The sequence below is a fragment of the Oncorhynchus kisutch genome, linkage group LG5 (assembly GCF_002021735.2).
Source record: "Oncorhynchus kisutch isolate 150728-3 linkage group LG5, Okis_V2, whole genome shotgun sequence".
Taxonomy (NCBI): Eukaryota; Metazoa; Chordata; class Actinopteri; order Salmoniformes; family Salmonidae; genus Oncorhynchus; species Oncorhynchus kisutch.
Window position 1 is genome coordinate 28,134,574 of NC_034178.2, and position 62,566 is coordinate 28,197,139.

A 62,566-nucleotide genomic window follows, 5' to 3' on the forward strand; every position below is an offset into this window, starting at 1 on the left:
AACAAAAACCCTTGAATGAGTAGGTGTGTCTAAACCTTTGACAGGTACTGTATGTGACAGGGACTCCAAACAATAATGGGTTATTGTTACGGATACAGATATTCTGTGTGTGTATCCTGTGTGTGTGTGTGTGTGTGTGTGTGTATTTCTTTTCTCTCCTTCTCCCCTAACAGGTGGCAATCATCATTCCCCAATCAGTCAACATAGAGTCATCAATCAGAAGACACACCTCCTAATTTTCCCTTACCCTATCACATTTCCTTTCCCTTGGTTTAAAAACCCAATCAGTCGTTTTCTCAGAAGCTCGATCTCTTTGTAGTTCCATCTCTCTGTCAATCTCTCGGTAGTTCTCTGGTTTTGTTTTCGCAACTACATGTCACTTTGTCCCCACCTGTGAGTATTGTTTTTGTTATGGTGTTTGACGGTGGGAAAAGGGGAACCAAGACAAGTTGCCCATGGGCATACACTACCCGTAGGACTACTTTGTCTAAGAACACTAGTTAGAACTGGGAGGACCACCCACTGTATTTTTGGTTAGTTAGTTAGCTGTATGGAAGTAGGCTAGTCTAGCTTAGGGGTATTTTTGGATATTTGTTTCTTTCCTTGGGTCCAGCTCAGCCCCTTTTTCCTGCCCCCCCCTTTACCGTGTGTTTGCAAATAAACCCTGAGTGTTTGACGGTAGGCATTAGTTGTCTGTGGTTATTTCGTTCTCACCGTTACTTTGTCACTATTCCACTTTGCATGATGTATGTTACGGGTCTCGATACCATCCCCCCCTAGACTGCCGGGCCAAAGGGATTTGTAACAGTTATAAAGGGAAAACCACCCTCTTTGCCTGCTTAGAGGAAAACAGTGTTGCCGAAGCAGGCTACCTCTGCTCATGAGGACAGTAATTTAGTTCAGTTACCATCACCCCATAGCACTCACTTCTGTCATCATGAAGGGCTTTGAGAGGCAAGTTAAGGATCATATCACCTCCACCTTACCCGACACCCTAGACCAACTGCAATTTGCATACCTCCCCAATAGATCCACGACGACGCAATCGCCATCACACTGCCCTATCCCATCTGGACATCAGGAATACTTATGTAAGAATGCTGTTCATTGACTACAACTCAGCCTTCAACATCATAGTACCCTCCAAGCTCATGGCCCTGGGTCTGAACACCGCCCTGAACAACAGGGTCCTGGAATTCCTGACAGGACGCCCCCAGGTGGTGAAGGTAGGCAACAACACCTGTTACGCTGATCCTCAACAGAGGTCCCACAAGGGTGTGTGCTCAGCCCCTTCCTGTACACCCTGTTCAACAATGACTGCGTGGCCATGCACATCTCCAACTCAATCATCAAGTTTGCAGAAGACACGACAGTGGTAGGCCTGATTACCAACAATGACTAGACAGCGTACAGGGAGGTGAGAGCACTGGAGTAGTGGTGCCAGGTAAATAACCTCTCCCTGAACGTCAACAAAACAAATGGAGCTGATCATGGACTTCAGGAGACAGAGGGAGCACACCCCCATCCACATCGACGGAGCCTCGGTGGAGAAGGTGAAAACAGTGGGGGGGGGGAAAAGTATCCCATTGTCATACTTGAGTTAAGGTGGCAGCGTAGCCTAGTGGTTAGAGCGTTGGACTAGTAACCGGAAGGTTGCGAGTTCAAACCCCCGAGCTGACAAGGTACAAATCTGTCGTTCTGCCCCTGAACAGGCAGTTAACCCACTGTTCCCAGGCCATCATTGAAAATAAGAATGTGTTCTTAACTGACTTGCCTGGTTAAATAAAGGTAAAATAAAAAAATAAAATAAAAAGGTAAAGATGCAGTGATGGGGAAAAAAGTATTTGATCCCCTGCTGATTCTGTTTGCCCACTGACGAAAAAAGTATCATTTTAATGGTAGGTTTATTTGAACAGTGAGAGAGAGTAACAACAAAATCCTGAAAAACACATGTCAAATGTTATAAATTGATTTGCATTTTAATAAAGGAAAAGTATTTGACCCCACTGCAAAACATGACTTAGTACTTGGTGGCAAAACCCTTGTTGGCAATCAGAGGTCAGACGTTTCTTGTAGTTGGCCAGGTTTGCACACATCTCAGGAGGTATTTTGTCCCAATCCTCTTTGCAGATCTTCTCCAAGTCGTTCAGGTTTTGAGGCTGACGTTTGACAACTCAAACCTTCAGCTCCCTCCACAGATTTTCTATGGGATTAAGGTCTGGAGACTGGCTAGGCCACTACAGGACCTTAATGTGCTTCTTCTTGAGACACTCCTTTGTTGACTTGGCCATGTGTTTTGGGTCATTGTCATGCTGGAATACCCATCCATGACCCATTTTCAATGCCCTGGCTGAGGGAAAGAGGTTCTCACCCAAGATTTGATGGTACATGGCCCCGTCCATCATCCCTTTGATGCAGTGAAGTTGTCCTGTCCCCTTAGCAGAAAAACACCTCCAAAGCATAATGTTTCCACCTCCATGTTTGACAGTGGGGATGGTGTTCTTGGGGTCATATGCAGCATTCCTCCTCCTCCAAACACGGCGAGTTGATGCCAAAGAGCTCCATTTTGGTCTCATCTGACCACAACACTTTCACCCAGTTGTCCTCTGAATCATTCAGATGTTCATTGGCAAACTTCAGACGGGCATGTATATGTGCTTTCTTGAGCAGGGGGACCTTGCAGGCGCTGCAGGATTTCAGTCCTTCACGGCGTAGTGTGTCACCAATTGTTTTCTTGGTGACTATGGTCCCAGCTGCCTTGAGATCATTGACAAGATCCTTCCGTGTAGTTCTGGGCTGATTCCTCACCGTTCTCATGATCTTTGCAACTCCACGAGGTGAGTTCTTGCATGGAGCCCCAGGCAGAGGGAGATTGACAGTTTTTTGTTTCTTCCATTTGCGAATAATCGCACCAACTGTTGTCACCTTCTCACCAAGCTGATTGGCGATGGTCTTGTAGCCCATTCCAGCCTTGTGTAGGTATACAATCTTGCCCCTGACATCCTTGGAGAGCTCTTTGGTCTTGGCCATGGTGGAGAGTTTGGAATCTGATTGATTGATAGGACAGGTGTCTTTTATACAGATGAGATTAGGAGCACTCCATTTAAGAGCGTGCTCCTAATCTCAGCTCGTTACCTGTATAAAAGACACCTGGGAGCCAGAAATCTTTCTGATTGAGAGGGGGTCAAATACGTATTTCCCTCATTAAAATGCAAATCAGTTTTACATTTTTGACATGCTTTTTCTGGATTTTTTGTTATTCTGTCTCTCACTGTTCAAATAAACCTACCATTAAAATTATAGATGGATCATTTCTTTGTCAGTGGGCAAACGTACAAAATCAGCAGGGGATCAAATACTTTTTCCCTCACTGTAGCTTAATGGAAAAAGACAAGTCAAATTGAAGGTCACCCAGTAAAATACTACTTGAGTAAAAGTCTAAAAGTATTTTGTTTTAAATATTCTTAAGTATTGAAAGTAAACATAATTGCTAAAATATGCTTACGTATCAAAAGTAAAAATATTAATAATTTCAAATTCCTTACATTGCTAGTTTTTTTACATTTATGGATAGCCATTGGCACTCCAACACTCAGACATAATTCACAAAGGAAGCATGTGTTTAGTGAATCCACCAGATCAGAGGCAATAGGACCTACAAAAGTCATGGTGTTTTGGGTATAACGAAAATTCCACAGGACTATTTCCATAATAAACAAATTGATTCTAGATTAAAGACCATTGGACACTGCTCATTTATTTATTTATAATTTAGGAACGAATATAAAGGCCTACTTACACTCTTAGAAAAAAAGTTGCTAAGTAGAACCATGTAGGGTTCTTAGGTTTGTGCTCAAATGAGATCCCTTTTTTGGTGCTAGGTAGAAACCTTTGCAGAGTTCTACCTAGAACCGTCTATGTAGGGTTCTTCATAGATGGTTCCAGGACATCTACAGGGTTCTACAGAGAACCACTTATCTGAAGGTTCTTCCTAGAACCCTCTATGAAGGGATATACCGAGAACCCTTTTATCTTTGGAGGGTTCTTCCTAGAACCCTCAAGGTTCCACCAGCCTTATTATCCTTTAAAATTCAATTATTTATGACAAACCATTACATATATCATAAGGCCTTTCTTTGAAGGCCGAGTTATACCCTAACTGAGTGGGAATGGGGAAACTCCTGGTTTACAGGCCACATCAGGCCTGTAAGTCACATTGTGCTGGCTTGCAATGTGATGTTTAATTCCTATTGGAATCCAGACAGAGTTAGGTAGTGAGGTTACATTTGATACTGGAGCTCCAAAGCATACATCGAAATTGCTAAGCAGCTAACTTCGAAACAGCGTGCCAATGAGTGTATCAATTTATCAGAAGTCCGTCATCAATGACGTCGGAAGGTTAGTTTGATCACATGCTTTTTGAAACCGTGTGTTGCAAAATGCGAGATCCCTCTGATCTCGCCATGGTTCCGGTGCTTTCTTCAATTAAGCTGCTTTCAAACACCAACCTCTACTGGATATCGTACCTATAAATATAGTTAGGATTTTGTACATATCATTTCACCTGACTGGTAGCTTAGCAGGTAGAGTAGGGAACTTTGGACAATTCAGGGATGTGAGGGTATTAAGTCGAATCATGTTGAAGGCACACTATTTTGAAAATAGTTGTGGAACCATACTTTCTGCACTGCTATAGATTCCATTTTTCCATCCAATGAAAAATAGTCCATGTGAAGGCAAAACAGGGAAGCATGATGGAAGATGGAATCCAACTGATTGCAGGCTAATAAAGCAAACAACTTTACAGCCGAGCCATAAAGTTTTGATAAATCAGTGGAGAAAAAAAGAAACTGATACTCACTTTGTTTTTAATTGCTGATCAGTAGACGTCATTAATGTGCATTGTGAACTGATAATGAAGCTCTGAGTAATGAACCGTTTTTCTACACAATTGCCTGGAAAGCTTCAATGCTTTAGGAAATGTAGTTTCCCATCAATAGAGTTATGATGTCCAAACAAGCGTGATTTTTTTTTATTACCCACAACCTGAATTCCGAATGACTTCCAGGATTGAAAAAACTAAGTTATTGAGACTGTCTCAATCATATAAACTGGAACAACCATCTCAGTAAGGGGTGCAATAAATCCACCTACTAACAGATTGGATTAGTTTAGAAACATTTATGCTATGTATCTTTGTCTAGCATAATATGAATCAACCAATCAATATACATGCAAAAAACACATCAAAACAAACAATTCTGAAAATCACCCTGCCATAGCGCATGCTGGGAAATATGATAATTTTCAATGTAGAACCCTTCTTGCCTTTCAAAGAATCATAAAAAAAAAAAAAAACTCTAGAACCTTTTGCCTTACACATAATGTCACTCCCTGATCTGTTTCACCTGTCTTGTGGTTGTTTCAACCCCCCACCAGGTGTCTCCTATTTTCTACATTATCCCCTGTGCATTTATACCTACGTTTTCTGTTTATCTGCCTGCCGTTCTGCCCCTTGTTGACTCTGCCGTGGATTACGAACCTCTGCTTGCCCTCGACCTGACCTTTTGCCTGACCCTTTGTGATAATAAATATTCTGAGAACCAAAGCACCTTTCTCCTGTATCTGCATCTGGTTCATATCCTGAGTCGCGATACAGAATCCATGTCTTCCAAAAAGGGTTCTTCAGATCAAAACGGCTCTTGGTATAACCCTATCCCCCCATAAAGAACCCTTTTGGAACCCTTTTCTAAGAGTGTATCATTACAGCCATGGCAATTCATTTTATTGGTGTAAATGTCTTAGGCTTTCTTTTGGCATAATGCACTTCAACGGGTTGGGTAGAAAGTGATTGAATGTAAACATTTGCACCCAAACAAGTTTCAGTTTTTGGAAATAAGATCTTAAACTATAATCTGTAGATAGAATGCCATCTGATTGAGCATGAAATCAACCAACACATTTCTATTTAGCGTAGACATGTTTTTCTACATGCTATAATGTATTTAGGGAAACATTACTGTATTTAAATAATATAGATTTATAATAAACCGTTAAATTAATATTGCACGAGTTTAAAACACACTTATAAATGCAGTCCTTCGATAGTGTTTCAGCCTAGGATAATAGGCTTGTTACAAGAAACAAATACAATAAAATTAAGTGGACGTTTAAAATCCCAAAATATTGATATTGGTTTATTTAATGAGGGCACAGTAGTTTTGCCATCGGATTAATTTGTACCACTCATAAACCAATGACGGAAATGGGCGGTCCAACAACACGCGTAAAGCTTCTCCAATGTTGTCATTTTGAGATTGCAGCGCGGTTGTAGACTATTGTTGATGTCAAAGACGCATGTAGAACAAAGTATCGCTGTCTTTTCATTATTTTATTGGTCGTATTAGAGACGGATTTACAGAATCTCTGGAATCATGAGTAAAGTGCAAGGTGGGATGAAATGCGTGAAATATCTTCTTTTTGTTTTCAACTTCATATTCTGGGTAAGTGTTGATCCTACCACCGATACATTTATTCGATCATAAACATGGTTGCATGTGTGCAGAATTTGTGATTTATAGTGATTCTTCATAAATTGCAGATGCTTTTTGCAGCAAATCCAGCTCTCACGCTGCTGTAGCTGATTCATTTATATTCTTCTGCCGGTCTGGAGGGAAAGTACATTTCCTCTGTTGTTGTCCGATTTTTATCAACGTAACTCATTTTCATGGACGCATGCTGTTACCAAATATAATCATATTATCTTATTTGATGGTTGAGATAGAAAGCGCGAGTGTGCGCGCTCTCGCACGTTATATTAAATGTTTACAGCAGTATTTCTTCAAAGACAAGTTCTCATGGTAACTCCTTTAACCACGACTCACCTCCCTCCAGATATAGTTGATGGATTTTAGTTTGATCACTCTTTTGTTGTTGAGAATTTGCGCATGAGCTTCATGATTTACATACATTTACTGAAAACACGCACTAACACTTGGTTATATTAACAGTATTGCACTTCTCATGTAGCCTACTTTTGTCCATTTTATTGACCAAGCAACTGCACTAATGGACTAAATGTTCAAATCCTGTTGCAACTGCTCGGCATCCGACTGTAAATGCGCTACAAACGGTAGGTAGTGCGTACGTCCCAGTACATCAATGGAGCCAAGTGTCCTGCCAACCAGGAATGATATACTAGGCGGTGTCACACATCGACTAACCTCTGCCCTCTTTATATAGTGTTATTTCATTGTGTTACAATAAAAATAATTTTTTACTTTAAGTAAATATTTACCAAATAAACTAAATACAATTTCTTGAACTGCATTGATGGTTATGGGCTTGTAAGTAAGCATCCTGTGGCGGACAGCAATAGCATCGAATAGTCCCCGCAATATGCAATTGTTCAGGGAAGTCAGGAACCAATACACACAGTCAGTCAGGAAAGCAAAGACTGGCATTTTCAACCAGAAATTCGCATCCTGTAGCTCTAACTCCAAAAAGTTTTGGGACACTGTAAAGTCTATGGAGAACAAGAGCACCTCCTCCCAGCTGCCCACTGCACTGAGGCTAGGTAACACCGTCACCACCGATAAATCCATGATAATCAAACATTTCAATAAGCATTACTCTACGGCTGGCCATGCTTTCCTCCTGGCTACCCCAACCCCGGCCAACAGCTCCGCACACCCCTCAGCTACTTGCCCGACCCTCCCCAGCTTCTCCTTCACCCAAATCCAGATTGCAGATGTTATGAAAGAGCTGCAAAACCTGGACCTGTACAAATCAGCTGGGCAAGACAATCTGGACCCTCTCTTTCTAAAATTATCCGCTGCCATTGTTGCAACCCCTATTACCAGCCTGTTCAACCTCTCTTTTGTACCGTCCGAGATCCCAAAGATTGGAAAGCTGCCGCGGTCATACCCCTCTTCAAAGGGGGTGACACTCTAGACCCGAACTGTTTTAGACCTATATCCATCCTACCCTGCCTTTCTAAAGTCTTTGAAAGCCAAGTTAATTAACAGATCACTGACCATTTCGAATCCCACCGTACCTTCTCCACTGTGCAATCCGGTTTCCGAGCTGGTCATGGGTGCACCTCAGCCATGCTCAAGGTTCTAAACGATATCATAACCGCCATTGATAAAAGACAGTACTGTGCAGCCGTCTTCATCGACCTGGCCAAGGCTTTCGACTCTGTCAGTCACCGTATTCTTATCGGCAGACTCAATAGCCTTGGTTTTTCAAATGACTGCCTCGCCTGGTTCACCAACTACTTCTCAGACAGAGTTCAGTGTGTCAAATCGGAGGGCCTGTTGTCCAGACCTCTGGCAGTCTATGGGGGTACCACAGGGTTCAATTCTCGGGTCGACTCTTTTCTCTGTATATATCAACGATGTCACTCTTGCTGCAGGTGATTCCCTGATCCACCTCTATGCAGACGACACCATTCTGTATACAATCTGGCCCTTCTTTGCACACTGTGTTAACTAACCTCCAGACCAGCTTCAATGCCATACAACCTTCCATGGCCTCCAACTGCTCTTAAACGCTAGTAAAACCAAATGCATGCTTTTCAACCGTTCGCTGCCCTCACTCGCCCGCCCGACTAGCATCACTACTCTGGACGGTTCTGACCTAGAATACGTGGACAACTACAAATACCTAGGTGTCTGGCTAGACTGTAAACTCTCCTTCCAGACTCACATTAAGCATCTCCAATCCAAAATCAAATCTAGAATTGGCTTTCTATTTCGCAACAAAGCCTCCTTCAATCACGCCGCCAAACTTACCCTAGTAAAACTTACCATCCTACCAATCCTCAACTTGGGCGATGTCATCTACAAAATATCTTCCAATACTCTACTCAGAAAATTGGATGAATCTCACAGTGCCATTCGTTTTGTTACCAAAGCGCCTTATACCACCCACCACTGCGACCTGTATGCTCTAGTCGGCTGGCCCTCGCTAGATATTCGTCGCCAGACCCACTGGCTCCAGGTCATCTATAAGTCTATGCTAGGTTAAGCTCCACCTTTTCTCAGCTCACTGGTCACGATAACACAAACCCGTAGCACACGCTCCAGCAGGTATATCTCACTGGTCATCCCCAAAGCCTCCTTTGTCCGCCTTTCCTTTCAGTTCTCTGCTACCAGCGACTGGAACGAATTGCAAAAATTGCTGAAGCTGGAGACTTACATTTCCCTCACTAACGTTAAACATCAGCTATCTGAGCAGCTAACCGATCGCTGCAGCTGTACATAGTCCATCTGTAAATAGCCCACCCAATCTACCTACCTCATCCCCATATTGGTTTTTACTTTGCTGCTCTTTTGCACACCAGTATCACTACTTACACACCATCATCTGCTCATCTATCACTCGTGTTAATCTGCTAAATTGTAATTACTTTGCTACTATGGCCTATTTATTGCCTTACCTCCTCATGCCATTTGCACACACTGTATATAGACTCTTTTTTTCTATTGTGTTATTGACTGTACGGTTGTTTATTCCATGTGTAACTGTTGTTTCTGTCGCTCTGCTTTGCTTTATCTTGGCCAGGTCGCAGTTGTAAATGGGGACTTGTTCTCAACTAGCTTACCTGGTTAAATAAAGGTGAAAAGAAAAGAAAAAATGTCACCTGTTGTATTCGGCGCATGTGACTAATACATTTGGATTTGATTATTACATCTGTACCTGAGATTACAGTTCTACAGGACTGACTGAACTTCATGTTTAGTGTCAACTCAAAGTGTGAATGAACCTCCACATAAAATGTTATTTAAATATGAATGAAATGGTTTATGTAATTGCACTATTACGACATCTATTACAGCAGTATGCATAGTTTGCTCTAGACTGTTGTGATTTACACTTAAGACGTTTCTCTAATTTCAACAGTAAACACTGTAGAATGCACAGCAAAATACTGCAAATGTATTTTACAGCACACTAATACTTTTCTGTAATTTCAACACTAAGACACTGTAGAATGCACATTTTACAAAACATTTTACTGTTGAAATTGTCTAAAAACTGTGGCACAGCGGTAAGTTGTTAGCTTTAATAGCCTACAATCAATTGTATTGCATCTTACATCATACTTTCCTTTTTTTGCCTTGAAGTTGTATATTTTTCAAAAACTGAATATATGGCATTATTTAGGATGCTTAACACAGAAGCTTATACTATACTAAATAAAATGAATTATTTGAACAGGGCAGAATGTTTGGTTTCACATAAAATGGATTTTCAAACTAATGCACTTTAAACAGGATTCAACCTCATACCCTGATGTCCCTGAATGTTCCCTACTCAACATTCTAATCTACCATTCAGGTAAAATGACATGTACAAAATCCTAACTATATATTTTTAAGTATGTTATCTAGTAAAGGTTGGTTTTTGAAAGCCGCTTAATCGAAGAAAGCACTGGAACCACAGTAAAATCAGTGGGATCTTGCGTTTTTGCAACACAGGGTTTGAAAATGCACGTGATCAAACGAAGCCGATGACGTACTTCTGATAAAGTGATACACACATCCGCACACTGCTTTGAAGTTACGCCTCGATCACACCAACAGTGTCCTTTGGTACACCGGAAGTACATTCATTTCCAATTCAATGCTTTGTGTGCCTTGCAGCATTGCAGAGGCAGTTGCAGTGCGTTCTGTGTGGTGCACACGTTGGGTTTATCGAACATGCATCAAATTATATGTGTAGACAGCTTGACAGAAATGGTTGCAGAAGGTGAATATTGAACCTTTGTAGCACACATATCCAGATGATGCTGTGTACCATTTAACGCAAAAAAAAACACTGTAGGTGTGTTTGACGCGTTAGCTATTTCGACGCATATTTCAGAGCTCCAGTACTACACATAACGTCACTCACTAATAGTGAGTGCATGGTATTGATGTTTGACTCGTTAACATATTTTGAGGTGTGTCTTGTAAGAGGCTATATTCGTTGCACCCGTTAGTAAGAACGCTGTATGAATTTAACTGATATGTTGTAGTGGTTCCCTAACAGTTACATGTATGTATATAGGGGAGAGATCAGAGTAGCAACAGGTCTTAAACTTTTAATGGTTGAATATTTAACCACGTTCATTTGATCTGTTTTGCCATGTAATCACAGCCAGTTTGGAAGCCTTTGTTTAGGCCTCTAAAATGGTAAGTGATTTGAAACACATAGTATTCATTAATGTGCTGAACTTTACAAATGCCTAGCTGCCAACCTGCTTGCTCCAATCCCTTGTGAAATACTGTGGAAAAAAATTACGTTCTTAGTTTATTAGTCACTTTTACAGTATTGTAGTATGTTTCATTACTTTGACATTATAGTAACTTACAGGAAGCTGGCATCAAGTTCATCAATATCTCCAGTAATGTATTGGCACTATCCAGAGATCATAAGATATCTTGTTGTAATTATTTTGAAGACCAGTGCATCCTCAACTACAGCAACATTTTCAGTAACTGTTACAGAAACGTTTAACTTGCTATGACTATGATTTGTTTTTATTTTTATTTTTTTAACAACCTTGGCTGAATGCACCAAATGCAAGTTGCTAAGGGACAAGAGCGCCCGATAAATGACCAATGTACAAATTAAAACTTATACTGGGTAATATGTCACTTGGTAATACCAGTAAGATGTCATTCTAATTTATACTGTAAATGAGATTAATGTAACTGACTTGGTACTGTAAGTTATATTACAGTACACATTTAGGCCAATCGCTGCCAGGAAGTTACTGTAAATTTGACAGGTAATATTGTACAGTGTGTACATATAGCATAAGCCTACTGAACTTCTTGCAGAACTGCAGTTTGTTGGTACATTTCCAACATACTGTAGCTACGATGGCCAACCATATTTCCTATCCCTCTCTCATACAAGTTGGCACTGATGTGACTTTCTTTTTGTTGGGAAGAGTGATGTCACTTTGTCAGACATCAGCCCTTTGTTACCAGTTAAGAGACAAAAAACAGTGGCGTTGTGAGACGAGCCAAAGAGGGCGGGTCATAGTGGACAGGAGAAAGCGTACAGCGTCAGTTTGGGGTACAGTGCCAACGGGCAGCCAATGCCAGTGTGTTACATCACCCATCTGTAGGCCTGTGAGGCTGGCACAGCCTGTGGCTGAGACACTATGGGCTGTCCTGCTCTGAGTTTTAGCTGTAGGCACAGGTCTAGGATCAGCTTACTCTCTGCCTATACTTGCCATTATCATTAGGGGGTTCAAATGCAACACTGACCTTAAGGCAGTGTCTAATCTGGCTGCCCTGCTACATAGTACTCTGAAGGCCAAAGTCCCCAGAGGTTAAAGACAGACAAGATGTCTTTTTTTTAATTACAACATAACACTATTTATTAGTTGTCCACTTGTAATCCTTAAGGGGGGGGGGGGGGGGTTGTAGTAAGCTAACATATGGAATTGCCTGAAGATGGTTATATCAAGGATCATTTAGCCATTTTATTTTGAATTTTAAGACTCCTTTAAAATTATTTTAAAAAAGTATATACATTTTTTATTGATGAAACATTGAATATGGCCTTACTTCTATTAGTCCATAGAACACACATTGAATACCAGGTTCATACAGTTAGAGTTGGAGGTTTACATACCAAATACATTTAAACTCAATTTTTTACAATTCCTGACATTTAATCCTAGTAAACATTCCCTGTATTAGGTCAGTTAGGATCACCACTTTATTTTAAGAATGTGAAATGTCAGAATAGTATTTTTCAGCTTTTATTTAATTACATTCCCAGTGGGTCAGAAGTTTACATGCTACCAAATACAAATTGAGTGTATTGCCTTTAAATTGTTTAACATGAGGCAAATGTAGCCTTCCACAAGCTTCCCACAATAAGTTGGGTGAATTTTGTCCCACTCCTCCTGACAGCTGGTGTAACTGAGTCAGGTTTGCTCGCACACACTTTCAGTCCTGCCCACAAATGTTCTATATGATTGAGGTAAGGGCTTTGTGATGGCCACTCCAATACCTTTACTTTGTTGTCCCTAAGCCATTTTGCCACAACTTTGGAAGTATGCTTGGGGTCATTGTCCATTTGGAAGACCCATTTTCGACCAAGCTTTAACTTCCTGACTGATGTCTTGAGATGTTGCTTCAATATATCCACGTAAATGTCCTCCCTCATGATGCCATCTATTTTGTGAAGTGCACCAGTTCCTCCTGCAGCAAAGCACCCCCACAACATGATGCTGCCACACCCATGCTTCACGCTTGGGATGGTGTTCTTTGGCTTGCAAGCATCCCCCTTTTTCCTCCAAACATAACGATGGTCATTATGGCCAAACAGTTCTATTTTTGTTTCATCAGACCAGAGGACATTTCTCCAAAAAGTACGATCTTTGTCCCCATGTGCAGTTGCAAACCGTAGTCTGGCTTTTTTAAAATTGTGGTTTTGGAGCAGTGGCTTCTTCCTTGCTGAACGGCCTTTCAGGTTATGTCGATATAGGACTCGTTTTACTGTGGATATACAGTGGGACAAAAAAGTATTTAGTCAGCCACCAATTGTGCAAGTTCTCCCACTTAAAAAGATGAAGCCTGTAATTTTCATCATAGGTACACAAAATGAGAAAAAAAAATATCCAGAAAATCACATTGTAGGATATTTAATGAATTTATTTGCAAATTATGGTGGAAAATAAGTATTTGGTCACCTACACAGACCTGTAACTTCTTTAAGAGGCTCCTCTGTCCTCCACTTGTTACCTGTATTAATGGCACCTGTTTGAACTTATCAGTATAAAAGACACCTGTCCACAACCTCAAACAGTCACACTCCAAACTCCACTATTGCCAAGACCAAAGAGCTGTCAAAGGACACCAGAAACAAAATTGTAGACCTGCACCAGGCTGGGAAGACTGAATCTGCAATCAACTGTAGAAGCAATTATTAGGAACTGGAAGTTACACAAGACCACTGATAATCTCCCTTGATCTGGGGCTCCATGCTAGAACTCACCCCGTGGGGTCAAAATGATCACAAGAACAGTGAGCAAAAATCCCAGAATGACACGGGGTGACCTAGTGAATGACCTGCAGAGCACTGGGACCAAAGTAACAAAGCCTACCATCAGTAACACACTACGCCGCCAGGGACTCAAATCCTGCAGTGCCAGACGTGTCCCCCTGCTTAAGCCAGTACATGTCCAGGCCCGTCTGAAGTTTGCTAGAGAGCATTTAGATGATCCAGAAGAAGATTGGGAGAATGTCATATGGTCAGATGAAACCAAAATATAACTTTTTGGTAAAAACTCAACTCGTCGTGTTTGGATGCAACTCAGCAGTCTTTGTTCTCCAAAGAACACCATACCTACTCTGAAGCATGGGGGTGGAAACATGCTTTGGGGCTCTTTTTCTGCAAAGGGACCAGGACGACTGATCCGTGTAAAGGAAAGAATGGGGCCATGTATCGTGAGATTTTAAGTGAAAACCTCCTTCCATCAGCAAGGGCATTGAAGATGAAACGTGGCTGGGTCTTTCAGCATGACAATGATCCCATACACACCACCCGGGCAACGAAGGAGTGGCTTCGTAAGAAGCATTTCAAGGTCCTGGAGTGGCCTAGCCAGTCTCCAGATCTCAAGGCCATAGAACATCTTTGGAGGGAGTTGAAAGTCCGTGTTGCCCAGCAACAGCCCCAAAACATCACTGCTCTAGAGGAGATCTGCATGGAGGAATGGGCCAAAATACCAGCAACCGTGTGTGAAAACCTTGTGAAGACTTACAGAAAACATTTGACCGCTGTCATTGCCAACAAAGGGTATATAACAAAGTATTGAGATAACTTTTGTTATTGACCAAATACTTATTTTTCCACCATAATTTGGAAATAAATTCATAAAAAATCCTACAATGTGATTTTCTGGATTTTTTTTCTTCTAATTTTGTCTGTCATAGTTGAAGTGTACCTGTGATGAAAATTACAGGCCTCTCATCTTTTTAAGTGGGAGAACTTGCACAATTGGTGGCTGACTAAATACTTTTTTGCCCCACTGTAGATACTTTTGTACCTGTTTCCTCCAGCATCATCACAAGGTCCTTTGCTGTTGTTCTGGAATTGATTTGCACTTTTCGCACGGAAGTACGTTCATCTCTAGGAGACAGAACGAGTCTCCTTCCTGAGCGGTATGATGGCTGCGCTGTCCCATGGTGTTTATACTTGCATACTATTGTTTGTACAGATGAACGTGGTACCTTCAGGCATTTGGAAATTGCTCCCAAGGATGAACCAGACTTGTGGAGGTCTAAATAAAAAGTTTGAAGGTAGGCCTTGAAATACATCCACAGGTACACCTCCAATTGACTCAAATGATTATCGGATGCTGCTAAAGCCATGGCATCAATTTCTTAAATTTTCCAAGGTGTTTAAAAGGCACAGTCAATGTTACGAATCCCTTTTGGCCCGGCAGTCTAGGGGGGATGGTAAATGAGACAAGTAACATAACTCAGGCAAATTATAATAGTGATAAAGTAAAAGTGAACGAAATAACCACGACTACTGAAATCTACCGTCAAACTCAGGGTTTATTAATAAACACACGGTAATGGGGGGAGCAGGAAAAGGGACTGAGCTGGACCCAAGGAAAGAAACAATAAGTATTCAAAAACACCCCTAAGCTAGACTAGCCTACTTTAACAACAGCTAACTAACCAAAAATACAGTGGGTGGTCCGCCCAGTTTTAACTAGTGTATTTAGCAAAGTCTACCTACGGGTAGTGTATGCCCATGGGCGACTTGTCTTGGTTTCCCCTTTTCCCACCAGCAAACAAACACCATAACCAAAAACAATACTCACAGGTGAGGACAAAGTGCTATGGAGGTGCTCAAACAAAAGAGAGAGTGAAACACAGCAACCTACAGACATGGCATTTACAGAGAGATTCAGCTCTAGAGCAAACAACTGATGGGGTTTTTAAACCAAGGGAAAGGAACTGTGATTGGGTAGGAAACAGGAGGAGGTGTGTCTTCTGATTGATGATTGGATTGGTGACTGATTGGGGAGTGATGATTTTCACCTGTGAGGGGAGAAGGAGAGAAAAGAAACACACACACAGGATACTTGTATCCGTAACAGTCAACTTAGTGTATGTACACTTCTGACCCACTGGAATTGTAATACAGTGAATTATAAGTGAAATAATCTGTCTGTAAACAATTTTTTGAAAAATTACTTGCGTCATGCACAAAGTAGATGTCCTAGCTGACTTGCCAAAACTATAGTTAACAAGAAATTTGTTGAGTGGTTGAAAAACAAGTTTTAATGACTCCAACGTAAGTGTATGTAAACTTCCGACTTCAACTGTACATGGAAAAACAAAAATAAATCAAAAGGAAGTTTGTTTTAAAATTTCTGTCCTATTTCTGAGAGATCAGGAAATTAGTCATACATTTTTACCCATATTTATCTCCTTTTTTTTGGCACTAAACTATTTTCAATAATTGTTACTTCCAAAAAATATTTTAGCTGGTACCGAGCTATCATCAGACGAATCTTGTGAGGCTTGTGAGTGTCTTAGAGCAAAACATGTAGGGGTCATATTAGTGTGTAGCCCAAACTGTTTGGATGCTACAGACAGAAGTTGGCAGATCAGCGGTCCTGTGCCACTTGTGGGGGTCATAGAGCATAACAGTGAACACCCTCGTGAGAGTCTCATTTTTCCATATAGGTGTCATATTAGTTATTTTGGATTGCAACAGGCAGATTTTCGGGATGTCTCATGGTCTGACAAACACCACTGTAGCTTGGCCACCTTCCACTGCAGATGCGGAAGGCCGCCATTGGCGGGAGCGGTGGATTGAGACGCAGCCCATGCAAAAAAAACTGCTTCTCTAGCTTAAACTGACAGGTTTTGATGGGGATGTTTTTATTATGCTAATTAGATTTCAGCAGTGGCGCCGATATCGACACTAGGACACCTCGGACACAAGGGCTAGTTAGTTGTGAAGTCAATAATTTGATACTGAATGTTCATTGAAACAGCCTTTTTGACAGTCATTGTGGTTTTCAGAGTAAAGCATTTTACTGAACAGTATCTTCCCAAGAATATCTGCCCAGGCCTCTACAAAAAGCCCGATGGTACATGTGACAAAGTCACATGGAGTCATGGGTGACACCACCTTGTGTTACTGGGTTTCAATCAATGGGTTATTCTATTTAAGCTTTCATGGGGACCAATGCTGTGCAGTGTCCTGATCTGTTCTCAAGGTCAGGCAAAGACTAGACAACGTTCATAGACACTAGACGGTCTGTACAGTATCTCACATCTGTAGTATGCAACATGAAGCTTTAAAAAAAGGTCAAGGTTTGTGATGACAAAATACACATTTGTGTAGACTAAACAGTAGTGTGCAAGATGTGTTGATTGATTACTGTGTTGCGTTGTTGTTCAGTGAATGTTCCCTGAATGTTGAGGATTTATTTATTTCATGTATGTGCATGCTTTATCTTTTCTGCTCCCCAGCTGTGTGGCTCGTTGGTGTTGGCAGTGGGGTTATGGCTGATGTTTGACCCAAAGACAGACCAGCTCCTGAATGAAGAGGGAGCCCCCGAGACCTTCTTCATAGGTGAGTCCACAGTTAGACCAGGACCCTAGACCGGCTGAACACCTTCCCCACTGGTTCTGTTGGAATTATTGTACTGTACTTAGTTACCATGGTCAGTATTGCACAACGTAGCCATAGCAAAGTGTTACATTTTCCTTTGTTTCAACAATGATTTGCACATATCCTAGTACTGAACATGGCCCAGCCACCTACAACGTTTACTTAGGTAGGAATACGTTTGAAGTACAGTATTTAATGGGTGGGTATCTTTTAGAGGTGGACCGATTAATCGGAATGGCCGATTAATTGGGGCTGATTTCAAGTTTTCATAACGATCGTTAATTATTATTTATTTTTTTACACCTTTATTTAATCTTTATTTAACTAGGCAAGTCAGTTAAGAACACATTCTTATTTTCAATGACTGCCTAGGAATGGTGGGTTAACTGCCTTGTTCAGGGGCAGAACGACAGATTTTTACCTTTTCAGCTCAGGGATTCAATCTTGCAACCATACGGTTAACTAGTCCAACGCTCTAACCACCTGCCTCAAGAGGAGCCCACCTGTTATGCGAATGCAGTAAGAAGCCAAGGTAAGTTGCTAGCTAGCATTAAACTTAATCAATCAAAATCACCAGTTATAACTACACATGGTTGATGATATTACTAGTTTATCTAGCGTGTCCTGCGTTGCATATAATCGATGCAGTGCGCATTCGCGAAAAAGGACTGTCGTTGCTCCAACGTGTACAGGCTCCAGCAGCAGGCTCGTAAGCATTCATTCAAACAGCACTTTTGTGCGTTTTGCCAGCAGCTCTGCTGTTTATGACTTCAAGGCTATCAACTCCCGAGATTAGGCTGGTGTAACGATGTGATGTGAAATGGCTAGCTAGTTAGCGGGGTAAGCGCTAATAGCATTTCAAACGTCACACGCTCTGAGACTTGGAGTAGTTGTTCCCCTTGCTCTGCATGGGTAACGCTGCTTCGAGGGTGGCTGTTGTCGTTGTGTTCCAGGTAGGAGCGAGGAGAGGTACGGAAGCTATACTGTTACACTGGCAATACTAAAGTGCCTATAAGAACATCCAATAGTCAAAGGTATATGAAATACAGATGGTATAGAGAGAAATAGTCCTATAATTCCTATAATAACTACAACCTAAAACTTCTTACCTGGGAATATTGAGGACTCATGTTAAAAGGAACCACCAGCTTTCATATGTTCTCATGTTCTGAGCAAGGAACTTAAACGTTAGCTTTCTTACATGGCACATATTGCACTTTTACTTTCTTCTCCAACACTTTGTTTTTGCATTATTTAAACCAAATTGAACATGTTTCATTATTTATTTGAAACTAAATTGATTTTATTGATGTATTATATTATATTATGCAAACTACACTTGAAATAACATTTTATTCACACATTGCCTGCCCCATGTCGTGGCACAATCTATATTAGCCATTGTATACTGTATGTATTCAAAGACTCTGTCTTGTGTTTCAAGTGACCTCTCAACATTCATTATTAAGTATCGGTGTTCCGTATAATATCCTGGTCTCCTACATGGACATGAGTAGAATACAGCCTATTCTTGTTACTTCAAATTTAGAGTGTAACCTAAAATGGTGACTCACTTTACCAACTCTTCACCATGCCTTCACCCAGTTGGCTGCTGCCCTCAGGGTGTTGTAGCTCATTGGGTGGCCTCTGAGGCGACTGTCTCCTAGCGACCGCCACTCCCATCAGCCAGAGAGTCATGATATCATCAAAAACTGCATAATTCATTGCACATTGTGATACCGACATCTGATGCCAGCGTTTTCTATTAAATCCTAGTTAAATGCAGTAAAAGAAGAGTAAAAAAGAAGAACTGGGTACATGCCCAAGCCTTTTGGGTTGGTGTGTCATCAGTGATGGGATGATGTATGCAAAGTAGCTGGCTATGATGACACCATAACTTCATTTTGGCTTTCAATGCAAATGCCATACCAGCTCTTGCCTGGGCATCCAAACCATGTGGTACAAAGAGAGCTACCACCAACATAGGGACGTCTGAGTTTGGTCATGTCCAGGCAATGTATAACAATCACCTGTCCTGAACAGATGTGCTATATAAAACAAGGCTTGAGAATCGTGTTACATATAACTTGGACCCCTAGACTTTTCTGCGGAAAAGCAAGCAGTCTGCAGATAGTAAGTGTGCGACCGGCTCACAGTAAAAAAAGCAAAGCCCCATAAAGCATCAGATGACGGCTTCGATTAGTAATGAAATGGTAGCAATGGAACAGCAGCAACAGGAATCATAAACCAAACTCAAAATCGTATCCAATAAGGCTTTCTGTATTTGTTGTGGCCAACAATACACACACAGCCTCGTATTCGGATCCATTTTGAGTTCACATTTTAACGTGGAGACGTTACAAACGTCTGGGCAGAAACATAGCACTAAGATTGATCATGTTTTGTCATAGTCCAAGGGAGCCTTGGATACAAGATAAATATTATATTGGGCAGCATAAGAACAATGTGTGAGGGAAAGGTTACCTTTTTGCAGTTGCACTGAAGACAAGACTAATTAGACAGGGATATCATAGAGGGACAAGGAGGCAGCATTCCCTACGGATGATTCACTTTCCATTCTGTCACCTCTGTGCCTCTGTGTCTGTGTAAGCTGAGCCAAGCCTATGGGGAGCAGTGTACTTACAGTGCTCATCAATTTGCACACTGAACGCTCAAAGATTTGCATTGCCCATTGATAACCTCCACCAATGTTGGGGCAGCACAGAAATGCAAATGCTTAGATATCGCAGACACTGAAAAGGAGCTGTACATGTGTTTGGATTGGAGGGCTCTCTTCTCAACATCGCCGGCTTTGCTTGTGTAAAGCAAGGCGCCTGTCTTGTCTCATGATGTTTTCCATCGTGTAAAGCAGGAGATCAGTTATGAGCTTAGCCAAGCCCTCTTCTTTCCAGTTTCCTCTCCCAGCCAGAGTGCAAGCCACAGTGGACCGCTTCGCCTCACCTCCTATCTATTGTTCTTAAACAACGAAAACAACCTCAGCGCACCACGGGCCCCCATGTGGTTTAATTAGGCAGCCGTAGCAGTTCCTGCCTGTGTCGTCGATTTTAAGCCAAACACTGAGCATGGGGACTTCCCAGGTGTACCATTACTCTACCTTATCATCGTCTAAGTGTCGCACTGTTTCACTGTCTCGGGGAAGGGCTGGTCGTGAAGGCTGGGCTGAGGGGGCATGGGGGAGCATCACAGGGAGATGAGATGACACCATCCCAGCCGCAGTGCTGTGGTATCCGTGACACTAGTCTCAGAGCAGATGCTACCCCAGCAGAGTCTTTGTTAGGCCTGCCCTGCGATGATGGTCTCTCTTCCTGCTCCTTGTATTGAGAGGGTTATTGTTGCTCAGGCAGGGGTGGAGCAGCTAATGAGGACATCCACAGGCCTCTGAAAATATGAGCGTTGTGTTGATGAGACAGATTACAGTGACATATATATACTGCTGCAAATTCAGCAAAGTGGAACATTGGGTTACCTTAGCAACACGTTGCTATCCAGGGTGTGCAAAATATATTTAAATCAACCGAGAGTAACTTTGAATAATGTGCAATGAGCACTTTGAAGTGGGAAAGTACTTTGTTTTAATGATGAGACTTTTCACCACTTTTCCCTCTGTGACTCATTTGAACTTACAGTTCATAAAGTCAGCATGAAGATAGTATTACATACTGGATACTCCCAACACTTGACTTTGTAGTTAGATTGTGTTGCTGCATGGTAGAATCCATGTCTAACACTCTTGCCTAATGCTGCCACCCTCTGTTGATTCACTGCTCTCTCTCGCTCTCTGTCTCTCTCTCTCTCTGTGTCTCTCTCTCTCTCTCTCTCTCTCTCTCAGCCGTGTACATCCTGATTGGTGCAGGCGGGGTCATGATGCTGGTGGGATTCTTTGGTTGCTGTGGAGCTGTGAAGGAGTCACAGTGTCTCCTTGCGTCGGTGGGTAATTGGTGGGAGATTTACCTTAGGTGCCTAGCCTTAGGTTGTGTCTTTAGCCTAAGGTCATTCATGTACTGTACATGTTAGATAATAACCTTTTCCACCTGTTGTGCCATCATCATGATTTGTAATTACATATTATGCTTTTTGAAGTTCACTGTTAAGTGGAATGGAATTTTAATGGCGTGCCAAAACATCTTGAGTGAAATCAAGACTTCTCTTATACAGCGCTGAGTGTCTACACATGCCTTGCATAGTCATCACATTTTTTTTGTTGCCTTAAAATGAAATCTAAAAAGGTGTTACAATTTTTTTTTATCCTACCGATCTACACAACCAACTTACTTTAAAAAAAAAGTGAATGACAACTATAGAACATTTCTTTTTATTTTTATGGAAATGTCTTGATATGTCTTCACACCCCAGAGGTAATACTTGGTGGAAGCACCTTAGCCAGCCATCACAGCTGTGAATTATTTTGAATAAGATTCTATCAATGTTGCACAACTCTTAGAGCAACAGTATCCATTGGTTTTGTCAAAATTGTTCAAGATCAGTACATTTGGTTGGGAATCATTGAAGGACAGCAATATTCAAACCTTGTCTCTGATTTTTAAGCAAATTTGAGTCCGAACTGAGTCCAGACAACTCAAGAACAATCAACACCTATTGGAAAGCCGTTCTGGTATCTCTTTGGCCTTCACATGTGTGTAATTGTTCTGCTGAAAAATACAACTTTATCCAGAGTTAGTTTTTTTTTTTTTTGTTACTTTTACCTGGGCTTTGCTCCTTTGATATTTCTATTGACCCTGACACTCCCCAGTTCCTGCCGATACATGATGCTGCCACCACAATACTTTCATTTTTAATTCACTTTGAAAATTTGGAGTCGGTTGTGGAGATCAGTTAAAAATATATATATATATATATTTTTTTATATTTAAATTTAAGGCAACAAAATGTGAAGATTATGCTAGTGGTGTGTAGACTTTCACTAGCGACTGTATTAGCATACTGTAGGCCCTGACCTTTAGCTGACCATATGTCCTGACCAGGGAAATCTCCTGGCCAAATGTACAGGATACTCTGTGAATTAACATACCACTGCCCTCTTTGTTTTGCAGTTCTTTGCCTGCCTTCTTGTAATCTTTGGTGCAGAGGTTTCTGCAGGTGTGTTTGGATTCATGAGCAAAGACAAGGTATATCCACTTTAATCAATGTTCCGATATTTAATTAAACATGAATTAAAGACAACCACTTGTTTATTCTGCAATCTCGATCTCTTACTTATTTGAATTACTGATTCATCCTTAATCTATGTTTTAGATCATCGAAGACGTTCAACAATTCTATAGTGAATCTATTTCAGAGAATTCTGAAAATTCCAACGGCACTACTGTAGTTGAAATGTACCACAATGTTGTGAGTTAAACTACATTTTATTTTTGCTCTCATATGTTCATGATCATGTGTCAGTGTTGTCCATTTCTATGTTTTGATATACAATATTTATTTTTGACATCCTATGTTTTTTTTGTTGCCGTAGCTGAATTGCTGTGGTGTCTCCATGCCTTCGCCTTTGTGTCCTGATGCTGATGAAGACACAAAGGTACAACTCTGATAGAGGCCTCTAGTGGCCAAAAGGCCATATTAATATGGGCAGCGACATTGAGGGCTTCCACCATTTTAATTTAGTCAACTGGGTTGGACTTCCAACTTCATTGGCTAATCCCTCCTGGTGACCCTGTTGGAGTCGTGTCCGACCGGGTCATCAGGAGGGCTCAGCCAATCGTGTAGAAAAGTGACTACATCAAAATGAAGGTTGCCTCAATGGCGCTGCTGGATCATTCATACTATGCAGTGACTTTTGGACCTCATAACTTTAGGGGACTTTTCCAAATTATTCTATCAGAAAAGGGACATGTTTGACTTTCAGAAAAACATATTGGTTAATCTCAGGAACTTCTTTTTTATTTTGGTGCATTTTCCAACCTGTTAGGTGCATACATTTGGAGCCTAAATTAGCCAAAGCTGTCAGTGAGCAAGATTGAGCTAGCATAATGGAAATACCTAGTCAATTGTACAACTGACTGCCTTCAACTGAAATGTGTCTTCCGCATTTAACCGAACCTCTGAATCAGAGAGGTTACGGGGGGCTGCCTTAATCGACATCCACGTCTTCGGCGCCTGGGGAACAGTGGGTTAACTGCTTTGCTCAGGGGCAGAACGGCAGATTTTTACCTTGCCAGCTCGGGGATTCAGTCAAGCAACCTTTTGGTTACTGGCCCAACACTCTAACCACTAGGCTACCTGCTGAGCAATTGAACAGGATTTTAATTTCTCTATCAAACATAGTGTTTTAGAAATTTGGTAAATTTTCTCAAAAATATAGCCTAATAGGGTGGAAATGTATGAGTGGGACATACAGACTAACAACATGAAACATAGTGTTTATATTTAATTGTGCTTTTCACCATTGTTTTACCACCAAAGAAATTATGACACTTCCTGAATGTGGTGTCATTGTAGGAAGAGGTTGTTTTCTTAAACTGAGAATTTCAACAAATTAACAGGATAGAAAGTGATATCAGGAACACAAAGAAAATCTTAAATAAAATAATAAATACAATAATCATGAAAAAAACGTTATTGATAAGAGAGAATTTAACTAGAACTATAAAATAATGAAGGATTTCCCGTAAAAATTTTTTTTATGGCTTATATTTCTCGTGGAAGTTGCTGAATAACAACCGGGGACATGGCAAAAACTCCTACATCCATTGAATAAAAGTATTAAAAAGTTATTCAATTCCCTTTCAAGAACCATATTTTTGTGTATTTAAAGTAAAGGACACCTGACCTTTATATTTAAAGCCTTTTGGAATCCACATTTTACACTAAATAAGAAGTGATATTTCCTAGGGACAGTAAAGACACCGCATTTCCTGGGGACAGAAGAGGCACCCTTCCCACGCTTTCACGCTATAAGATGCAAAGATGAATCCTCTTATGTTGAAACGAAAATTGTTTTACCATAGGCCTACTCATTTTCCCCTACTGAGCGCCATTACTGTAGACCTACAGTTGTTTGTCACATTACAAACTAAAAAAATCTAGTTTTATAAGCGAGTTATAGTACAGTGGTGCCATTAACTGTGCTTAGAGCATATGGTTAATATACCCTTAATGTGCTCTTATTGTTTTGTAAGAAATAGTAAATAAAGGTATTGTAAGTGACATGATCCTATATCTATATGTTTCCAGGACTGTCTGAATGCAATAATGGTCTTTTTCAATGAAAAGCTCTACATTATCGGATATGTGGGGATTGGTGTAGCAGGAGTAATGGTAAGGATCTTAACTGACACTCGGGCACAAATTACATTATGTTACATATGATTATTTACAATATGTTACACAGTATACTGCAAAAAAAACTGTATTACAAGCTTATAGCCTACTAATATAGATGTTTTTTTTACTCTCTCCTCAGGTCATTGGTATGATCTTCAGTATGGTCCTCTGCTGTGCAATTCGGAACAACAGGGAGGTGATATAGACAGGCCTCGTATCTCTACCCCTCCCACCCTGCAGCCCCACCAGCCCTTTTGTAATCGCCATGCCTGAATGAGGAGGCGACATCACATCTGGGCTGGATGACAAGGGGAGCCTTTTTTAAATATTTTTTTTTAAACACAAACCATACAAGTCCATGGGGTCAATTTGGTGGTGTGGGTGTGATATCACACCCGAAATATCACCAGGATTTCCCCATCCCCTAGACAGTGGCCAGCACTGTGTGGAGCCAATGGGACCAGGCCATCTCTCTTTCCTCTGGCATCTCTGTTAACTAAATATCTGGTCCCTCTGCGCTTCTCTCCAAGCGCAACATGGCTCAGGATTTGGCAGTACACAGACATTCTCCATTTTTCCCCTCTAACAGCGCTAGCATTCCATGTACGTGTAACGTCTTCCTTTTTTTTGACGAAAGAAATGTGATTGGCGGAGGAGCATTGCTGTAAATACAAACTCCCTTTTTTTGAGTGTGCTTTTAAAAAACGCATTGATCCAATGTCTTTGGTAACCTCAGCTTAAAAGGGCAATCAGCAGTTGAAACAAAGTGTGTTACCAACCCGTTTTGGTAAAAAGCTGAGGGATGGGGCTGTAACCACTCTCAAATGAATAGAGAGCTATGGATTGCAAGGACTAACCATTCATGATATAAAAATTTGTTTTAACCATGTCTTGAGGCCATATGTTTGTTTACATTTACAAACATTGGAGTAAAACAAGCATTTATGGGGGTTCTGGCTGGGTACAAGAGTTGAACTAAACCCATGAGGCGTTAATACGGCATATTCTTCAAGTATCAATGCGTACATATTAACTTAAGTCCAAGAATGGATGTAGGAAATGCAGGTTTCCCATTTTAAGGGTTAATTGCGTGTACAGGGTTACTGTAGTCACCCATCATCTGCTTGTTAAAGTTGTCGGTCAGTAACAACTCCAGTCTTGGGAGTTTTCCATAACTGTTGTTGGGACTTGCAGCATACATTTCGCATCTTTGTACAGACAAGCCCAAGCGACCGGTCCTCACACAACTGCATATTTCACTTGAACAACCTGTATGGTTTTTGCCCTCCATTAGCAAAGTGGTGCTCTGCTAAGAAGTATCCCCTGCATTTTTATGAGCTGGGAGTGTGGGCCTACAATCCAAAAAGAGCCTGTTTCAACTTGACTAGCATTCTGAAATAACAATTGTCAGTGTTCTGGGTCGGGGAAGCAGCTACATTTTATGAAGTACTGTCATTCTGTAAATGTCTAACCTTCTGAAGTCTAGATGATACATGTATTTAGCATTGTGCCGAGTGATCTCTATTAGAGCATGCAATGTGTGAACTGTTACAGTGAGTTAGTGTACATTGTGTGTGAATTCTTGTGGATGTTAAGATTGTGTGCGCACACCGGCTGTGTTGTAGAATCCAGTTTATGCTAATAATGCATGTCCATTTAGTAGCCGTTTAATTGCCTGTAAAAATAAAACAGTTAATGGGAGCAAGTTTCTATTCTTTTAAAATGTTTGGGATACCCCGAGAGAAAGCGCAAATACATATAAGAGACTATTCAACCCGGGTTAAGAGCAGACAGCTGTTAGATGTTTATTTGATAAACATATACTAAAACAAAACTAGAAATACATCATACAAACCAATGTAACAGTCAATTCCTGTGTTAGATTACCTGGGTGCAGATAGTATTAGTGATGCCATTTGGCAGGCTCAGTCAGTAAAGTATTCCTTACAGTGTGTAGAAATACCAATCCACTCATAAGAAAAATACACAACTATTTGCATGAAATTTAGGGGCATGTTATTAATACAAAATAAAAACTAAATAATGACCATTAACTAATCTAATTCTTGACCTAATATATATATCCCTGAAGTAACATGGACAATAACAGAACACTCCAACTCTAATGTATATACTACATTATATGAATTAATCTCACAAGTATTCAGAATTTTTAAAAATACAAAAAAAATTAACAGTGCTGACAATTCATTAAACCATGATGGGGTCATCTGTCTGGCAACAAACCATGAGGTGTTGCTGTGGAATAGCCATTAAGTGCTTGGTCCATCGATCTCAAACTAAACCTTGGTGAAATGATGCCAGTTAAAAATGTGTTTCTTTAAAAAAAAAAAAAAAATTGCTACTTCTAGAATATTTCGAGATTTTTGGCCTCAGTGAATTTAACAATTCAGACATGTAAATCAGATTAATTGAAGGCTTGAAGTCACATGATTGCAAATACAGTACTTGCTTTGAAATACCCACACAAAATATCTTTACTCCACAGTATTGCATTCAAGCAACAGCAGATGTGGAATCTTAAATTATCCCCCCAAAATTGCAGACAAACAATGAATGACTTAAAAAAAAGTTTAAAAAAGTTTGAAATGGCCTTCAGTCATTGGTTGTATTGAAGTGGTCCCCACCTCCTGTCCCTCACAGATAAAGAGGAACCAGAGGGACTCCCCAGCCAGAGCCCCTGCTGCAGTTCTCGGTCCCCAGTTCAGCAAACTGGCGAAAACATTGGTCACAGCCCATTAAATAAGCGAGGAAAACATTTGGAGGAAGTGCAGTACAGCCATTAGACCATACAGGTTTTCCTGTCTTTTCCAGGCTCCAAAGCTCTGACACCTCAACAGTCCTTACGTGGGTTTATTTTCTGTAATATATACTGACGGTGTATAGCTGCAAGTCTTTTGCTGAGATACTTTTCATCCGACGTGTGAGAGTCCCATGCACAGCCAGGCAGGGTTGCTCATCTCATGCAGACGGGTAGTTAGTTGAAAGGGGACAGGTCCAGGATGAACTCTCCGATGCCAATAAAGTACATGACCTGTGCGATGCCGAAGAGAGGAGCGATGACCAGTGCCCTGCAGCCTGCTCCCTTCAGGAAGGCAGAGGGACCCTCCTTACGCATGATCTTACTGCCATGAGACAGAGAGTAAATAAATCACTGCTTGAACTTCAGGAATGTGTGTAAATCAATTATTATAAACCTCACTGGTTGTGAAGTTGCAAAAAGATCTAAAGGCAGGAAAATACAAGTATTAAAATAGTGATAAAAGACTGACTCTGTACCTGACACAGTCAACCACACCGTTGTAGCTCTCCTCACTGGCACCTTTGTTTAGAGATTGCAATCTCGTTTTCACAACTGGAATGAAGTGTAAGAACTTGTTATAGCAAGAACTACAGCAGTAAATCAAACACACATTCCACTAGCTTCATAAAAGTGTGTCACAAACCGAGACAGAGATTACGAACTCACCATCACAAGGATTGACTGCCACAGCTGCGGTAGAGCCAGCCAGACAGCCAGAGAAGAAAGCCCAGTAGAAGGGTGCTGATTCATCTCGAGAGGGCTGGCCCAGCTGGTTGAGGTGGGCGAATAGTGGGAAGTAGACCATGGAGAAAGGGACATCTCTGAAACATAAAACAAGTATTTTACTGGTGGGGGTCAAAATCAAAAGTAACAGTCGGTGTCTGTTGTGACCACCAGCTGCATTAAGTACTGCAGTGCATCTCCTCCTCATGGACTGCACCAGATTTGCCAGTTCTTCCTGTGAGATGTTACCCCACTCTTCCACCAAGACACCTGCAAGTTCCCAGACATTTCTGGGGGGGGAATGGCCCGATCCCTCACCCTCCGATCCAACAAGTCCCAGACTTGCTCAAAGGGATTGAGATCCGGGCTCATCGATGGCCATGGCAGAACACTGACACTCCTGTCTTGCAGGAAATCACACAGAATGAGCAGTATGACTGGTGGCATTGCAATGCTGGAGGGTCATGTCGGGATGAGCCTGCAGGAAGGGTACCACATGAAGGAGGGGATGTCTTCCCTGTAATGCACAGTGTTGAGTTCGCCTGCAATGACAACAAGCTCAGTTTGATGATGCTGTGACAAACCGCCCCAGACCATGATGGACCCTCCACCTCGATCCTGCTCCAGAGTACAGGCCTCGGTGTAACGCTCATTCCTTCGACGATAAACACAAATCCGACCATCACCCCTGGTGAGAGAAAACCGTGACTCGTCAGTGAAGAGCACTTTTTTTCCAGTCCAGTGATGGTGGGTTTGTGCCCTTAGGCAACGTTGTTGCCGGTGATGTCTGGTGAGGACCTGCCTTAAAACAAGCCTGCAAGCTCTCAGTCCAGCCTCTCTCAGCCTATTGCGGACAGTCTGAGCACTGATGGAGTGATTGTGCGTTCCTGGTGTAACTAGGGCAGTTGCCATCCTGTACCTGTCCCACAGGTGTGATGTTTGGATGTACCGATCCCATGCAGTTATTACACGAGGTCTGCCACTGCGAGGACGATCAGCTGTCCACCCTGTCTTAGGTGTCTCACAGTACAGACTGTGATTTATTGCCCTAACCACATCTGCAGTCCTCATGCCTCCTTGCAGCATGCAAGGAGCATGCTTAAGGCACGTTCACGCAGATTACCAGGGACCCTGGGCATCTTTCTTTTGGTGGTTTTCAGAGTCAGTAGAAAGGCCTCTTTAGTGTCCTAAGTTTTCATAACTGTGACCATAATTGCCTACCGTCTGTAAGCTGTTAGCGTCTTAACGACCATTCCACAGGTGCATGTTCATAAATTGTTTATGGTTCATTGAACAAGGATGGAAACCAGTGTTTAAACCCTTTACAATGAAGATCTGTGAAGTTATTTGGATTTTTAGAAATCATCTTTGAAAGATAGTGTCCTGAAAAGGGGACGTTTCTTATTTTGCTGAGTTGAGTTATAGATTTAAGTGATAATGCCAGAGAAGCCGGTGTTTGGAGTATAAATTGGCACAGTTGTTGTTAGGCCCGAGGCGAAGGCCCGAGACTGGCTGACAACGTTCTTATCCCTTGCTTGCTAGCTAGCCAACTACAGCTAACTTACAGTCAGGTCAAGCAGTGCAGCCAGAAGTTTATCAAGTTTATAAATTGTCTGCCTGGGCTGATGAGACAGTGGATTGCGCAGTCAGGTGGAAAAGAGTAAATAGGCATTTCAAAGTCATAGATTTAACAGGTGGTAACTTGTTGGAATAGACACCGGCTGGAATGCGTTTTTAACCAAATGGCATCCAGGATTAGACCAACCCGTACGTATACGCCCGTGCTTGCTTGCTTGCTTGCTTACACACACATTACATAACACCGGTCAAAAGTTTTAGAACTCATTCAAGGGGTTCTTTATTTGACAATTTTCTACATTGTAGAATAAGAGTGAAGACCTCAAAACTGTGAAATAACACATGGAATCATATAGTAACAAAAAAAAAGTATTTCAAATAGCAACTTCGCCTCTGACATTTTTGCACACTCTTGGCATTCGCTCAACCAGCTTCACCTGGAATGCTTTTCCAAAGGTCTTGAAGGAGTTCCCACATATGCTGAGCACTCGTTGGCTTTCCTTCACTCCACGGTCCGACTCATTCCAAACCATCTCAATTTGGTTGAGGTTGGAGGATTGTGGAGACCAGGCCATCTGATGCAGCACTCCATCACTCTTCTTCTTAATAAAATAGCCCTTACACAGCCTGGAGGTGTGCTTGGTCATTGTCCTGTTGAAAAACAAATGATAGTCCCACAAAGCGCAAACCAGATGGGATGTCGTATCACTGCAGAATGCTGTGAAGGCTATGCTGGTTAAGTGTGCCTTGAATTCTAAATAAATCCCAATCAGTGTCACCAGCAAAGCATCCCCCCAATACACATGCGGACATCATCCATTCACCCACACCGCGTCTCATAAAGACACACCGGTTGGATCCAAAACCTCTAATTTGGACTAATTAGACATTTCCAACAGCCTAATGTCCATTGCTCGTGTTTCTTGGCCCAAGCAAGTCTCTTCTTATTGGTGACCTTTCGTAGTGGTTTCTTTGCAGCAATTCAACCACGAAGGCCTGACTCACACAGTCTCCTCTGAACAGTTGATGTTGAGATGTGTCTGTTACTTGAACATCCAAAGCATTTATTTGGGCTGCAATTTCCGAGGCTGGTAACTCTAACGAACTTATCCTCTGCAGCAGAGGTAACTCTGGGTCTTCCATTCCTTTGGCAGCCCTCATGAGAGCCAGTTTCATCATACCGCTTGAAAGGTTTTTGATATTGCATTTGAAGAAACTTTCAAAGTTCTTGAAATTTTCTGGATTGAATGACCTTCATGTCTTAAAGTAATGATGGACTGTTGTTTCTCTTTGCTTATTTGAGTGGTTCTTGCCGTAACATGGACTTGGTCTTTTACCAAATAGGGCTATCTTGTCACAACATAACTGATTGGCTCAAATCTATTAAGAAGGAAAGAAATTCCACAAATTGACTTAACTTCTCTAGGTTAGGGGGCAGAATTTGGAATTTTGGATGAAAAACATGCCCAAATTAAACTGCCTTCTACTCGGGCCCAGAAGATAGGATATGCATATAATTAGTAGGACCATGCCCCAGGACTACCTGACATGATGACTCCTTGCTGTCCCCAGTCCACCTGACCGTGCTGCTGCTCCAGTTTCAACTGTTCTGCCTTATTATTATACGACCATGCTGGTAATTTATGAACATTTGAACATCTTGGCCATGTTCTGTTATAATCTCCACCCGGCACAGCCAGAAGAGGACTGGCCACCCCACACAGACTGGTTCCTCTCTAGGTTTCTTCCTAAGTTTTGGCCTTTCTAGGGAGTTTTTCCTAGCCACCGTGCTTCTACACCTGCATTGCTTGCTGTTTGGGGTTTTAGGCTGGGTTTCTGTACAGCACTTTGAGATATCAGCTGATGTACGAAGGGCTATATAAATACATTTGATTTGATTTAGTAGATTTGGATAGAAAACACTAAAGTTTCCAAAACCGTTAAAAATCATGTCTGAGTATAACAGAACTGATTTGGCAGGCAAAAACCTGAGGAAAAAAAGAAGAAAAAAATGAATTTGTTGTTGTTGTAGTTTTCTATTCAATGCCATTACAGTATCCATTGACTTAGGACTCAAATTGCAGTTCCTATGCCTTCCACTAGATGACAACAGTCGTTAGAAACTGTTTCAGGCTTATATTCTGAAAAATGAGGGAGGTTTTTGGATATAAAGAGAGACTATCAAACAAAAGGAACATTTATTGAATAAATGAATGTCTTCAGAGTGCAAACATATGAAGATCAAAGGTAAGGGATTCATTTTCTCTATTTCTGACTTGTGTAACTCTTCTACTTGGCTGGTTACTGTTTGTAATGATTTGTCTGCTGGGCTATGTTCTCAAATAATTGTACGGTATGCTTTCGCGGTAAAGCATTTTTGAAATCTGACACAGTGGTTGGATTCACAAGAAGTTCATCTTTAAACCTAATAGTTGTATCTTTTCTGAATTATTTCTGTATTTGAATTTGGCGCTCTGCAATCTCACTGGATGTTGGCCAGGTGCATACCCCAGAGAAGTTAACAAGGCACACCTGTTAATTGAAATACATTCCAGGTGACTACCTCATGAAGCTAGTTGAGAGAATGCCAAGAACGTGCAAAACTGTCAACAAGGCAAAGGGTGGCTATTTGAAGAATCTCAAATCTATTTTGATTTGTTTAACAATATTTTGGTTACTACATGATACCATGTCTTATTTCATAGTTTTGATGTCTTCACTATTATTCTACAATGTAGAAAATAGTAAAAAATTAAGAAAAACCCTTGAATGAGTAGGTGTTCTTAAAACACACACACACACATATATAAAAGTTATATTCCTGTTTGTTTTCAAGCCCAGCGCCCCATAAAAAAAAAGAATTCACATGAGTCACATTCATGTGTAACAATCCCTTACCTCATGAGGGTGGCCCAGAGGCCTTTGTAGAGGCCTGGGATGCCTTGAGTGCGGAGAAGTTCCCGGGCGATTTGGGTAGCAGACAGCGCACTGGTTGCAGTGCTGGGCCCCGCGTTGTAAGACCTGCTCAGCACCCTGGTGGCAGCCAGCTTAGTGGGTGACATCGAGGCTGGCTTTATCTGCTGAGCCGCTGGGATGAAGAACAAAAATACATGAATATATTTGCATAAACTTCCAACATCAATCAAATCAGGAAAATACTGTGACCCTGCTTACCTAGCCTTCCTGCATCCTGAAGTTGAATCTTGAGCATTTCCATAGGAGTAGTAATGACAACCTGGCACATGCCCGCACCACAACCTGCCAACATCTCCTTAAACACTGTCAAACCCTTCCTGCAACAAAGAATCAGATTAGAAAGCATGCATGGGATTGGTCTCGTCAATGACTAGTTGGACACATCAAATCAAATGTATTTGTCACATACACATGGTTAGCAGATGTTAATGCGAGTGTAGCGAAATGCTTGTGCTTCTAGTTCCGACAATGCAGTAATAACCAACAAGTAATCTAGCTAACAATTCCAAAACTATTACCTTATAGACACAAGTGTAAGGGGATAAAGAATATGTACATAAAGATATATGAATGAGTGATGGTACAGAGCGGCATAGGCAAGATACAGTAGATGGTATTGAGTGCAGTATATACATATGAGATGAGTAATGTAGGGTATGTAAACAAAGTGGCATAGTTTAAAGTGGCTAGTGATATATTTTACATCATTTCCCATTATTAAAGTGGCTGGAGTTGAGTCAGTCTGTTGGTAGCAGTCACTCAATGTTAATGGTGGCTGTTTAACAGTCTGATGGCCTTGCGATAGACTGAAAAACAGCTTCTCTCAGTCCCAGCTTTGATGCACCTGTACTGACCTCGCCTTCTGGATGATAGCGGGGTGAACAGGCAGTGGCTCGGGTGGTTGTTGTCCTTGATGATCTTTATGGCCTTCCTGTAACATCGGGTAGTGTAGGTGTCCTGGAGGGCAGGTAGTTTGCCCCCGGTGATGCGTTGTGCAGACCTCACTACCCTCTGGAGAGCCTTACGGTTGTGGGCGGAGCAGTTGCCGTACCAGGCGGTGATACAGCCCGCCAGGATGCTCTCGATTGTGCATCTGTAGAAGTTTGTGAGTGCTTTTGGTGACAAGTCGAATTTCTTCAGCCTCCTGAGGTTGAAGAGGCGCTGCTGCACCTTCTTCACAATGCTGTCTGTGTGAGTGGACCAATTCAGTTTGTCTGTGATGTGTATGCCGAGGAACTTAAAACTTGCTACCCTCTCCACTACTGTTCCATCGATGTGGATAGGGGGGTGTTCCCTCTGCTGTTTCCTGAAGTCCACAATCATCTCCTTAGTTTTGTTGACGTTGAGTGTGAGGTTATTTTCCTGACACTCCGAGGGCCCTCACCTCCTCCCTGTAGGCCGTCTCGTCGTTGTTGGTAATCAAGTCTACCACTGTTGTGTCGTCGCAAACTTGATGATTGAGTTGGAGGCGTGCGTGGCCACGCAGTCGTGGGTGAACAGGGAGTACAGGAGAGGGCTCAGAACGCACCCTTGTGGGGCCCCAGTGTTGAGGATCAGCGGGGTGGAGATGTTGTTGCCTACCCTCACCACCTGGGGGCGGCCCGTCAGGAAGTCCAGTACCCAGTTGCACAGAGCGGGGTCGAGACCCAGGGTCTCGAGCTTGATGACGAGCTTGGAGGGTACTATGGTGTTAAATGCCGAGCTGTAGTCGATGAACAGCATTCTCACATAGGTATTCCTCTTCTCCAGATGGGTTAGGGCTGTGTGCAGTGTGGTTGAGATTGCATCGTCTGTGGACCTATTTGGGCGGTAAGCAAATTGGAGTGGGTCTAGGGTGTCAGGTAGGGTGGAGGTGATATGGTCCTTGACTAGTCTCTCAAAGCACTTCATGATGACGGAAGTGAGTGCTACGGGGCGGGGCGGTAGTCGTTTAGCTCAGTTACCTTAGCTTTCTTGGGAACAGGAACAATGGTGGCCCTCTTGAAGCATGTGGGAACAGCAGACTGGGATAGGGATTGATTGAATATGTCCGTAAACACACCAGCCAGCTGATCTGCGCATGCTCTGAGGGCGCGGCTGGGGATGCCGTCTGGGCCTGCAGCCTTGCGAGGGTTAACACGTTTAAATGTTTTCCTCACGTCGGCTGCAGTGAAGGAGAGTCCGCATGTTTTGGTTGCGGGCCGTGTCAGTGGCACTGTATTGTCCTCAAAGCAGGCAAAAAAGTTATTTAGTCTGCCTGGGAGCAAGACATCCTGGTCCATGACTGGGCTGGATTTCTTCCTGTAGTCCGTGATTGACTGTAGACCCTGCCACATGCCTCTTGTGTCTGAGCCGTTGAATTGAGATTCTACTTTCTCTATACTGACGCTTAGCTTGTTTGATTGCCTTGCGGAGGGAATAGCTACACTGTTTGTATTCTGTCATGTTTCCGGTCACCTTGCCCTGATTAAAAGCAGTGGTTTGCGCTTTCAGTTTCACACGAATGCTGCCATCAATCCAAAAGCATGCATTAGTATACATCTATTACACTACACTATTACACTACATCAGTCTTCCTCTCAATCTACTGTCTTTAAATGGCAGAAATGTAAACGGTCACTTACTCATTTTTGCTAAGATGCTGCCGGAAGAAATCATTTGCGGCTAGTTTGATGGCCTTCTCAGGAGTGACCAGGGTCAGATTCACAGCAGCACCTGAAGGCAAAACAATTGACCATTAGTCAAACCTTAAAAACCATCACGAGCAAGTCAACACAATAAGTTACATTAAAACATGAGAAACATGAAAGCAGAACATGAAAGAAGAGACCAGAAAAGGGCATGCAGAGAGAGAATGGGAAATGAAAATTGAGAATGTGAATAGTTAGGCTCGTCTAATGTAAGAAAGACCAACATTTCTTTAGAAAACTATGTGGGAAGAAGACTTTAGATTAAGGTGTAGGCTAGTCTACGTGCCAGTGGGGGATGTACAGACGAGAATGAAGGTAGCCTTAGCCACTACTACAATATACATTTTCCCAAGAACACTGAATGTCAATGATCACAAGTGTTGGTGAATGAACAGAGAAAGTCAAAGGAGTCAACAGGAGAGGTGAGAATAAGTTGTATAAAGACATGAAGGAGCAAAATATTTCACAAATAGCACATAAAAAAAACAATGTTTGCCTAGTTGAAATAGAGCAGTGTAGTAAGAACCATTAAATGATTTGCCTCCAGCGTGGCTGCGCCATATCGGCTAGCCTCTCAATATCCCAGGGGGATCCACGTCTGTAATATGAAAAACACAGATGCAAAAAAAACAAGCATTCCTCACACAAATGGAGCCCCATAAAACAGGCTCCAACCTCCTCTCCACAATAGACACTGTTGCCACTCATAAATGTGTTACATACAATATTCAGTTTCAGTAAGGCTATAGTAATGCATTTCACTGAACACTGATCATGTGATCAATTGAAAATGTGGCAATTTCCTTTTATAAGGATTGATGGAGAACACCATTTGTCATTCAATTAAAATTCAAATGAAGTAACAAACAATTTGCATAACGAAGGATGCATATAAACATCACTACATTGTGGTGACAATCAATCAATTTAAGATCACATTTTAATATTGTTTTTTTTCTATCAGTAATGAGCAACTACTGCATTAATTGTGAACAGCAACTTGACAGCTTATACTTTAAGTCAAATATATAATTCAATTCTCATCAGTTTGTTGCAATTTCACTAATAACCCCCCTGTTGACTAGGTAAAGAACCACTACTATTAAACCAAGACTAAAAATGAAATTACTCTTACCTCTATACATGCCAAAGTATCCTTCTGATCTAACGGTTTTGACAAGGCAGTCCATCCTGAGAGAGAAAAGACATGTCAGAACGAGAGAAATTTCTCACAACAACTAATTACTACGAATTATTTCTCGAATAGTTGCATTCGTGACAAAAAGTTTGAGAGACATCATCCAACAAATAATATGTAAATACAAAGTACAGCCATTTCTACCCATGTAGGTAAAACAGAACTAAGGAACATCAAGGGGCTTAAGGCTGGGAGTGGAGAAGACAGCTGAATGGGTGCACAGAGCAGAGGGAAATGTCATCTCCCCTCGCACATTCCTCAGGATTACTCAACGGGAAAGAATAGGACAATGGCAGGAGTCAGTCGTTACAGACACCGGATTCAAAACCTGGCATTAGTCTATGCTTTCATAATGACAACCGGATTCTTTGAAGTACTGACCAAGATATCCCATCCGATATATTTAGTGCAGACCTGCTAACCTTGAAGAATTTACCAGTGGAGCACCTTCTAAGCCTAATAATAAAGCAAAAAAAGACTGCCTCAATAAGAATGGTGGGCTATAGACTTATGGGTACTTGGTAATTGCCTGCTCTTCAGTAGCCAACAAGAAATATGTTTAAATGTTCAATCAGGGTTCTCCCTAGGATCTTCTGACAAAGTGGTGCAAATGTAGGCCTAAGGTCAGGAAGGAAAAACTCCAACTGTCATTTCCTGAAACTTGAGTCTGAAACTATATCAAACATTGTATCCAAGTCTTGTGTATGATCCTAATTGTAGTCCCAATGACAATTTTTCTACGTAAAATGTTGGGGTAGTGATTATTCTAAATAATAGGTGTCGATGTGGATAGTCTAGTGAAAATGTAAACTGGCTTCTTAAATTTTGTTTCGGAGAGAAAATTCTGAATAATTAAATTACTGGATGCAATGTCGTACTCTAGTTTACTGTAGGCTATATGGAATATGAAACAACTGAACTAGGCCTATATGAGCTTGTTGCAGATCTTTATCCCTGACCTCATCCATCAAGTTAGGTCCGACTACTAGGCTCCCATTCATTCAGCTTGCCCTGTTGTCATTGGTGAACTGACTATCACATCATTAGCAGCCTACTGTTGACATACAGCCATATCAAGAGGACAGATCAAGTACTGATTAATGAACATACTGTTCAGATTAGTGGGCCTAACAACTGCTCTCTGTACCATGTCTGTTTCCATCCATGCAGCGACGCGCACTAAACTACCGCAACCCTGCACGTTTCCTTGCCCGTCAATGCCCTCACACCCACTACCGTTGCGGATATCAAAGCATGCGCGGGCAAGAAAGTATTCTCACTTAGTTAACTAAACTCTGTAGCTAACTACCTTCATCGTAATGACGTGTTAACTAAGGAGCCAACTCTATTTTTCCCCTCACACATAAGTGGTATGAATGGACGAAGTGGGGAGCTGCCATCCAGTTGGCGGAAGGACAATAGTACTACGACCACGGGACGGAGCGCTACAGATATTTCCAATTCGCCCAAGTCGTTTGATTGGCTCATCTCCAACTTGAGACGGCTGAGTACCAGCTACTTTGAACTGTAATTGTGCAGGTTGGCAGGTCTGTTAGTGTCATCCTTCTACGCCTTTGAGTTTAAAAAAATATATTATTATTATTATCATCATCATCATCCAATAAACGATCTAGATTTAGCTATGCAGTCACACGGCATGACATGAGAAGGGAGGACAGAGTGAAGGACTCACATATTTTTGTAGATCTGTTGGCCTTGCCTCTGGTTCTGTAGCCTGGTCTTTACCAGGTCGATGGGAAACACACAGGTAACCCCCACAATGCCAGCAATACCACCATTAATCAGTTTAGCGGGAAGGCTGGAAAAAACAGTTTGAGATTATGTTCAGATTGGCATATCACAGAAATTCAAAGCACTTGAAATAGATCAAATATAATGGATGCATGCCCTTATGAAAACTGTACTGTAACATCTAGACATCTATTGCACATACAGTATGAGATAGAGAAGCCTACAGTGACAGTACCTGATCTGCTGCTTGGTCATGGTATATTTGAGATAGGTAGCAGATGTAGAACGGAGCTGTGAGATCTTAGCTAGTTGTAAGTAGATTGTAGTGGTCAGTAGATCAAGTGCTGATGAGCAGCTGAGTAGAGTTCTGGAGGGGAAGAGGCAGGGAGATTATATATAGACTTTTAGTCTAGAGGACGAGGTACACAAACGCAACATTACCTCCCAAGAGAATTCTCTTCGGTTATAGTCACAGTCGTGTATATTCCCCCTCAAGATGATACCACGACGGCCCTCAAAGAACTACACTGGAGTTGATGCAAACTGGAAACCACATATCCTGAGGCCACATTTATAGTAATTGGGGGTTTTAAAGCACATTTTAGGAAAACACTACCGAAGTTCTACCAACACATTGACTGTTGTACTCGCGCTGGTAAAACATTGGACCACTGCTACTCAACTTTTTGAAATGCCTACAAGGCCCTCCCTCGCCCTCCATTTGGCAAATCTGACCACAACTCCATTATGCTCCTCCCATCCTATAGGCAGAAAATCAAACAGGAAGTACCCATGCTAAAGTCTATTCAATGCTGGTCTGACCAATCGGAATCCATGCTTCAAAATTGTTTTGATCACGTGAACTGGGATATGTTCTGGGTAGCCTCAATGATATTGACAAATACACAGATACAGTGACTGAGTTCATCAGGAAGTGTATAGGAGATGTTGTACCCACTGTGACTATTAAAATGTACCGAAACCAGAAACCGTGGATAGATGGCAGCATTCACACAAAACAGAAACTGCGAACAACTGCATTTAAACATGGCAAGGTGATTGAGAATATGGCCGAATACAAATAGTGTAGTTATTCCCTCCGTAAGGCAAACAAACACGCAAAATGTCCGAATAGAGCCACAGAGGATGCAATCACCCTTTCCCATCTGGACAAGAGGAATACCTGTAAGAATGCAGTTCATTGACTATAGCTCAGCATTCAACACCATAGTACCCTCTATTCTCATCATTCAGCTCGGGGCCCTGGGTCTGAACCCCGCCCTGTGCAACTGGGTCCTGGACATCCTGACGGGCCATCCCCAGGTGGTGAAGGTAGGAAACAACACCTCCACTTCGCTGATCCTCAACACAGGAGCCAGAAGGGTGCATGGTCAACAACAACGAGACAGCCTACAGGGAGGAGGTAGACGTCGTTTTCCTAAATCCAAATGTCGAGTTTCTCTTTGGCATGTGATGAAACGACTGACGTAACAAATACTGCCCAATTTGCCATTTGTGTGTGTGGGATTACCGCTGAGTTTGACACAAGGGAGGAATCACTGTCTTTGGAAGCCATGCATGGCACCACCTGAGGTGAGGGCTTGTTTGAGAAACTTGTCTCGGTTATGAGCAAATTTGAGCTACAGTTTGAAAAATTAAGTGGCCTTACTATAGATGGAGGGCCAGCCATGGTTGGCTCGAAAAAGAGGTTAACCACAATAGTGGAAAAAAATTATGAGTTGTCTCAGTCTTAATCTAAGTGATTTAATTGTATGCAACAGCATCATACATCAAGAAAGTCTATGCGCACAGTCCCTGAAGCCGAACAATGTAACGGCATCTGTAGTGTCGAACATCAATTTTATCAAAAGCAATGGGCTGAATAACCGCCAATTTAAGGAGCTAGCGCGGTTTTACGGACTGAAGGATGAAGTAAACAATTAGAGATGAAGGGGAAACCTGTCGCGGAACTGAGTGATGACAAGTGGATGTGTGATTTGGCCTTCATGGTGGACATAACCAAGTATCTGTCTGACTTGAACGTCAAGCTCAAAAGGGCTGAAACAGCTTCTCAGCGATCTGCTGTCAAACGTGAAATCGTACGAAATTAAAGCTGTGGCAAGTCCAACTAGAAAGGGGCATTTTCCTACTCCGCAAGGACAAGAGCCTGAGATTACTTGGGAATATGCTGGTGAGTGTGGAAAGCTCGCAAAGGCATTTTGTGAGCAGTTTAAGGATGTAAAAAGTAAACAACTGGAGTTGTTTACTTTACATTCCTGCAGAGTGCAGAGCATTTTACATTAGTGCAGAGCATTTTTCTGTTCTGAGGAGACATGCACTTAACTTTGCATCGGTGTTCGGGACGACCTCCTGCTGTGAGCAGTTCTTTTCCAATCTGACAAAGACTGGATTCTGCTCAAGACTGACTGACACAAACCTGGAAAACCAGCTGCCAGTAGCATCATCTTCACTGCCAGCTGACATCAAACGCCTCTTCAAAGATAAGCTGAAGGCGTTTGAACAAGCAATCATAATAACATTATGTACAAAACTAATATCTATTTAAATAGGACTATCACTTTTCTAAATACTCAAGGACACAAGAAACATAAGTCATATTTAAAACTATGAAACCAATGTCCGTGATTAAAGTAAAATTAACACATGAATAAAATAGAAGATTGCCACTTGTAATAATATGGCCCCCGAATTAATTTATAAATATCCAAATGGCCCTTGATGGCAAAAAGGTTCCCCAACCCTGGGTAAGAGCGTTAGGCCAGTTATTGAAATTTGCTAGATCGAATCCCCGAGTTGACATGGTAAAAATCTGTCGTTCTGCCCCTGAACAAGGCAGTTAACCCACTGTTCCCCAGTAGGCCGTCATTGTAAATACGAATTTGTTCTTAACTGACTTGCCCTGTTAAATAAAAATTTAATAAATAAAGAGCACGCCTCGTTGCTCCCAGTTCAAGTAGTACTGTCAGAGTTTCCCACTTATTACGAACGCAATATTACAACCTGCTTGCTACTCTTGAGTAAAATGGGCATGTAGCTAGTAACGTTAAAAGGTTAGTGCTAATCAGTGTCCTTTGGATGTAGCTACCCCCAAAGGCATCCGTTTGCATGAATTGAAAGTGTTCTTGGCCCCGAGGCATCAGCTCAGTTGTTAAGTTAGCGAAGACACAGTCCGTGCCAGTATGTGAACAAGATTCAACTCCAGTCTAACTTGTGTATTCATCCATTATATTTTCTATAAGAAACCTTGTTCAATAACATTCATATGTGTTATTAACATTGCCTCATTTACTGATTTAGCTAATGTTAACATTACCAAGGCCAGGGTAACGTATGATGACTAACTTATCGCTTGCTAGCTACCGTTAGTTAGCTTGTATTTATCTGGAAATGGCCAATTCAATAACTTCGCTAGCTAGCTATAGCTAACGTTGCTGAAACATTACTGATCAAGTGTATCTATAGCAACAACTCGTACTCAAATCTCTGACATGTCGTTTAACAGCACTAGCGTGAGCTATTTGATATCGGGCAAGCTCTTTGGCTAACTTCTAACAAGCCGCTGCATTTCCTCTTCCAATAATGCATTGCTAGGAAAAAGAGCCACGATGACATAGCAATTGTCAATACAATGGTGATATATTGATATTTGCCAACGTTCGATAATGATACTCACCTAAAATAAATGTGAGATGAGATCTTTCGTTCTTGTACTTGAAAGTATCGTCAGCCTCGTAGTCGTGTAATTTACCGAACGCGAGATAATGGAAAATTCCATTCATTCATGTGAAGGAGGGGCCAAATCGTCAAACCTGGAGTTCCAATCCATCCAATCGTGGTTTGTAGATTTACATATTGACGGTTCATTGGTCCTTTTAGTTGTAGAAGAGCGTGTGGTGGGCGGTAGCATGCGCTCCACATTAAGAATATGGTCAAGTCCAACCCAGTATCTAATTAATTACTACCCCAAAACATTGTGCATATTTGTACATAGTTAATGAGAGGCTGGGTTGCAACCAATAAACTGAATAAAAAGCCTTTTAATTAGATATTTGATGGCGTAGCTAGTTTATTTATGGTATGTGTGTCCCATAGAAATATGATTACATATCTACACGGGTGTCTGCACATTTTAAACTAAACTGTAATTCTCATTTTGCTGTCTGTATACAAATTGTGTAAATGTCAATATACAAATCTAGTTAATAAAGTTGAGTTAATGCAGATAAATAACAAAAACATGTTAACTGTGGAGGCTTTCGCTTTTGCACAATTTAAGGCAGTTCCCACGAGAATGAAAATCAACCACCACAATCTATACCAATTTACTTCTGACATGTTAATGTACTATATATTTGACTGTCTCACAGTATATGATCACACATTTTAGTACTTGCTTTTCTATGTCAACATACAATAATGCTTATGTCAATGTTATAGAGAAAAAAAAGCTTGAGCAAAGAGTGGAATGCGCATGGGTGGCATTTGAGTGGCATTTGAGGCGGCACTTCAAGAAAGCTAACACACAGCAATATCATTTCAACATGTAGCTAGCTGTAAGTGCCATTTCTTCCCAATTCCCCTCTATATTTTTAATGCAGTTGAATTCTGGGTACATACCACACTGTTGAAATTTGAACCACAGACAGATTCCCATTCTGTTTGATTTTAATAAATAGTTTAGGATCAGAAGGAGCGAGCTGCAAAGCGAGAGACTTGCTCCTTCCATTAGCCTTGCCCCTGTCCAATGGATGGAGTAGGACAGCCGCAGCAACATAATTCACCAAAGACCTGGACAAAAAAAGGTTTAAGAAGGCCTCAAGACATGGTAAATGTTATGCACCTATTTCGTTTTGTTTCTAAATAGAGAGCATATGCCAGTCGTGGCTGTCTCATGTTAATTGTATATGATTGTCATCAGAAGTCACAGCAGAAGACATAGACCTCACCGGAACAGGTGACCATATTGCAGCTAATGGTGGGGGAGTATTTCCCTAAATAGAGCTTTACCCTGGGGCATTTGACCCTAACACAGCGTTTCTCCACCTGCCCTCCCAAAAGTTTCACATTTTGTTTTAACCCTAAATGGCCAAACCGGATTTAATTCATCAAAAGGATTGATGAATAGTTGACTAATTGAACCAAGTGTGCCAGTTAAGGGTTAAAACAAAAATGTGAAACGTCTGGATGGGCCCAAGGAGAGGTTTGGGAAACCCTGCCCTAAAGGAACGCCAAGGGAGATGCCAAGAGCGATTTATCAAGGCTAGGAACTTAAGTTCAGAAAACACAACATGTGCTTCTTTATCACAAATCCCTCATGCCTTAACAGGACGAGCCTTTGATCCTCATACACTATCTTACTTCTGCTCATCAGAGCAGTAAATGGTAGGGTTTGGGAAACCCTGCCCTAAAGGAACGCCAAGGGAGATGCCAAGAGCGATTTATCAAGGCTAGGAACTTAAGTTCAGAAAACACAACATGTGCTTCTTTATCACAAATCCCTCATGCCTTAACAGGACGAGCCTTTGATCCTCATACACTATCTTACTTCTGCTCATCAGAGCAGTAAATGGTAGAAGGGGGTATTGACCTGAGGTAGGCATGAAGCCAGGTTGCTTGACCCTAAGGAAATCACTCTGCATACAACAACCCCAAGAGAAGTAAGGGCCTCATCAACGCCTGCATTGTTCAACTTGTCAGGCAGCACAATTACCCTGTTAGGACATTTCTATCTAGTACTAAATACAGTTGTAATATACCGACCAATTTGAGCTGTCTCACTGGCATTCATTTCAATGTGGGATTAAATAAAAAAGTAGTTCTATAAAACTTTCAAACCCTCAGACCGATTGACTGTAACCTAAGCCTCTGTCTTGCAGGCATGAACTCTTAGGTTGCATGCATTGAAAATAGATACAAAATGTTATAATACTCCCAAAATAAGAGGAACCACAGCTAATGTACATTAAAACCACATAGTTAAGCACATGTCATTTAATGACATTCAGTACCAGTCAAACGTTTGGACACACCTACTCATTGAACAAGTTATTTTTGTAACTATTTTTAACATTGCAGAATAATAGGGGAGGACATCACAAATATGAAAGAACACATATGGAATCATGTAGTAACCAAAAAAGTGTTAAACAAATCAACATTTTACATTTGAGATTCTTCAAAGTTGCCAGCCTTTACCTTGATGACAGCTTTGCACACTCTTGGCATTCTCTCAACCAGCTTCATGAGGTAGTCACCTGGAATGCATTTCAATTAACAGGTGTTTATTGTTAAAAGTACATTTGTGGAATTTATTTCCTTCTTAATGCTTTTGAGGCAATCAGTTGTGTTGTGACAAGGTAGGGGTGGTATACAGAAGATAGCCCTATTTGGTAAAAGACCAAGTCCATATTATGGCAAGAACAGCTCAAATAAGCAAAGACAAATGACAGTTCATCATTACTTTCAGACGTGAAGGTCAGTCAATCCGGGAAATTTCAAGAACTTTGAAAATTCCTTCAACTACATTTGCAAAAGCCGTCAAGCGCTATGATGAAACTTGCTCTCATGAGGACCGCCACAGGAAAGGAATACCCAGAGTTACCTCTGCTGCAGAGAATAAGTTAATTAGAGTTACTAGCCTCAGAAATCGGCAATTAACTGCACCTAAGATTTTACCTCACAGAGTTCAAGTAACAGACACATCTCAACATCAACTGTTTAAAAATATATATATATTTCACCTTTATTTAACCAGGTAAGCTAGTTGAGAACAAGTGCTCGTTTACAACTGCGACCTGATCAAGATAAAGCAAAGCAGAGCGACAGAAACAACAGCACAGTTACACAGTTACACATGGAATAAACAAGCGTACAGTCAATAACACAATAGAAAAAAAGAAAGTCTATATACAGTGTGTGCAAATGCCGTGAGGAGGTAAGGCAATAAATAGGCCATAGTAGCAAAGTAATAACAATTTTGCAGATTAACACTGGAGTGATAGATGAGCAGATGATGATGAGCAGATGATGTAGTGAAAATATCATCATGGTGTGCAAAAGAGCAGAAAGGTGAATAAAAACAATATGGGGATGAGGTAGGTATATTGGTTGGGCTATTTACAGATGCACTATGTACAGCTGCAGCGATCGGTTAACTGCTCAGGTAGCTGATGTTTAAAGTTAGTGAGGGAAATGTAAGTCTCCAGCTTCAGCGATTTTTGCAATTCATTCCAGTCACTAGCAACAGAGAACTGTAAGGAAAGGCAGCCAAAGGAGGTGTTGGAATTGGGATGACCAGTGAGATATACCAGCTGGAGCACATGCTACAGGTGGGTGTTGTTATTGTGACCAGTGAGCTGAGATAAGGCAGAGGTTTACCTAGCATACACTTATATATGACCAGGAGCCAGTGGGTCTGGTGACGAATATGCAGCGAGGGCCAGCCGTCTAGAGCATACAGGTCGCAGTGATGGATGGTATAAGGCGCATTGGTAACAAAACGGATGGCACTGTGATAGACTACATCCAATTTTCTGAGTAGAGTATTGGAAGCTATTTTGTAGATGACATCGCCGAAGTCGAGGATCGGTAGGATGGTCAGTTTTACTGGGGTAAGTTTGTTGGGGTGTATTTTTAGTGACACTGTCTGTGATTGATTTAGATTTTGAGGCACACTTAACCAACATAACTACCAGCTATTACAGCCAAGCTATTATTTTCATGTCACATTTTAGCAAATTAATAAAATTAAAAAATAAAAAATAAATACACTGCTCAAAAAAATTAAGTGAACACTAAAATAACACATCCTAGATCTGAATGAATGAAATATTCTTATTAAATAATAATTTCTTTACATAGTTGAATGTGCTGACAACAACATCACAAAAAAATTATCAATGGAAATCAAATTTATCAACCCATGGAGGTCTGGATTTGGAGTCACACTCAAAATTAAAGTGGAAAACCACACCACAGGGTGATCCAACTTTGATGTAATGTCCTTAAAACAAGTCAAAAATTAGGCTCAGTAGTGTGTGTGGCCTCCACGTGCCTGTATGACCTCCCTACAACGCCTGGGCATGCTCCTGATGAGGTGGCGGATGGTCTCCTGAGGGATCTCCTCCCAGACCTGGACTAAAGCATCCGCCAACTCCTGGGCAGTCTGTGGTGCAATGTGGCGTTGGTGGATGGAGCGAGACATGATGTCCCAGATGTGCTCAATTGGATTCAGGTCTGGGGAATGGGTGGTTTAGTCCATAGCATCAATGCCTTCCTCTTGCAGGAACTGCTGACACACTCCAGCCACATGAGGTCTAGCATTGTCTTGCATTAGGAGGAACCCAGGGCTAACCGCACCAGCATATGGTCTCACAAGGGGTCTGAGGATCTCATCTCGGTACCTAATGGCAGTCAGGCTACCTCTGGCGAGCACATGGAGGGCTGTGCGGCCCCCCAAAGAAATGCCACCCCACACCATGACTGACCCACCGCCAAACCGGTCATGCTTGAGGATGTTGCAGGCAGCAGAACGTTCTCCACGGCGTCTCCAGACTCTGTCACGTCTGTCACATGTGCTCAGTGTGAACCTGCTTTCATCTGTGAAGAGCACAGGGCGCCAGTGGCGAATTTGCCAATATTGGTGTTCTCTGGCAAATGCCAAACGTCCTGCACGGTGTTGGGCTGTTAGCACAACCCCCACCTGTGGACGTCGGGCCCTCATACTACCCTCATGGAGTGTGTTTCTGACCGTTTGAGCAGACACATGCACATTTGTGGCCTGCTGGTGGTCATTTTGCAGGGCTCTGGCAGTGCTCCTCCTTGCACAAAGGCAGAGGTAGCGGTCCTGCTGCTGGGTTGTTGCCCTCCTACGGCCTCCTCCACGTCTCCTGATGTACTGGCCTGTCTCCTGGTAGCGCCTCCATGCTCTGGACACTACGCTGACAGACACAGCAAACCTTCTTGCCACAGCTCGCATTGATGTGCCATCCTGGATGTGCTGCACTACCTGAGCCACTTGTGTGGGTTGTAGACTCCGTCTCATGCTACCACTAGAGTGAAAGCACCGCCAGCATTCAAAAGTTACCAAAACATCAGCCAGGAAGCATAGGAACTGAGAAGTGGTCTGTGGTCACCACCTGCAGAATCACTTCTTTATTGATGGTGTCTTGCTAATTGCCTATAATTTCCACCTGTTGTCTATTCTATTTGCACAACAGCATGTGAAATGTATTGTCAATCAGTGTTGCTTCCTAAGTGGACAGTTTGATTTCACAGAAGTGTGATTGACTTGGAGTTACATTGTGTTGTTTAAGTGTTCCCTTTATTTTTTTGAGCAGTGTATAATATTTATGTAAGTATTCACATCCTTTAATCAGTACTTTGTTGAAGCACCTTTTTCAGGGATTACAGCATTGAGTCTTTTTGGGTATGATGCTATAAGCTTGGCACACGTGTATTTGGGGAGTTTCTCCCTTTCTTCTTTGCAGATCCGCTCAAGCTCTGTTGGTTGGATGGGGAGCATCACTGTACAGCTTCTTTCAGGTCTTTCCAGAAATGTTCGATCAGGTTGATGTCCGGATTCTGCATGGGCCACTCAAGAACATTCAGAGAGTTGTCCCGAAGTCACTCCTGCATGGACATGGTTGTGTGCTTAGGGTTGTTGTCCCGTTGCAAGGTGAACCTTCGCCTCAGTCTCAGGTCCTGAGCGCTCTGAAGCAGGTTTTCATCAAGGACCTCTGTACTTTGCTCCGTTCATCTTTCCCTCGATCCTGACTAGTCTCCCAGTCCATGCCACTGAAAAGCATCCCCACACCATGATTCTGTCACGACCATGCTTCACCGTACGGATGATGTCAGGTTTTCTCCAGACGTGACGCATTCAGGCCAAAGAGTTCAATCTTGGTTTCATCAGACCAGAGAATCTTGTTTCTCATGGTCTGAGAGTCTTTTGGTGCCTTTTGGCAAACTCCAAGTGGGCTGTCATGAGCCTTTTTACTGAGGAGTGCCTTCAGTCTGGCCACTCTATCATAAAGGCCTGATTGGTGGAGTGCTGCAGAGATGGTTGTCCTTCTTTAAGGTTCTCCCATCTCCACAGAGGATCTCTGGAGCTCTGTCAGAGTGACCATCAGGTTTTTGGTTTCGTCCCTGACCAAGCCCTTCTCCCCCTATTGCTCAATTTGGCCAGCTCGCGAAAGAGTCTTCGTGGTTCCTAACTTCTTCCATATGAAAATTAATGATGGCGGCCACTGTGTTCTTGGGGACCTTCAATGCTGCAGAAATGTTTTGGTACACTTCCCCAGATCTGTGCCTCGACACAATCCTGTGTCAGAGATCTACAGACAATTCCTTTGATCTCATGGCTTGGCTTTTGCTCTAACATCCACTGCAACTGTGCGACCTTACATAGACAGGTGTGTGCCTTTCCAAATCATGTCCAATCAATTGAATTTACCACAGATGGATCCCAATCAAGTTTTAGAAAGATCTCAAGGATGACCAATGAAATTAGGATGCACCTGAGCTCAATTTCGATTCTCATAAGAAAGGGTCTGAATACTTATGTAAATCAGGTATTTCTGTTTTTATATTTGATCAATTTGCTAACATTTCTAAAAACCTGTATTTACTTTGTCATTATTGGGTATTGTGTGTAGATTTTTAGAATAAGGCTGTAATGTAACAAATGTCAAGGAGTCTGAATACTTTCTGAATGCACTGTATATATAGAATCATTTATTTGTTCTTTTTTTGGTGTCACATTTTGGTTTGTAGTTTGTCTTTTGCCCATGGCTCCATGGCTGTGCCACAGCTGTGTTGTTGTTTAAATAATGGAATTAATGATTTCCTAATAATTACTTCTGACTCAGGGCACTACAACCTGTCCCTTCCTGCTCTGAACTTCTCCGGGTGTCTGAGACATTGGACAGTGGGGCTGGATGAACTTGTAAACAGTGGCTACTGGACAGCCACCATGACTCACCAGACCATCTTGGACGTGATCTCCTCCATTGTCCTGACTGCTCACAGTGGATGGGAATCGCAAGCAATGCCGCTTCCAGAAAGCCTCAAGGTTTTTACTACCTTCTTATGTGTCAATGTTTTGTTCAGTGTATAATTATGCCGTCTTAAAGTGCATGCTACTCTTCTTTTTTGTTATGAATTCTATTTGTGTGATATTATATTGCAGTTGGTCTTTTTTTTTGAAGAACATTAATTGTCAACTAGAAGGTAATTTTCTTTGAAGAAAAATTGTGAAACACACACAGAACCACACACAGAGAGGTTGGAGTAACACGGTCAGATGTCTGGGATTTGAACCTGCAACCCACCTCTCTAACCTCTAGGCTACTTGCCACGCCTTTGTGGTTTGGTTTGATGTATAATTTTGTGATGTCATCTTGCAGTCTGACTCTCTATGTAGTGTTGAGAAGGGTTTCTAAGACAGGTGTCTTCCTGGCGAAAGACGATGACATCATCCTTCGTCAAACATGTCCATACAAAGACCAATCATGTAATTATTCTTACAGTTCCTAGCTTTAATGTCACCTAGTTTAGAACTTGTTTCTTTTAAGTTCATCTCTGCACTTCACTGTGATTTTCATGTTGTAGACGCCAAGCAAAGGAATGTGTGGCACGTCAGAGTTGACAGCAGCCAAAGAGACGTCAGGAAAATCATCTGCCAAAGTAGATGAGGAGGGCCTTGAGTTTGCAGTCTGCTGACACAGCGTGCTCCTCAAGGCCCTCAACATGTACAGAGGCGAGATGTATGGCTATCCAATGTACTTGCAAAAGGAGCTGACATGGTGGGCTTTTTCTTCTGCGAAGTTGCATGCAAATACTGGCCATATTTGCAGAAAGTTGTGCAGGCGTGCCCAGAGTTGAAGTAGCTTCTAAAAATGCACACTCTCCTCACCATTATGCATGTGAAGGCACATGAATGGTCTTATGAGGTAATTGTTTTCCTTCATGACTGTTTTTGGGTTATGCATATTAGGTATTGTAATGCTTTTTAAAATAATTGAATGAGTACATTACTACATTTTTTTACAAGTTCATTATGGCATTATATTATAGTAGAGCAGGTAAATAGTTTTATATCCAGAGCTGTAAGTCTATTATGATAAAATAACTAATGCTGAAGAAGGTTTAGGATTGCAACATAATTCCCTTAATAATGTTTAACTATTAAATGGTCCTTATATTTGAGCTCGAGCACACTTCAATTAATAATTCAACCTAATTGCCCCTCTCCTGGACTGTCACGGTGCCACGGTTTAGAGGCTTGCATACTACAACGACCCTGAGCGCTGAGCCGGAGGGGTTTATACTGTGGCAGGCTGGCCCGGTCGAAGGGTCCATGGTCCTCCATGTTGGTGGTTGGGCGTGGGGCTAACTACCCCACCCTGGAAAAAAACTGAAATATTGACGAATGGAAACCCAATAAATTGCCCCAAAGCAGGACATTTTCTTGGACACATGTTACTGCCATTCTGCTGAACAAGGCAGTTAACCCACTGTTCCCCAGTAGGCCATCATTGTAAATACAAATTGGTTCTTAACTGACTTGCCTAGTTAAATAAAGGTTGCATTTAAATGAAATAATTCAACAAAGTACTGAGTAAAGGGTCTGAATACTTATCTAAATGTGATATTTCTATTTTTTCATTTTTATAAATTAGCAAAAAATTCTAAAAACCTGTTTTTGCTTTGTTATTATGGGGTATTGTGTGTAGATTGATGAGGGAAAAAAACAATTGAATTTGTTTTAGAATTAGGCTGCAACCTAACAAAATGTGAAAAAAGTCAAGGGGTCTGAATACTTTCCAATGGCACTGTATATATGATGTTTGGCGATTAGTATTGGCATTCCAATTCATCCCAATGGTGTTCAATGGAGTTGGCCAGTTAAGTTCTTCCCCGCCAATCTCGAAAAGAAATGTGTATGGACCTCACTTTGTACACAGGGGCATTGTCATTCTGAAACAGGAAAGGGCCTTCGCCAAACTGTTGCCACAAAGTTGGAAGCACAGAATCGTCTAGAATGTCATTGTATGCTGTAGCGTTAAGATTTCCCTTCGCTGTAACTAAGGGAACTAAGCCCTGAACTATGAAAAACAGCCCCAGAACATTATTCCCCCTCCACCAAATTTTACAGTTGGCACTATGCATTTGGGCAGGTAGCGTTCTCCTGGCATCCGCCAATCCCGGATCAGTCCTTCAGACTGCCAGATGGTAAATAGTGATTCATCACTCCAGAGACCTCGTTTCCACTGCTCTAGTCCAATGGGGGCGAGCTTTACACCACTCCAGCCGACATTTGGCATTGCAAATGGTGATATTAGGCTTGTGTGTGGCTGCTCGGCAATGAAAACCCATTTCATGAAGCTCCCGACGAACAATTATTGCGATGACGTTGCTTCGAGGCAGTTTAGAACTCGATAGTGAGTGCTGCAATTGAGGATAGACGTGCTACTTGATTTAGCACTCAACAGTCCAGTTCTATGAGCTTTTTGGCCTACCACTTCGTGACTGAGCCATTGGTGCGCCTAGACGTTTACACTTCACAGTTCCACTCTTACAGTTGACCAGGGCAGCTCTAGCAGGGTATAAATTTGATGAACTGACTCTTCAGTAAGGACATTCTTCTTCCAGTGTTTGTCTACGGAGATTGCATGGCGGTGTGCTCGATTTTATACAACTGTCAACAATGGTGTTGCTGTAATAGCCGAATCCACTAATTTGAAACGGTATCCACATAGTTTTGTATGTACAGTGTATGTACATAGCTACCTCAATTCCCTCGTACCCCCGCACATTGACTCAATACTGGTACTCCCTGTACATAGCCCTTTAATTTATACTCATTATTGTTATTCACTGTAATTATTTTGCGTGTCACTATTTATATTTTTATTTTATATTTGTTTTATCTTTATCTGTAACTCTGCATTGTTGGAAAAGGACCCATAAGTACTTATTACACTGTTAGTCTACAAGTGTTGTTTTACGAAGCATGAACAATTAACAATTGATTTGCGATGTGTGTGGAGTGTGACCGCATGCTGTGTTCCTACACAGAATGTGATTCATTCAGATGAGTTACAACTATTTACAGACTTCAGCTTTAATAACGTCCCATTCATGATATTGGTTCACCGTAAACAAAATAGCTCAGTGAGTCAATGGACAGGAAAGACATGAGGCAGACAGAAATACCAGGATCAGCCTCCATTGCAAGCAAAGTGGCAAACAAAAAGGCATATTCACATACCAAACACAACAGCAACAATACATGTCACAATGAATAGGATACACCACCCTGTAGCTTACTGTATCCACCACAAACACATGAGTACGACAATGCTGTTCTGTTATCATAATGATTAGGCTACTGGCCATAAACTTGATTTGAACTGACCATTCTCCTTGCCTTATTGGTCATTATGGTCATTACAGTCAAACTATCCAGGGAAGGGAGAGTGTTATCAGTTGGGGTGGATGTAGCTGTTCAGGCCAGGCTATGGGTAGATGTGTCTGAGTGGCTTGGAACACCTGGCGCCGTCTCCACTGCTGGCCTTGTGGGCACACTCATCACTGTCTGTGTTGCAGGTGCCACAGTGGCAGCTGAGGGCCACGGGGTAGGTGAAGAGAGGGTTGGCATGGAGCGGGCAACCAGGTAGTATGACTGTTCGGTACTCCACCTGGTCATAGGTACAGCCTCTCTGGATAAGGAAACGTGGTCCGGCCAGCTCCTTCATGTTACTGTCCTGGTAATCACACGCACACAAACACACATGCTTAACATACACTAAGTGTACCAAACATTAGGAACATCTTCCTAATATTGAGTTGCACCCCCTTTTGCCCTCAGAACATCCACAATTCATTGGGGCATGGACTCTACAAAGTGTTGAAACTGTTCCACAGGGATGCTGGCCCATGTTGACTCCAATGCTTCCCACAGTTGTGTCAAGTTGGCTGGATGTCCTTTGGGTGGTGGACCATTCTTTATGCACACTGTTGAGTGTGAAAAACCCAGCGGCGTTGCAGTTCTTGACACACTCAAACCGGTGCGCCTGGCACCTACTAACATACCCCGTTCTAAGGCACTTAAATCTTTTGTCTTGCCCATTCACCCTCTGAATGGGACACTTACACAATTTCAATTGTCTCAAGGCTTAAAAGTCCTTCTTTAACCTGTCTCCTCCCGATCATCTACACTGATTGAAGTGTATTTACCAAGTGACATAAATAAGGGATCATAACTTTCACCTGGATTCATGGAAAGAGCAGGTGTTCTTAATGTTTTGTACACTCAGTATATACAGTACATTACATACTGTACATGCGATGTAGGTCAAATATGCCTCACGGTCGGCCTGCGATTGGAATTTGTTATAGTTGAAGTTTTAAGTTATACTTATATTTTAGTGTCTCTTCTGCAATGCAAAACGTGTGACAGGATATATAATGTATACGTTGTATTTTATATATTGACCTTGTCTGTATCTACTAGTCTGCTGCTATCATGGCCAGGTCGGTCTTATAAAATATTATGCAAAATCTCGATGAGATTACTTTGATAAAATAAAGGTAAAACATCAAATATTTTATGGGGGGATAAAAGTTTATAAGTGAGTGCATTTTACAGATCCATTAAAGAACTAAGAATGTCTGGTTGAGGTTATAGGCTACTTACCCTTGAGTAGCAGAAGCCCATGCAAATGGTTGTATTGATGGCCACGCAGAAGTCACATTCACGTCTCTCCTCATACAGAGTGTAGTCCGTGGGCACACACATGGGCACAGCTTGGCTGAAGAGCAGGCAAAGGAGACCACACATGGCCACGGACAATTCCATTTGGCAAACAGCGAAGATGTTCCGTCACACAATCAAGAAACTGCATAGAAGTAGAGCAAATGGCAAGAATAAAATATGAACAAATCCAACGTTTTTTAGTTGGAAATATGAAAAAATTGAGGTTGATGCATTTGAGAAGCCATTTTAATAAAACACAACTCAGTCTTGCACCAATAGCACGACAAAGAAGCTGTTCCAACGTTACTGTCAGGTCAGCTCTGCTCACTCACCTGGTAGAGCTGGGCACCTGCAGGTCTGATGATGCTGTCTGATGGAGCCCGATGGTCTTTATACAGTCATCCTAATCCACCTTGATCCTACTGGACCATTATCTCCCATCTCTGACAGTGTGGACACAGGAAACTCCTGGCCCATTATGAGGATGACATGCATTAATAAAAGGCATCCTCTGTAACTACAAACTTCCATTACCAGTACAGCAATGTGTGGGGTTAACCTGTAATAACCTCATAATAACCCTGCTCTTTGGCAGTATGTATGTGTGTGGCATTCCCACTTGGTGGCACAATAGAAAACTAAGTGGTAAATTCAGAGATTGGTCCAGTCCAGTAACAATCCTGTGTCCAACTCCTAGACGAGCAACTCCTAGAAGTGTATGCTAAATAACAAAAATGTAAATGTTCTTCAAATCTAGGAACAGGATCTGCTAAGCATATAGGGCCTACAACAGGGTTCGCCAACTGGCGGCCCGTGGGCCTAATTTGTCTCGTGGGTGGTTTTATTTGGCCCCACAAATTTACTGATCAAAAAATATATATATATATTTTAGTTAGTTTTTTTGTTTGTTTAATTTTCATTGTTGAACGTAAAAACACCGGGAAATCAGCTCCAAGTGTTTTTAATTTGGGAAATCTGTTCACAAGTATTTCCACGCATAATAGAAAGAAACGTGATCATATACAAATGAGAGCAAGATTTGAAATGATAATGTTAGTCAAATATTATATATGTTTGGGCTTCTTGTAGTCAGTTTGCAGTCTACAAATTATATGCAATTATGTTCCGGGCCCTCCGACCATCACTGAAGAAAAAATCTGCCCGCGGCTGAATCTAGTTGATTATCCCTGGCCTACAATATGGTTAAAATCACAGGGCAAAGTGGAGATGCAACCATAAGCTTACATATCCAATTCTTTCAGATCTACATGTTCCTATAAATCATTTGCCTAGGGGTCAGGGGTGAGATGTTATTTCTGGACATAGGCCTACTTTTCTTGTTTTGTTACACTTTCAAAAAAAATTATGTGAAAGTGAGCTTAAAAATATCAAGCTTTGCAAGCAATCATGTGTTCTGAAATATGGTCAAAGTTCATACAACGCCATAAAGACGTGTAACATCCTGAAATACCTTGTCTATTAAACTCTGATGATCTCTATAACAAAGTCATACAGGATTCCATGTAGGCCTATAACTGCAACCTACTCCAATTGAACTATTTGCTGTTACATAAGACGTTTTTTTGTTTTTACATCACCTATACGTTTTGGTTTTGTAAGGAATTTGATACTTCCACTTTAGGTCGCTGTAGTGAAGTGAGCGTGAGGCTCCTCTCACCACCCATGTGCTTATCAAGGCCTTCAGCCACCAGAGCCATGGCCTTTTCACCCCACTGCCATCTAGAAGGTGGAGACAGTACAGGTTCATCAAAGCTGGGACCGAGAGACTGGTAAACAGCTTTTATCTCCAGGCCATCAGACTGTTCAATAGTCACCAGTAGCCGGCCTTCGCCCATTACCCAACCCTGAACCTTAGTCACTGGTCTACCCGGCTACCACCAGGACTCTACCCATCACCTTAGATACTGCTGCCCTATGTACACTGCCTTCAGAAAGCATTCACACCCCTTGAATTTCCCCCCCCACATTTGGTTGTGTTACAACCTGGATTTAAAATGGATTAAAATGAGATTTTTTTGGTCACTGGCCTACACACAATACCACATAATGTCAAAGTGGAATTTACAAGCCAAATAAGTTCAGGAGTAAAAATGTGCTTAACAAGTCACAATAACTTATGTGGACTCGCTATGTGTGAGATAATTGAACATAATTGAACATGATTTTTAGAATCATCGCTGTACCACACACAATTGTCTCTAAGGTCCCTCAGTCGAGCAGTGAATTTCAAACAGATTCAACCACAAAGACCAGGGAGATTTTCCAAAGCCTTGCAAAGAAGAGCGCCTATTGGTAGATGGGTAAAAAAAAATTTTTTTTAACATGGTGAAGTTATTAATGACACTTTGGCTGACGTATCAATACACCTAGTCACTACAAAGATATTGGAGTCCTTCCTAACTCAGTTGCCGGAGAGGAAAGAAACCGCTTAGGGATTTCACCATGAGGCCAATGGTGACTTTAAAACAATTACTGAGTTTAATTAATGGCTGTGATAGGATAAAACAGGATGGATCAACAACATTGTAGTTATTGCACAATACTAACATAAATGACAGAGTGAAAAGAAGGAAGCTTGTACAGAAAATGTAAATATTTCAAAACATACCTCCTGTTTGCAACAAAGCACTAAAGTAATACTGCAAAGAATGTGGCAAAGCAATTAACTTTTTGTCCTGAATACAAAGTGTTATTTTGGGGAAAATCCAATACAATGTCACGCCCTGATCTGTTTCACCTGTCTGTGATTGTCTCCACCCACCTCCAGGTGTCTCCTGTTTTCCCCATTAGTCCCTGGTGTATTTATCCCTCTGTTTCCTGTCTTTCTGTGCCAGTTTGTCTTGTTTTGCCAAGTCAACCAGCGTTTCGCCTAGCTCCTATTTCTAGTCTCAGTTTTCTTAGCCCTCCTCATTTTAACCCTTGCCTGTCCTGACGCCGAATCCGCCTGCCTGGGCACTCTGGCTCTTCTGACCTCGAGCCTGCCTATCCCCTTGAACTGTTTGGACTCGGACCTGTTCACTAAACCCCTGCCTGTCCTGACTTCGAGCCTGCCTATCCCCTCGTACTGTTTGGACTCTGACCTGGTTTATAAACTCTCGCCTGTCCCTGACCTGCCTTGTGCCTAGCCCTTTGGGTATAATAAATATTGTAGCTCAACCATCTGCCTCCTGTGTCTGCATTTGGGTCTTGCCTTTTGCCCTTATATACAACACATCACTGAGTACCACTCTCCATATTTTCAAGCATATTGATGGCAGCGTCATGTAATGGGTATGATTTTAGTCAGGAATGGGGAGTTTTTCAGGATAAAAAGGAAACAAAATGGAGCTAAACACATGCTAAATCCTAGAAGAAAACCTGGTCAGTCTGCTTTCCACCAGACACTGGGAGATTAATTCACCTTTCAGCAGGACAATGACCTAAAACACAAGGCCACATCTACACTGGAGTTTCTTACCAAGAAGACAGTGCTCAAGTTACAGTTTAGATTTAAATCTACTTGGAAATCTAAGGCAATACCTGAAAATGGTTCTCTAGCAATGATCAACTACCCAATCTGACAGAGCTTGAAGAATTGTTAAAACAATAATGGGCAACTGTTGCACAATCTAGGTGTGGAAAGCTCTTAGAGACTTACCCAGAAAGACTCACAGCTATAATCGCTTCCAAAGGTGCTTCTATAAAGTATTGACTCAGGGGTGTGAACACTTAAGTGAATAGAATATTTCTGTATTTCATTGTCAAACAATTTGCAAAAATGACTAAAAACATGTTTTCACTTTGTCAATGAGGGTTATTTTGTGAAGACTATATTTTTTATCCATTTTGAATTCAGGCTGTAACGCAACAAAATGTGGACTAAGTCAAGGGGTATGAATACTTTACGAAGGCACTGTACATAGAGTCCTTGAACACTGGTCAACTTAATAATGTTTACATACAGTTTTATGCCGACTTTATATATGTAAAGTGTGTTGTAGTCATGGCTCATCCAATATAACTACTGCTGTTAACATGTTTTCTATTCATATGCTGTCCATACTATCTATACACACCATTATTTGAATATACACTATATATACAAAAGTATGTGGACACCCCTTAAAATGAGTGGATTCTGCTATTTTAGCCACACTCATTGCTGACAGAAGTATAAAATTGAGCACACAGCCATGCAATCTCCATTGACACATATTGGCACTAGAATGGTCTCACTAAAGAGCTAAGTAACTTTCAACATGGCGCCGTCATAGGATGCCACCTTTCCAACAAGTCAGTTTGTCAAATTTCTGCCCTGCTAGAGCTGCCCTGGATAACTGTAATTTCTGTTCATGTGAAGTGGAAAGTCTAGGAGCAACAACATCTCAACCGCAAAGTGGTAGGCCATACAAGCACACAAAAAGGGACTGCCAAGTACTGAAGCACGTAACACGTAAAAATCTTGTCTGTCCTCGTTTGCAATATTCACTACCGAGTTCCAAACTGCCTCTGGAAGCAACGTCAGCACAAGAACTGTTAGTCGGGAGCGTCGTTAAATGGGTTTCCACGACCGAGCAGCCGCACACAAGCCTAAGATCACCATGCCAAGCGTTTGCTGGAGTGATGAATCACGCTTCACGATCTGACAGTTCGACGGACAAATCTGGGTTTGGCGGATGCCAGGGGAAAGCTACCTAGTGCCAACTGTAAAGCTTGGTGGAGGAATAATGGTCTGGGGATGGTTTGGGCTAGGCCCCTTAGTTCCAGTGAAGGGAAATCTTAACGCTTCAGCATACAATGATATTCTAGACGATTCTGTGCTTCCAAGTTTGTGGCAACAGTTTGGGGAAGGCCCTTTCCTGTTTCAGCATGACAATGCCCCCATGCACAAAGCAAAATCCATACTGAAATGTTTTGTCAAGATCGGTGTGGAAGAACTTGACTGTCCTGCACAGAGCCCTGATCGCAACACCATCAATCACCTTTGAGATGAATTGGAACACCCACTGTGAGGTAGGCCTAATCGCGCAACATCAGTGCCCAACCTCACTAATGCACTTGTGGCTGAATGGAAGTCCCCACAGCAACGTTGCAACATCTATTGGAAAGCCTTCTGACGTTGCTCTTTCTGATACATCTTAATTTCTTAGTTATTTGCATGGACTCTACAGACTTTTTTTTCTCTGTCCTCGATAGATTTAGTAACACTAATTCTGTCTATAATAGAAGGGGGAAAACTCCAATAACTTTTGAACGGACTATGAAAGAGACATGAGGTTTGGACCATAGGTTTTCTTAGAGTAGTATCTACCCAATTTTACCCATTGGTCAAAATAAGATGTTTTGATTGGACACCGTACATGGAGTAATGGAAACATTTTGCCATTAATGCCCATTTCTCTCAATTTTACACATTTTCATGTCTTATAAAACCAGGATACGAATCCTGACCGAATAGAAAATGTAATAATAAAAATATTAAGACAGGACCCGCGGTCCTGGGTCCGGACTTGGCCACGGTCTGCCTATTGAGTGTGTCTGGTGTAGAGCTTGTTCTGTGACACAGGCTATCGCAGCCTGACCGGATAACCAAGGCAACCTGACATTCAACTAATTGAAACACTAGTGGCAATGAAAAAATAACTGAACAAATTGTTCAGTGTTCCTCAGCAGTAGGCTCAAAGCCAATGAATGTTCAGTTCCTGGTTACAGTAAGTATTCTTGTCAACAGTAAGTACTGAGAACAGGGACTTGAAATCTGAAAGCTATCAGGCTATGGCAGGTTTATTTTCATCTGAAATCTCATATTATACTCCACAATCTGAAACAAACTTAATCCAACTGTAAAATCAACGTGCGTGATTCGCATATAGTAAGCCCTCAATACACCTTGTTTATGAGGTACTGCCTTCCAGGAAATGAAATAATCTACTGCATTGTTGGGAACAGATAACCAATGTAAGGTGCACAATGCAGAAATTGCTCAGCCATTTCCTGGTTTCTAAAATTCAAATTTTCCTAATTTCAGTGTATGTGACAAAATAAGCAAGAGAATCATTGTACTTTCTAAACTTCTGTGAAATATATTTTCCCTATCCCAAAACACCACTAAAATGTACAAAAACTTAACTTAACCCTCCTGTGGTGTTCCGGTCGAATTGGACCAATTTACAAGTTATCTCTCTAAAAAATATAGTTATTTTAATCAAATTTAAGGTCTCTGCACTGGCTGCCTGTGAGTTTTAGAAATTAATTTTAAGATTCTTATATTGCTTTTTAAATCAATCCATAATTGTGTACCCCAATACATGTCAGACATACCTTTTAGTCCTTAGTCCCTCACAGGGCATCTGAACACACAAATTACATTTGGAAGATTTTCATTCAATTTTGGGTGTTTTATTAAACTTTTGTAAACCTCTGGTGTTTCTGTTAAAAAATGATCCATCTTTAGACACACACACACACACACACACACACACACACACACACACATTTGTGTCCTACTGCCCGAAGAAAAAGAAGAATGTGCTCCTGATGACAACTCTGCACACCGCTGTGAGTATCAGGGAGGACAAGAAGCCCAACACTGTCCTGGATTTGCAACAGAGGGGGAGTTAACAACCTTGATAAGGTATGTTATTTTTTATCTTTCAAGTTTCATTCACTTATGGAGTCAACTCTATTTTAATGTTTGTGTTATTGTTAGTAGTACTGTTATTGTTACTGTTGATCTTTAATATGTTCAGACATTCATTTTGTAATATGGTAAAGTTTTCATGTGTAGTTTTGGGCCTATGTCCTTTCTTTACCAATAAAATCATACCGGTCTGTTTTGACCAGGAACACAACAGATGTTATTTTGGGCCTACTATTGAAAAATTTGAAACGATTTCAAAACAAATGTCCTTGTTAAACTTTGACACAAGATAGTCTGATAAATAGCACAATATGTTTAATCTGAGTATTGTTATAGTCAAAATAATCCATACATTATGCTTTTCTTACTCAAAAACAAGTTGTTTGAGCTCAGGTCAATGAGGCATACAGGCCATAAATAGCAAATAGAAGTTCAAAACTTGTAATGTTCACAATAACTAAAGTTGTTAAAAAGATCTAACACGACATTAGGTGATAATATGTTTATTATTATGGATTTATAATCAGCTATAATGGGGGGGTAATTTTGGACCGGGAACACAGAATTAATTAACATGAAACGAAAACAACAGGGAAGCATAGAAAAAACGCACATAGAACAAATATACCGCTTCTGAGACTTGCTTTCATTGAGAATGACAGATCTATAACTTACATTTCTATGTGAGTAGCCCAAAAAGTTACATATTGCAGTTTAAGTGTTTTTAATTTGATGTTCATGATTGTATAGAGGATTATCCCTCTTACCGTCTCAAGATGGCGTAGGAGTCAGACGTCTTTGTCATGTAGTGTCCCTGGTACATATCTTTTTACATATTTTTCTTCGCATATCTTTTAAAATATTTTCCTCAACCTCAACTTCTAAATACTCTCCTGCAACCCGCAACACCCAATCTGGCGTGGATCTGCTTTTTTTCTTAAGTATTTCTATTTACTTCAGATCTGGAATCCCTAAATTGAAGCTAGCCAGCTAACAACCTACCAGCTATCAGTCAGCAAACCATTACTAGCGGTCATCAGCTAATCTTTAGCTCGGAAAGCTCTCGCCAGTTCGAACAACATGACTCAAACCAGAGCATAACGGACCTATTTCTCTCCATATCCCCGGATTCCTACCGCAAACTCTGAACGTTTTCATCTGGATCTTCGCAACTAGCTAATCGCAATTCCGGGTGACCACTCCTGGCTAGCGTTTCCATCCCGGAGAAAGCACCAATTAGCCTGAAGCTAGCCCGGCCAGGGCTCCTGTGCTACCACCGAAGCCCACTCCTGGGCTACAATATCCGGACCCCTTCTACTGCCGGTATGGGGCATGGAACCCCGCCGATCCTCTACGACTGGAATACCGACATAATCTGCCAGAGGATTCCAACAGGCCCCTCAGGCTCGACGCCTGCTGAAGGCCCATTCTGCTAACCTGCTAGGCCTGCTAGCTACCTAGAGCTACTTGG

At 41.7% G+C, this 62,566-nt stretch overlaps 3 protein-coding genes across 3 annotated transcripts; 1 reads left to right on the forward strand and 2 right to left on the reverse strand.

The window, feature by feature from the left end:
• Nucleotides 1-6,276: 6,276 nt before the first annotated feature.
• On the forward strand, nt 6,277-27,538 carry LOC109890845 (tetraspanin-2-like). The gene is made up of 8 exons (XM_020482912.2): nt 6,277-6,503; nt 17,511-17,613; nt 21,503-21,600; nt 22,725-22,799; nt 22,927-23,022; nt 23,147-23,209; nt 24,865-24,948; nt 25,094-27,538. Exons 1-8 carry the CDS (start codon nt 6,435-6,437, stop codon nt 25,157-25,159), a joined length of 654 nt encoding a protein of 217 aa, XP_020338501.1. The 5' UTR covers nt 6,277-6,434; the 3' UTR covers nt 25,160-27,538.
• On the reverse strand, nt 26,730-42,498 carry LOC109890844 (mitochondrial glutamate carrier 1-like). Its single transcript, XM_020482911.2, has 10 exons — nt 42,369-42,498; nt 38,910-39,041; nt 38,616-38,741; nt 36,860-36,915; nt 35,659-35,749; nt 33,254-33,372; nt 32,978-33,167; nt 28,445-28,599; nt 28,255-28,330; nt 26,730-28,100 (listed from the first exon to the last, which is right to left on the reverse strand). The coding sequence occupies exons 2-10, from the start codon at nt 38,927-38,929 to the stop codon at nt 27,953-27,955; spliced, it is 981 nt and encodes a 326-aa protein (XP_020338500.1). The 5' UTR covers nt 38,930-39,041; nt 42,369-42,498; the 3' UTR covers nt 26,730-27,952.
• Nucleotides 42,499-52,804: 10,306 nt separating this feature from the next.
• On the reverse strand, nt 52,805-57,508 carry tshba (thyroid stimulating hormone subunit beta a). The gene is made up of 4 exons (XM_020482112.2): nt 57,238-57,508; nt 54,788-54,923; nt 54,396-54,597; nt 52,805-53,463 (listed from the first exon to the last, which is right to left on the reverse strand). Exons 3-4 carry the CDS (start codon nt 54,555-54,557, stop codon nt 53,215-53,217), a joined length of 411 nt encoding a protein of 136 aa, XP_020337701.1. The 5' UTR covers nt 54,558-54,597; nt 54,788-54,923; nt 57,238-57,508; the 3' UTR covers nt 52,805-53,214.
• Between the last annotated feature and the right edge of the window lie 5,058 nt (nt 57,509-62,566).

Coding starts and splice junctions, on each gene's coding strand:
- tshba (XM_020482112.2), bottom strand. CDS start 54,557: ATGGAATTGTCCGTGGCCATGTGTGGTCTCCTTTGCCTGCTCTTCAGC. Junction 53,464..54,395: donor TGGGCTTCTGCTACTCAAGG/GTAAGTAGCCTA, acceptor TGTGATTACCAG/GACAGTAACATGAAGGAGCT.
- LOC109890845 (XM_020482912.2), top strand. CDS start 6,435: ATGAGTAAAGTGCAAGGTGGGATGAAATGCGTGAAATATCTTCTTTTT. Junction 6,504..17,510: donor TTTTCAACTTCATATTCTGG/GTAAGTGTTGAT, acceptor TCTGCTCCCCAG/CTGTGTGGCTCGTTGGTGTT. Junction 22,800..22,926: donor GATTCATGAGCAAAGACAAG/GTATATCCACTT, acceptor TCTATGTTTTAG/ATCATCGAAGACGTTCAACA.
- LOC109890844 (XM_020482911.2), bottom strand. CDS start 38,929: ATGACCAAGCAGCAGATCAG. Junction 35,750..36,859: donor ATACTTTGGCATGTATAGAG/GTAAGAGTAATT, acceptor TTTTGCCTTCAG/GTGCTGCTGTGAATCTGACC. Junction 28,101..28,254: donor GGTGTGGTTGACTGTGTCAG/GTACAGAGTCAG, acceptor GTCTCATGGCAG/TAAGATCATGCGTAAGGAGG.